General features: G+C 41.0%; 1 protein-coding gene across 1 annotated transcript; it reads right to left on the bottom strand.

Annotated features, from left to right (window-relative positions):
* Window positions 1–38,293: 38,293 nt before the first annotated feature.
* Window positions 38,294–53,281, bottom strand: LOC128904448 (uncharacterized). The gene is made up of 9 exons (XM_054188796.1): window positions 52,922–53,281; window positions 50,656–51,056; window positions 49,549–50,623; window positions 43,243–43,392; window positions 41,063–41,224; window positions 40,779–40,888; window positions 39,856–40,330; window positions 39,517–39,572; window positions 38,294–38,483 (listed from the first exon to the last, which is right to left on the bottom strand). The coding sequence occupies exons 1-9, from the start codon at window positions 53,279–53,281 to the stop codon at window positions 38,294–38,296; spliced, it is 2,979 nt and encodes a 992-aa protein (XP_054044771.1).
* Between the last annotated feature and the right edge of the window lie 18,808 nt (window positions 53,282–72,089).

The following is a 72,089-nucleotide window of genomic DNA, read 5'->3' as shown; positions in this document are numbered from 1 at the left end:
ATAATGAGGAACCCTGTGCAGTGTATTCTTTCAAATGTCGCCCTAGTAAATGACATATAAATGTCTCTCATCACACAGATCCACACAGGACTTTTGGAGTTACTGTGACCCTTTCATTTTAGGCTATACATCCTTGCCCCATTCCCCTGTATTGATGGGTCATGTCATTTCCCATTCTCTCGTGTATACTCACCCCCATGGTGCCTCTGTTTCCTCTATGAGAGTGCAAGAATAGCCTTATTTGAGTCAGATGCCAAAGCCCATATATATGTTTTAATCAGAGAGTTGATGTGTGAGATAAAATTATGGCACTGACTCTGGTTTTTCTAATGATGCTCTTGCATGAGAAGAAGAGAAATGAGCTTGAAGCAGCTGGGCTTGTCTCCACTCTTGCCATGTTTTACTTATATTATGTTCCGTATTATTGTAATTGGCCTTTTTTTCTTACAACCATATTGGGCACTCAGTTAAACAGTTAGACTTCACTGTCGCTCAAATGATTGCACCAAATTTACTACACTGTAACTATAATCACAGTCTACTCTTCACAGGCAGATTTTAATGCAGTCCACAAAGGTCAAAAAAAATGAATATCATGTTAGTAGTTTGATACAATATCCTAAAGCATTACTGTAAATGCATAAGATTAGCAAACAGTAGAGGTCATGATATAAATGAAATAAAGCAATTTTAATTATACAATCATTCACTTAAGCCACAACTAGAAATGTATGGAAGAATAGCTTATAAAAAATTCAAATTAGGTACCTGGCATTTGATTTTCAGTATTGCCTTAACAATCTCTAGGCGAATATAAAAATCACATTGAAAACTTAATGAAACTTTAAAAAAAGCATCATTTCATGATATATAGACTTCTTCTATTATTCACGTCTACAGGACAACTGTAAGAAAATTAATATACCATGTTTTCAGGAAGTTATTTAGTTATTTGGTTTGAAGGGTTTGGGGTTTTTTTTTGGTTTAGAGTCTTTTTTATTGAGTTGTTCAGACATTGAACATCTCAAACAAAGTGAAATGTTGCCATTTTCTGTTTGCAAATAAGGCATCTACCAAAATGGCATTTGTACTATAGATAAAATCCAAATATAAGATGGATCCAGTACGTCAAACTCTTGAATCTTAACGAGATTTTCTGGAGCAGAAGATGATGACTATGTAAAAGGACATTTCCAAAACGGTGACTTCAGATCTACTAAAACTACTCTGGTCGACAACTAGCTATAGGTGATTTTATGATAGTTAATGCACAGATCATTTTGTGAATTGAACGCTACTACTCAGATAGTATTAATAGCTTTAAAGTTGTATTACTTAGGGAGTGTCTAAGGGCAAAGTTTTATATACTAAATGTACGCTGAATTTAAAAGAGTGATTTCAGTGACTGTGCAGATAACCGAGGAAGTGAATTCAGCTGCGTATTTTGTACTTGTCTGTTAATGGGGCAATATAGAAATCAACACTGCGTTAAGGAATTGGATATCTGTAACCATAGCACAGCTTTTTATCATGCTGGTGATAAAACACCCTTTCACCATTTCAGTGTAGGGAATAGGGGCTCCTGTTGCTTCTCCGAGCTAAAAAAAGTGTTTCCAACACAGATCAAAATGCCACTGTTTGCTTTAGCACAGTGGCAGTACTTTTAGTTCTGTGATTTTTGTACCCGCTATTTGTAAAAGAAAAAGGTAACTGGCCTTCTGAGCTGGGACCACTGGGTTCTCCTGCAAACTCTGAGTTACAAAAGCGTTTTTAACTCCGTGTCTCTCCAGAAGATACATTGCCATCCACAACTGATGCAGAGGAGTTACTCAAAAGCCTGTAAAATTAACAGCATAGCCATGGGCAGTGGACTGAAAATGCTAATTAATGTAGCATCGTGGACTGTGGGATGAGGCAAGATTCATTATGTCCTGGCTCTGCCACTTAGTTCAGTTCTGGAGATTTTGTATTTTAATGTAACTGGACCTATGTGCCTGGGTGAACTTTGTTAAATAGTCTGTTCAGAGAACATTTTCACATACTTCTGTGCAGATTAAATGCCTTACAGAAGCCTCTAATTTTCCCTGGACAAAGTTGTTATTTATGGGCATCATTAAACCCATGCTTCACTCTAGCAAATCCTATTGTTTCCACATTTCATCTTTGTCCAATTCTAAGTTACAGTTTTCAGCTGATTATTATACCAGACTTGAATTTGCTGGGCTGTTCTTTGCACAGAAGAGAGTTTGTCTGGGAAGTCAGAGCCAAAAAAATTCAGATGTCTTTAAAAACCCGGACAGTAATTTTTTGTTTATACTTCAGTATAATAATTTAATACTTTACCTAATATACAGTCTTACACTTTCTGTGGGCTGATATCTTGTGTCAGTGAGTGTTTAATAGGAGATAACATTTGGAAAGGAATAAGTCACGTTTCGTGGCTTTTTAGGTTCTTCAAAACGTATTTCTTGTTCATGCACTGAATTTTTAACAGCAAATCTCTCATTTACTACAAATGTTATGTTAGTAATAGTAAACACGTGTGGTATCTGGTGAAGTCCGTAACTTCTGCTATATCTTTGACCACTGAAAATGTGCAGACATGAAGAATGCAGCCACGGCATTGTGAAGGAAGGCTCTTTCCTTGCACTTGCCATCAAAAGGACCATCTGAAATAAAGCAGATACTGCATTTCAGTGGAGCAAACAATTGAAAATGCAGATTGCATTCCTGTCCCCCAAAGCATTGTAAGCACATGCATGCATCCATTAATGTTTGTGAGGTTTTCTGACAGTTTTTAGATGTGTCATAAAACCAAATCCTATCAAGGAAAAAAATACTTATTTTCAAGGTGGGGCTTGAATATTGCTTGGTAAATGAGGCATGGGACCGTATTCTGAAATGTGAGGCTAACAGGAAACACAGAACAGCTGTCTCACTCAGGGAGCATTGTCCATCTTGTAGACCAAATGTGGCAATTTTTCCTATAGAAATATATTGTGCAGTTCTATAATAAAAGATTCAATAAAACAAAGATGCCAAAGGAAACAATGACTTTTTTAAGGATTCATTTCCTGACTTTTGGTGATTTCGCTTTGCAACTTTGAAGTAAAATTTATTGTAAGAGAAATAGCCCTGTAAACACTGCCTCCCAAATGGGTGAAGCCGGTGTAACCAGTTGGGCTTGTTTCTTGGAGAGGTATTCAGCCCTTCACAGAATATACTCAATTGTTGTGGAGATTTCACGTTCCTTTGCTCTAGATAGTAATTAATCATGATTTTGCAACTCATTTTTAATTATGTGATTGATGATTTCTGATATGTCAAGAGAGAATGAAACAAATGCAAATCAATTGAAAAATGAAACTGGAAAAAAAACCCAACCCAACACTGTGAGCACCCAGGGTGTCATGTCGAAGCAGAAGAAGTGGAGGAGTAGATACGTTTTTACGTCAGACAGGTAGAATCCTTCTATTACGATAAGGGCAATAGTTAGAAGTTAGAACTGCAGCTAATTAAAGTCCTTGTCTTCTCATGGCTGTAATCCCAGTTTGTGTAGACGAGCTTGTTCCTCACGCCTATGATTACAACATAATGAGTGACAAAGCATTATATGGCACGAGGGACTTGTCTGGAACCTTTAATTATTAATGGCCAGCTTTTTTTTTTAACATTCTTTCTCCCTACCCTCCTCTTCCATCTCCACTCCGAGACCGTAATGAGACTGCTGTTGAGTGTTAGTTGACTCTGCTCTAACATATTTTCATTATTAGCTTTAAAAGAAATGTTGGGAATATTTATCTGTTGTGCCCAGGAGAGGGACTGCGTTATATGGTAATGGGTGAACTCTCTTACTCTGGGAAACAAGATTAATATCTCCCAGAGTGAGAATAAGAAGAGTTTTGTATATGATGAACTTTGGAGAGCAAGTAATAGGAAGCTCATGAATGCAAGAAATTCAAATGGGGCTGTATCCCAGGGAGCAGAAGAGAGGCCAGCAGAGCCATTGTTGGTTCGACAATGTGATCCTTAAAGGTAGAGGAGCAGAGGCAGTTCAGGATGTCAGACACATGTCGTGCTCTCTGTTTCTCATAACATCTTTGAGAGAGAGGTGAAGGAAAACAAAAAAAGAGTAGGGGTCACAGAGACCACTGCACACACCACAGCTAGAAGGCAAGCAAAGGCAGAAGTGCAAAAGGCCACTGGCAGGGCACATTTTTCTATTTCTAAATAGGAGGGTAGAAGTGATGAGCAGCAGGAGTCTCATAGTTGTGGGGCAGTGATCAGCAGGAGGAAGGGAACCAGCTCTGGATGGAATGGGAATCATCAGCTGGCCAGTCAAGCTATTTTATAGTCTGCTGGGAGGTCTGGCCTCTGCTTTCATCTTCAGGACCTTGTAAAAATAGTTTTGAAAAAAAGATAACTGGACAGAGGGGTTACAAAATCCTTCTTCAGTTCTGCTGGGACTGCATTAGCTTTGTTTTCTGTGAGTTTCGGGGTTTTTTGGTTGGTTTTGGTGTTTTGTGTGTGTGCGTGTGTGTGTGGTGGCTGTGGTGTTATTTTTCCTTTCTCCCTCTTCCAAGGTAACCTAAAACCTTGATAGGAGATTTGAATCATGCTTTGGAAAAGGACAGGTTTAATATGCCTGTATCTATCTTTATTTCTATAAGCCAGCATGTTCTGAAAGTTCCTGCTGACACACAAAACTTGTGCCTAGCTTGGAGGAAATTTGATTCAAACCATTCACTTTACTATTGAGATGATATTATCAGTGGTTTCACAAGAAAAATTTCTTTAAATGGCTGTATAAATCTCATAAATGGGAAAACAGTTGCTCTGATTTGTACTTGGTATAACAGTAGATATTCTGTGAATAAAGAGATTGCTTTGCTACAGGGTAGATATCAGATCATTGACATTTAACCCAGTGACTCTTGAGCCTAATAGGAGGTCATTGATGAAAACACATTTGGTAATTTCAGCTTATCTTCTTTCTGATGGAAGCTTATATCATCCAAAACAATTACACATATACTGTGTGTACATGCTCAGCTGGCATAAAGTTACACACAAAGATGACTCTGAGAATGCTCTAAATTGGAAAAGTCTACAATAGCAATAAAACTTTATCATTGTGTGTCATTGGCCTAGTGCTAATGTTGGAGACTATTTGAAGGACTGGAAGTCTCAGGGGATCTGTAATAGACAGAAAAGTCTCTCATCCATAACTCATAGTTTCAATCAGCCCAGGTCAGCAGCAGACAAAAGTTGTCGCTTGACACGTACCTGTGGTAGCCAGCGTACGACGAGCAGATGTTGTTCTTTGGGTCACGCAAAACAAAACCCATCACCAGTAAGCCAAACCCTGCTTGGGTCTCACCCGTTTGAAGATGGGAACAGTCCCACCACGGTCAGAGGGACTGCACAAATAAGGCCGTTGAGGTGTGGTATTAAGAGTCTCTGCAGTTGGAGTCAGGGCAAAGCCAGGCTTCGACGGACCTATGGCTCCTGCCTGGTTCTCTGAGATCCAGCAACTTGGGAGCTGCTTTTCTTGTGATTGGAGCAGTCCTTGCCGCTGTCTCCCATGTGGAGTCTTAGTGTTTAATGGAGCTAAGTTCCTTTTCTATCCTTGTCCTTAATGCAGGCACTAATACTGATTGTTTCCCACCTGGATGTAAACTGTAGGAGCTTAGTGTCTTTAGAACTACTACTTGTCAGATCGAATTTGATTGAAACTGCCAGTGGCTGCAGACATCTAGGGGTCTGGGTAGCAAGAACTCACATTGACATGCAGATTAGATAGACCATTCTTTTTTCAGATACTGAAATAAAACCTGCCCATTTCACAAGACTGGAAGTATACTGGCAAGGCACAGTAGGAGAGACTGAGCTTCTCTTGATATTGTCAGGCCTTTCTGTCATCTGTAAAGATGTTTTTTCTGTCATTTCATTCAAGTGGAATTGCATAGAGGGATGCTGGGTTCCTCTCAGCGGGAAGTCAACGTGAGGTGCAGTAGTTTCAACTAACTCGTGTCACTTTGTACGGGAGTAAGAAAGTGTACGGCTCGGCTGATAAAACAGTGTCTGCAAGCTGATGGGGTTGCAGTTTCTTTAAGCCCTTCAAGGCAGATTGCTAGTATTCACCCTCCAGCTTTGAATCTGGGGAAATAAGTTGAAGCCAGAGGAACAGGGAGGTAAGATCAGTGTAGTGGGCTACCTGGTTGTGAAGGTATCCGGTAAGTTTCTTACAGGTCACTTTGACTCTTCACAGCGGTAGGTTTTCTGCTCATTAAAATGAAATAACCAGAGCTGAATAGTGTCTGGTGAAATTCTCTTGACTGGCCAACAGCTGTAAAAGACAAAAATAGTTAATAGCTGGTTTGATGACAGAAGCCAGAGGTAGTACTGTAGCTAAAGATGGTGAGAGACAGCAAAGCAGAACTAGTAGTAACTCATAAGAGGCTTGTACCCAGCAGTTCCCGAGGTGTAAAATATAAAAGTTGAGCTAGATGGCGGCAGCATTATATGACTTGCTTACGTTACACTAACCTGCGATTTTGATTAGAAAGGGCGGCATAGAAAGTGAGTTTAGAGAAAAAAGGGTTTTGGAGAAAGTTGCCAGTTTGGAGCTGGCAACAGAGGGTTGAATTCTGCTCATGACTTGACAGCTAAATGTAGGAAAATGGGAGTGAGGTGTCTGAGCTTCTATTATAGCCAGCCAAGTTGTCACTACAATCAGTGGCCTTTGCAGTGTTATCTAATGCCTTTTGAGACACCTCAAGGTATTTCACCAGTCCTTGGCTGTCGCTCCATAAGCACATGAGTCCTATATGGTGTCCATAAGCATAGGTCCTATGCCATATTTGCCAATCCCAAGCAGTTGTCCTGAGCTTTGTGCGGTGTCCCCAGGCACCTATGTGTAAGGGAATACATAACTCCTTGTCCTCCACTAAACATATTGGGAGCTTCAACACCTAGTTCATGTGTAGATACCTAATTTAGGTGGCTACAGCTGGAAGCTGATTTCCACCCCAGATCTCCCTTTACAGAAAACCAGGCAAGCAGTTTTCTTGGAGCTCGGAGCGAGGTTGGAAATTTCCCTGCTAGGGAGTCCAAGGGGGAAACGGACCGTGGTTTGGTTGTCAAAGAAACATCGCTTGGTGATATTTACACGGGCAGGCAGTAAAACCCAGGAAGTGATCTCTTGTTGTGACTAAGCTAACGCAAAGTCGAGCTGCCTCTGAAAGGGGCAGTCCTTGTTCCCTGGCCCCGACTCTGTCATGGGCTTCTCCTTTTTCATTTAAGTGAATCAATTGACTATATCTACGGGGTGAATCAGTTCAGCAGACTGAGATGACAGAAAACAATATTTTTTTAAACTTTGTACTTTTCAGAGTTTGTTTTCCACTGGATCACCATGCAGTGAATCAACTCATCCTCCAGCTACTTGGTTATCCAGAGGGAGAAAAAGAAGGAGGAGGAAACTGCAGGCTTTCCTGCAGCACCTTGGACTTTCCTTGGCTTCACTGTAATGTTAGCATTGGCCTAAAAGCATTGGGACAGAGGGAAAACAACTTATAACACCTAGGTAAACTTAAAACACCTAGGCTTATTTGTAGTTGTTGTATTTTCCCAAATTCATTATTTCTTTCATAAACACGCAGTATTTATCACAACCTCTTAGAGATGCTCAGGAAAGCATCTGTTTTTCCACAGGTTGTTGAGTAAACTAGAGTGTGTGTGTGTCTGTGTGTGTTTGTGTGTTCACTTCAGGATGAGAGGATGAATCTGGGGATGCTTGAACGCACTACTTCCTCCTGGTGATCATACCATCAGATATGTATATTATGAAGACAAATATTTTAAAATAAATGCCTTTTTTTTGTATTAACCATTTTTAAACATCAGTGAAATATTTAATATATTAGGTGATTTTTTTAGCAGTTTAAAGGTATTTTTAGTCTTTTCTCTAAAGCTCAAATTATATCAAAATTGTTTTGTCTTTTCTGTGTATATTCCCATCCTCATTCTGGCAGTATCCAAAGTATTTAAGAATACAAACAAAAAATCATTTTTTCCCCATCTTCTTTCCAGGTCTTGGGGCAAATATCTTAGTTATGTTAAGACGCTTGTTTGTGTTTTAAGTGTTTTGTGAATCTGTTTGAAGAAAGTATCAAAGGAAACCTGAATAAATGAAAAGCGATTTGATGTAGCAAAAGGGATCTAATGGTTGTGATCTGTGTTTGTGTGTCTAACCAAAGAAGGAAAAACCAAAGGAAATGAGATGAAGCCAATAGCTCTCTGCTTATGTCTTCGCTTATGTATCAATATCTTCTTTAATGAAAAATCAAAGCTGCTATTGCAGCTGTAAGAATAGGGCTTTTGGGGGACAAAAGGAAAATGCAGAAACCGACATTTCTTTTTGGAGAATATTTTAGGAAAAACAAACACAAATTTAAAAATCAGTGCTGGTTTTTTACTGCACACTTGGGGACTTAAAAATTTCCAAGGTAACAAACATTTCTCCACATTCAGTTAATTTTATTACCTACCTATGAATCAAACTTTGGAAACAGACCACTCAGTAAAGAATATTTGCAAAGATAAATAAAGGAACAGTGTCGCTTTCATCACAGTCTGAGGTGTAAAAAATGCAATCCAGGCTTGAATGTATAAGAAAAGAGACCTTCAAATCTGTTGTAAAATAATTATTTTTACTGCAATTTATAACTCCCTCTCTTTTTTTTTTTCTGTCTAGATAGCCTACTTCTTTTACAATATGTTGATCCCTTCATGTGCTAGAACATAGCTGAAGAATTGAGTTATGCATATTTTCATCACAGTGCTCTGAAGAACTCTTTTAATCATATTTTGTTCGCTGGCTTGGGGAAAATTTCCATAATCTTTGTTGTTAAATTGATATTTGATAAATTGGTAATCATGGCTATCTTGATTAAAACATGATTAAAATACTCTTCAAAGTAGGGAAAAATATGTATATTTTCATGGCTTACATTGCCTATACATTTTAAGATCATTTAACAGGAAATCGGTTTCACCTCCCGAAAAATCCTTGGTAATGTATTGCATATTATTACACATCATTATGCTCAGCTGTGTTCATTGTAGGCACGGGATTCATGAGCACTCAAGTGCTCAGCTCTCTTCATGTACAGAACTGCATAGGAGTGGACCGTATGAAATGATGTGAACCTATGAAGTATGACCTAAGGCATTGGAAGAAGCTCGTTAATTGCAGGCGGCCTTTGTGTTCATCTCTCACTGGTCCTACAAACACTTAATTGTACAAACTAGATGAGTTTCAGAGGAGAGTTTGAGAGATCCAAATTTTGGAGTAGCCAATGCCATTGAGTTGAGGAAATAGGAGATCTGGTTATGCATCCGTAACTTTGTTATTCAGTTATTTTGGGAGAGTCTATCCATTGCTGCTTCTGTAGCTACACGTAAATTAGCAAATGAAACTGGCCTTGATGTTACCTCACAATTCCCACCTGCGGGGCAATACACACCTCCCCTCTGCCCACCCCACAGCAAAAACTCCAAAGTGGCTATGTTTGTACTGAAGTCTGTGGCCCTGCTCTCTCACAAAACAGACGTGACCATTGCTTTGGAGAACTCTGCTTGGGACAGATCAAACTCATGGTTTTGATGATTCATTGTGGGCAAGGCTCAGCTGTGTGCTGTGGCTCCATTAGCTGTCATCCTTCTGACCACGGCTTTTGTTCTGGACCTCCTACCAGCTTTTGGGTTCCTGGGGTATTTTCTCTGAGCCAGCCACACAGTACTCTTCAGCTGGCCGGATGACCAAAGACAGGTGAGAGGTGGGAAGTATGCAGAAAAAAGGTGAGGATCCCTTAAAGTGGGAAACTGAAGGAAATCCCAGGAGGCAGCAGGGAAAAATTTCTATCAACTCAACTGAAAATAAGTTAGCAAACTAGACATCGAAGTTCCACTTGACCTAAAACTATCAGCAACAATGAAAGCTGTGTACTCACATTATAGACAATGCCCTTATACACAGTATTCTGTACGGAAGATACTGTATCAGTCACATTGTAAAAGACCTCGATCAACTTAAAAAAATAAAACCCAATAGAATGATTACAGCCGCTGCATAGAATGACAAGTATTATCAACAAAAATTAATCAGGCGCATCTTTTAGTGAACTCAATTAATAATGTGCAACAACAGGGTCTCTTTTCTTAAGATGAAAATTAATTAGTGGAGGGAAGGTCACTTGGAGATGCTGACATCACTCATCAGAATGCTCTGGCAGCTCTAATTATTTGTCTTCCAGGCTTGGGTGATCAGAAATTATTGCAATACCTGAGCAACATTTTGAAAAAGCTTTGTGCATGGCTCTTTTAATTAGACCTGGTATTTGATTAATGCAGTGGAAGCATTTAGATCAGCCTCTTATCATTGAGTGACTTAGAAGTTTTAGGGAATTATACTGTGCAAGACAGGGTCACTACAGTAGGTTTTTAATTCAGACCTAAAAAAAAATCAGCTTTAACAATTTAAATGAACATGTATGTCTTTTCCCTCCTTTACTTTATCATTACCTAGAATGAAATTACATATTTTTCAGCACCAAATGAGGTAAACTGCACACTGTGTGAAAATGTAATTTGTGTGTGCATAATAATACATGATTTACATTTATGTATATAAATTTAAAAGCACCTGCTAAATTTGTGCAAGCTGGATTTATATGAGATTATAGCGAAGCAGAACATTGAGCTACACTGTGCAATCTATATTGCATTGACTTCTTATTTATTTTGTTTTTATTTATATACAGAAACACACACACTTGTGTGTATGCATAAATATGTAAGAATGATTTTCAGTTAGAACTGTGTGAATAATTTAGAGCAATTTTCAAAGTCTTTGAGACCAGGCATTGGCTCTTGTTCTACCAAACCTTTGCAGTGGTACAGGCCGTACAGGCAACAGAGTAGTGGGCAAACGCAAAGAACGTGAACACTATTCAATGCAATAAACACAATGAAGAATAAATAAAATGATTACACAGTCGGAATAAGAGGACAGTAGTAAAAATAATATCCGTCAAATATCACAATTAAACAATAAAAAAGCCATCACGGGCACTTAGGGATCACAAACGCAATTAGTGGATGGCAGCTCTCCACCTTCTGTACCTCTGGAGAGCTGCCGGTTAGTCTGGAAAAGCAACTTGCTTTTTCTGTCCGTGGCTCCTCTCTGGCCAACAGATCTAATTATTTCAAAGTGTTCCTAGAGCAAGTCTGAGCTTCTGCTCTACTGATTGTTACAAGTACTCAAAATGTGCAAAATATGTTGTTTATTGCTCTAACTTGATATTGATTAATTAATCAAATAATCAATTTTGATTAGGAATGAAGTTTAAATTTAAAACATATAGAGAATACCATTGAATATACAGAATACCATTTCATAGGCAAGCAAGAAGGCAAACTATTAGTATATTTTCCCCTCATTTTTAAAACAAAATAAACTCTCAAATGAGCACAATTCTGTGGAAGTTAATGTAATTGTTCTGGCTGAAAACTAGATTTGGCCCATTATGTTGCATTCTCTCTCTGATTTCCTCCCAGCATGGTTTTATTATGACACGGTTTTAAATCATAAACTTATTCACTCTAAGAGACTATAAAACAGAGTAATCAATTTTTATTTTTGATGTATTTGGTTATTTACAGCTTCATTGTCCAGCTAGGGAATATACAGCACTGATATACCACCACTGACTTCAATAGAATTATACCCTTTTATACTGAGGCTGAATTTGGCAATAACAGCTAAAAGCGAGCATATCCAGAAAAGGCAATAAATTGTAATTTCTCATAAAACTCTGTGAAATAAATTGCTTGGAATCTCCTGTTACTTAAAGTTCTAAAAAAAAAATTATATTGGACTGGATCGGGTGCAGTTTGTTGGTATCACCCAGACGGTAAGGGTGGAAGGGATCATATCCTGAAACAAAAATATTCTTGCACAACAACCTTAAGATCAGTCAAGACCACAGAGGAGAGTTTACCTTGAACTTTACGTTGTGGTAAGTCTGTTTTGTTTCACTTACCAGCTGAGCTGACTTTCAGGTTGAAGGGGTGTGCTTCTGTTGCTGGGACCTGCAAAATTGTTCCAAACATTGATTTCTCATTGTCCACCAAAGCTATAATCATAAAGCAAGCATAGTACTTCTCTGCAGCAAGGTTATACTAAGGAATAGATTTTAGTGAGCTTTTAATTTATTTTTTGTGGTCAAAATTTAGTATGGAAATAAAGTCTCGTGCTACTAAATGAATACATATTGGAAATATCAAGAAGATTTTCAGGTTCAGCTAGTGCTTTGAATTTTATTTTCTATGAGGGAAGAAGACCTTTCTGGTAATTTTATTTAGGCTTTCAATGCATATAAATTGGGAACAGCTGTTTGGCTTTTTAGACAATGCCCTGGAAAATTTCATAAACACTTGTGAGGCGAATTCTGGAAGATTTCATATTAAATGATGCAAAGCATAAACATTCCTTTTTTACATCACATGGCCAGGTGTTAAAAAAGATGCTAAGATGTGTTGAAAGTTATCTTTGAAAGAATAGAGCAAAGCAAAGAAAAATGTGCTGAAAGAATACAAGCTAATTTCTCTTCACTTATCATTTTAGGCAATTTAAGATTGATCCTTGACTTGTGAACCAGTTAATAACCTGGCTACCTGAATTTCATTGCTTTGCTAGTAGCAAGAAAGTGTTTTACTCTTCGATCAATTTTAAGTTAACGTAGTTCTCCAAGTAGTCTGCAGTCACACCTGTTTGCATGAAACCTGTTTCAAATTTATGGGCAGAATTCATCACACCCAAGTAAGGGCATGATTTAGTTGCTTACTCAGAGGAGTCTAATGTCACACAAGATCCCCTGTGGTACCTCCTCCGCCTCCAGCTGCTGTTCCTGCAGATCGTCACATCTGTACCACAACTCTTGGCCCAGGCAGATGCAGACATTTGGGGTATCCTCCCTCAAATGGTATCAGGTTTCTGTGCTAAAGCAACCCAACAACGCTCTAGCTGTCCTGGATGACAAATCCAGCATCTAAGGATGGACAGGTCTAGCCTATGTGACCATCTGTAGTAGGTTTAGGCACTTTGGTAGGGCAACGGGGTCCATCCTAATGTAAGTGAATGAATCTTTTCCTTGAGGTGACTCTTTCTCATCATTGACTTCAGAGCATAGGTTACATCCCTGGCAGTTAGCTAAAGTTACATGAGGTAAATCCCACACCATATCTATTTTTTTACTGTGCCTGGGATCTGAACTTGAAGAGTTCAGATGTTGAAAATACACCAAATTCCAACACTGTTCAACACCAGAATAAATCAGTTACGGAAATCTCCTTGAGCTGCATGCAAAAGAGTGATCACTCTTACTGAAAGAGTGGTCAGGCACTGGAACAGCCTGCCCAGGGAGGTGGTTGAGTCACCATCCATAGAGGTATTTAAGAAACATCCAGATGTGGCGCTTCAGGGCATGCTCTAGTGGCAGAGATTGTAGGTTGTCTGGTTGGACTCGATGATCTCAAAGGTCCTTTCCAACCATGAAGATTCTGTGATTCGATGATTCTATGAAAACAACGTCAGGTCCTTGCAAACTCAGATAGATTTTAGGGCAGTTCTATATAGTGGTTGTTTCCAGTCTTTTTGTGCTTAGAAATACATTGCATGTCTTTATTCATTTGTGTCTCTCATTAATTTCTTTTCTTTACCACTTATCCCTAAGAAGACAAACTCCTAGGATGTTATAGCTAAATATTGCTGTCAGTTTACTTGGAGAAATTCTGGGATAATATTAATCTAATTTACAATAGTAAACTAGAGAACAAAATTTAATCTCAATAATGTGGAGAACTTTGTAGGCATGTGCCAATAAAAAATAAATGTAGGAAAGTGAACTTGAGTCAGCCAAACACTTGGGTTCATTTTACAATCCATTATTTGAGTAAAATTTTTTCCCCCGTATTTCATTGTTCATGAATAGATAAATTTTATAGAAAATCATACTTGTTGAATTTTTATGAAAAATAGTTATATTTAAAATATTTTTGCTTCCAGATTTTAATGTCATACCTGTATTTGGCACATACTTATATGAAGGTACATTTTGATGCTTTCTTGAAGAATCTATGAAATTTTTTAAAAGACTGGCTTTGCTCGTTGCTTAAAATGAGTTCCTTTGTACCAGATGCCTGGTGCAATTTATGTTAATGTTAATTAACAATATTTGAAGCAAATCATGATAAATAGATGCCCCCCCAAACATTATGCATCTAGTTGTCTAAGTAATCTGATGAGTAACGAATCAAATTAGCACAAGCTTTGCCAGTGTTGAGACATAGGTCTTTATTAGAAAAAGTATACATCATTCCAGCTGTGATATTTCTTATGCTTATTATTTTGATCAAACCTGAATCACAAAATTACTCTAAAGAAATTTACTGCCTTTGGAAACCCCATTTATCTCTGATTCTGGAGGGTATGCTTTATTTCTCCTTCCTGCAAATACAAGATTAAAAGAACTCTACATTTAAAAAATAATTCAAAGTACTTTGTTTTATACAAATCCTTTGTTAAAAAGCTATCAGCTTTCATAATAACAGTAAAATCATATTTTACCATCGTTGTATAAAATACAGAGAAGTCTCTTCTTGAACTGCTTTGGAAACATAACCATATCTTGAAGCTAAATTTTTATGTGTTTTGATTTAGACCTCCATAACAAATGCTAACTGATGGACAAAGAGAAGGTACAAATATATATATTAAAGTTATGCCAGTGTTGCACTTTATAGCAATTAAATAAATATTAGATTAATTCCTACCACCCTTTGTTTAGCTATATGGGGCTCAGCTGTGTTGCTTCTAACCCTAACTACATCACTTCAAATTACCAGTAAATTAACAGAGTAACACTTTCAACCTCAGAGCAGATTTGATCCAAATAGTCTTTAAATGCCATTTCTGTTCCTATTAACCTAAAGATCGGCATAGCAGATATTTTCGTAAGGCTGCCCAGCAATACAGGGCATTAATGGCTAAGTTGTGACAGCACTTTTCATGATGATTTATGATTCAGTGTTTAACTTGATTACTCCACTGCTGACTCTGAATACTATTTCAATTAGTGCACAGAAGGTCACATCACAAATATTCCTCTATAATCTATTCCTATTAACACTAATACACAGAGTAACCAAATCTTTTCACCCTTGTTGATTCAAATCATCCATAGCACTAACTGCAGGCTTGTTTACCAGTTTACTGCTCTGGACACATCCGAAATGGTAATTTTCAGTCCTTTGAGTATCATTAATAGCTGTACCATGACATCGTGAATAAAGCATCCCTCTGCTGCTGTGCGTGCATTAATAATTATCAAAGGCGCAGATATGTTAAACGGAAGGTACACTTTCAGAAAACCCCCGTCTAAATCGTTATTTCACAGCTAATCGTGAAGGGGAAAATAACAAGAGCAGATAGTCAAGAAACATAACAGGAGAGGTCAGTCAGAAAAATTCAGGATGATGTATGAAGCTAAAACAGCATAGGAGGCTCAGTAAGATGGGATTTGGGAGCCTTGTTTTGACTGATGGGTATCTAGCACATTCCTGCATACACCTCTGATGATACAGGCGATAAATGAGGAGTGATTTAAGCTTGGAAACCTAAAAAGGGAAGCACAAGCAAGCTAGTCAGCTCAGTCAGAAACCTTGACTCACCTGCACTTGCTCACACCTGCCTGCTGCCTAACCAAAGAGTCCTGAAGAAGTCCTTTAGTGCCCCAGACTTAGGTAGGAGAGGCCTGCTGGCGCTTCCAGTTCTGCTTCTGGCTACCTCGCTTTTGGCAGGATGGGCTGTCTTGTATATGTTTTATATTTAGGCTTTGTTGGGATCACTAAACTGATTTTTTCTCTCACCGTCTTCTCCAAGGGGCATGCATCAGTGGACAATTTTAGCAGGCAAAGGTCAGTTTCTACCAAAAACACCGCAGTAGCTGCTGCCCTTGAAAACATAGCCGGTGGATTTGGTGCTACCGTTTTAACAGCTCAGGGGTTGAAGCGCTCAACTAGACAATGGGAAATTAAGGTGCAAATCGTGTGTCTGCCACAGAGGATACAAGAAATGCCCCCTCCCAGCAGGGTATCCTCTTTGATAAGCTTTGGAGAACATTTCTCCCCCAGACTTCAGCCATCCAGGTGTTACATCTCTCTTTTGAGTCAGCTACTTGTTCCCTTCGTAGCCAAGTGAGACAGTAGAGAGACTGTGAGGGCAACACTTGCCATGCTAAAATAATTCCCAGGTATTCAGTGTCACTGTAGGTGCCTAGAGGTGTCCTACCCAAGCCTCTGTGTACCGCTTCAGTAGGGTGCAGGTCTCCTGCGATGCCTCCATTCCTCCTGCTAGTCCTGTATGCGTTGGATCCTCTGAGACACTTCAAATGGACACCAACATTTAGGAGGCTGAATCCCACTCAAGATTCCTGTCTTTTGGTTGTTCCAGGTTAAGTGAGATGATGGGCTTTGCACAGATGATAGAGGTTCTCTAGTTGAAGGTCCGCATTATATAAAGGATGATATTTTTTACTGAGCAGAAAAAGGAACAGGATTCCCCTGATGTGATGGGCAGGGCATTAACTGAGCAGTAGGGTGGGACTACTTTCCAGCTCCTGCTCCACAGACCGTTTATGCATTTAATACAAGTTTATATAATGTTAGTATCAAGCAGGATTAGACACCCTCATGGAAATAACCTGGATTTCTAGCCTTTCAGGAATTTAAAAAATACAAATACAAATATTAGTGTTGTTTTGGAGAATAAACTCACAGTCTTATTTCTTGAAGAAATTTTCTTTTCTGGGTGCGGGGCCAGACAATGCTTTGAGTTGGCTGACTTTAGTGGATGTGACGGCACTAATGCTTTAATTCAGATCAGAAATACACTTTTTAAGTCAGTATCCAAAGTGTTCCCACTTTCCGTGTTGTGGTTGGTACTGCAGACCAGTTTTAGAGTGCATGAACTGGATTGCTTTCTGGATGAAACTAGCACAAAGGTTGTGATCTAAGAGACACCTAAGGAGCTCCAGCGACTAATTTATGGTCATCTTGTGGAGCAGATTAGAACAAGTCCAAAGTAAAATTCCCCCCAAATATTTCTGTGTACGTCAGGTCCTTACTACCAGCTGTTTTGCTCTAAAGACATTGTGTGCAGTACAAAACAAGGGTGTCTTTAGCCATTAAAAACCCAAGTATAAAACTCGAAGTTAGTAATTAATACTTTGATTTGTTAGCAATGAATACACCTGGAAGGCAATAAGAGTGTTTAGAAATTGATTTAAATTACTTCATTATAACATTCATTATTTTATAGGTAAGTTTCCTTTTTTTTCCCCCCAAATACTGCATTCACAGCTAGCTAACACAAATCTGTTGTTAATTTGCACACAGATGTCACTCTCTGCGGGACATAAAAACAAAGCAGAGATAGCCAGCAGTACTATTTGTTGTGGCATCATAGTTACAGAAGCAGACTGGCTTTCATGTGTGTTTTTTATAAAACAAAAGCAAGCTCTCCAGACAGAAAATGTACAAAGCTCTGATTTGCTGTTCACATATATTTATGTAGATATCTATTTATTTGCTGTAGCGTGTGTGTTCTTTTTGAAAAATATGAAATTGATGAAAATTGAAGTGTTGGAATTGTTTCTAGAACAATGGTACTGTTTCCTGCTGTGTTGCAAAATGTGCCTGAATACAATTTTGGACAATGTTTTTGGGGGCAAGAAAACGGTAACTTTTCTTTTCCAAGTTTTATGACGCTGGAACTCCCAGCAAAGTCTAAAATGAACCATGGTGGCAACCTCCTTTCTCACATGGCTGGTAGGAGGTATATTGAGTTCTGGTAGTTTACATGGATAGCTGAGAGTTGCAAGAGAAGAGTTTTCTTTCAAGAATTATTGCTTGGGAATAGATGTGTAGTGGTGACTTGAAGACAGAGGTTTATAACAATCGTCTGCTGACTTATACCTCTGGTGAAACGCAAGTAAGCTTAGACAAATTTATTTAAGTCCATAAATCTATAGGTAACCTATATAAATAGCCTGAACTTCCAGCATCTAAGGATGCAGAAATACAAAATTGTATTAGTTACTATGTAGAATAACATTCCCTAGTCTCTGTTGTAGGAATTTTGTCTCTACTGTAATCAATGTGAATGATTCTATGGCAACATAAACGGTGCCATTTTTTAGTATTTCACCCCTGATGTTTGTGATTCTAGCACCAAGTACAAGATGCTTGGAGAAGTCTTAAAGGAATAGTGTGCCTTAAGAAGTGCAGAAACTGTAAGATTAAAGCTCTGCCCCTGTGTAAGAGGAGTTTTCCCCTGATGCACCAAGTACAAGTGCCTAGGGATATGTGCAGTGTTGTTACATGCATGACTCAAATATCACATTACTCCATTCATTATTCCATTTTAGTTTTAGAATACAGTTCACTAGGCTTCTTATAGAGAAGAGGGCCTGAATTTGAGAGGGAGCCACTTGTAGGTACACTTGAGTGTTCATGACCTGATTTGCATATATTAAAGCATCTCCAGTAATAATGCTGCTTATGAAGTGTCACACAACATACAGTGTTGTAAGTTTAAATTTTGTTTTAAATTTCTGTCCAGATTGGTAAGATATAAATTCAAGGTCTAATAATATTTTCTGCAGATACTTCATAACATAAGAATTTGATTTATTCTTCTATATTAACGTCTTCTTCCTGTGATAAATATAAAGGGGTGCCAGTAACAAAACATCTTTTGCATCTCTGTTACCTTCTGTGAACTCCCTTATTGTGCAAATTCCTCTTCTTTGCTGAATGAAATGTCCAAGTGAACTGAAAAAGGATAAAACTCTACCTAAAAATCACCTGTGATAATAAAACTAAATGACAGAACTTAATTTGCTAAACTAATCACTGGAGTAGGTCTCAAATGACAACAGAGAAAAAAAAACCTATTTCTTGCTCAGTGTGAATTCTAAAATGTCTTCAGACAATTCAGCATTGCATGTGATATTTACCCCAAAGCAATTTTTGTAAATACATCTATAGGAAAGGAATTGGTGTTTATTGGGATAAAGCAAGCCTCATTACTTCTAGTGCTTAAGCGAATGCGGCACCACTCCTGCTACACGTGGCAAAAAGTCCTGGTCTTTTTGGCTTGTATTTAACACCTAAAGTTATCCTTATGGAAGGTCATATTAGTTCTTTAACAAATACACCACCATTTTCAAGTGTCAAAAGCGGTGTGAATCAAAGCAGAAGAGAGGGAACGAGAACCAGAGAAGGGCAGGCTGGAGGGAGCATGTGCAGGCCTGGAAAAAGGAAAGAGAGTTTCGTTGGAATAAAGAAAGAAAGGACTGGCACAGGCAAAGCAGGAGACAAGCTGGGGATGGACATTACCGAGGATGGGGAAGGAAAGCCTGTAAGCACTGAAGGCTGCTTCTCCCTAGAGCCTGAAACAGAGTAGCTGAGTGGCAACATCCCTCAGTTGTATGGGAAAAGGCTGTACCACCAACAAAACTGGCACCTGACTTCCACTGGAGTCTAGTTCACAAGGACGAAGGGTTCATTTTCACTCTTCATGGGTTTGTATAATGTGTTTTCTGGATTTGTTCATCAGGGTTTTTTTCTTCCTTTTTTTTTTTTTTGTTTGTTTGTTTCATTGGAAAAATGCATACTTAGACTGTGATAAATTTGGAACTTCTTTATTGTACAACCTATGCACAAAGAAATATATGATACAGTTTTCTCAGCTGTAGTAACTTCCAAAATTAGCACTGTTGAGTCCCAGAGATGTAGAATTTGCAACTGACATTAACAGCTGCTTAGAAATTTGCTTTCCTCTAATATTTGGTGTTACATAAATCCATTGATTGGTAGGTGGCACCAGAAGGAGAACAACTTTGGGAATTGCTAATGTTCAAACTCTTTAATGACCCTCAGCAAGGGTGCTCAATTAAGGTTACACACGTACCTTGCCATTCCTTAAATCTTATGTGAATCTTCAGGAATTAATTTTTCTGTTACCCACTTTTTCGTAGGTGATTATCCTTTCTGTTGTTTTTTTCTAGTGCAGGGAATACCTCAGCTAAGATTTTCATCCTGAGATTTGGCATGTTTGTTTCCAGCCATCATTACAACCAGGAAAAGGTTAGAAGCGTGAAAATTGGGTTTGGAAATACTTCACTTTCTCAAATACTACATATTCACTGGATTTACCTTTTAATCAAAGAACCACAATATTTTTACTTAACTGGCTTCTATTGCCTCTAACTGAAACTAAATAAATGCATAAACAGCGAAAAACTTCCTTCCACAACAAGAAAATCGTCTCTGCCAGAAATGTGATTGTGTCCTAGGGACATGCAGAGATGGAATTAAAAGGAAAGATCCTCTATTAGCTCCTTTTTGTTTGTGTATTGTTTGTCACTGGATCCGTTTATTAGCTTGGAGATAATGTGACAGTTGACTCTAGCAGCAACACAGCACTCATTAGTAAGCTTGACAGGGAGGTGCCAGCAGCTACTTGAGATTGTATTTTATCAGTCTTCATGGCTCATTTGGGAGGCTCGCTACACTGTGATCTACTCCTAGTGCTCACTGGGACAGGGGCAAGCGACCACGAGTACTTCTAAGAATGGGGACTTTAAGAAGTTCTGCGTGGCGAGATAATCTCTTCTTAATGCTGACCTAACAATTCCACAACTTCTACCTGACAGATTTGGTGTCAAATGTTAGACACAACGTATAGAGGTTTTAATGTAAATTTTCTAACATTTCTATACCCCTTAGAATAGTTATTTGCAGAATTCACTCTAAAAGAAAAATTGAAAAGGTGGGTGCAAACATTAATGCCACTCCTGAAACTGTGTCGTCAATCAAAAAAAGCAGTTGCAGCACTTTACAGATTTCAATGTTTGCTCTCTCTTGGCTTTTCCCATGATATTTTTGGTAGATTATGATCATTTTGAAGTAATTTAATGCTTTCTTTTTAATTTTAAGTTGCTATTGATTCGTATCACTGTGATTCATCACAGTGATGCCAATCCACAAATTAAAAGATTTTGAATCATTCCTTCCACAAATATTAAACTGCTGTAAATAATGTGAGAGAAAACAGAAATAAAATTCAGTGGGTCTTCTTTCCTCCCTGCATGTTAATCTTTTCAGGGGCACTAGGGGCATTAGATCATGTTTTCAGTGCCCCTGGAAAAGATAGCAACATACTCATAAAATACACACAAATTCTAATTTATTTACACTATTCGAGAACAAATAGTTTGGGTAAAAAATTAACTATTAAAAGATTCATGATAAAATCATGACCCTGGGCAAAACTGCTGCCTGTTTTGTGTACTAGTGAAATATTTTGTGTTGATACATTTTTCTACTGCTGCGTGTTAGTAATGTCCCCTAGACTATCAGTCGGGGAAACAGAGTGTCAGCTTTTGTCATGCAAGAAGAAATGTTTTAATCTGTTTAGGAGGTTGGTGCAGTATGAATTACTGAGATACCATATGTCCTCTAAAACACATGGCAAATTCGTCTTGCCTGAAGAACAGCAACTGAAAAACACTTGGTTGTGTGGTCTAAATACTGGGCATTAAAAAAAAAAAGGCAAAAAAGTATCATCTTTAGAAATAAATGTCATATATTAGTTAAGAACAACATTACAACAGTAAAGAATGTGTACAGAGCAGTCTGAATTAACTCATTCAAATCCTTTTTTTGTATATGTATCATCTTGAGAATCCTTTTTTTCATGTTTTTGAATACCTGATCTAGACATAGTTTGTTTGTACCTCCAAAACAAACAATTTTTAAAAAAGGATTAGATCATCTCTGTACCAGACAATGGCTAACCACAGATTCCTGTAATAAAAAATGAAAAATATCTAAGCTCAGTCAAACTCACTGAACAAAGAGAGCAGATACCGAAGGTGACATAACTCAAGGACTTAAGTAAGAGCGGAAGAACTGGGGATTACATACCAGGGAAAGAAAGATGTGAGGCTGGATGCTTACTTAGGGAACATGCACATAAAGGAGAAGATTTTGAAAGGGAAAGAGATAGCCACTCCTTCCACAAAGAATGCTGAACTCTGACTGCAATTTGAAGCATAATAAATGCAGCATTCACTCTGGTGTCTAAAATTATACTCTTTGAACTGATTATACTCTTCTGTTATTGATAATTCACCTGTTGATACTATTTATATATTTGGTTTTGAGATTCCCTAAATATGTATAATCTGAAAGGAATTTCGAGTTTCAAAGTTTGAAATCAACACGTGAATGTATTATCTCAACAATATCATCTCTGAAGTAATATTATGCCTGTAGCAGGAAACCATCAAAACAAGAAAATTCACTGCTAGGGCTGTACCATGCCATATGTCCTCTAATACCTAATTACAACTGGGGCACAAAAAGCAAGTCATTAAACTTGCACCCTATTGTGCGTAGGTATTAGAGGACATATGGTGCATTTCAAGTAAAAGTATGAAATTCCATGCATTTCTTTTATTTGTGGCAACTGTTTTTAACATAGGAAACTTTTGTTGCTATTTTGGTCTCCTAGGAAAATTGCAGAGATTATAGCTTTTGATAAAAATGATAGAACCCCCACTTAAACCTGGAATTTGCAATAGCTATTTACATTAAATACGCATGATCTTTCTTACAGAGGTCTGGAAAGTTTTCTGTATTTCTGACAAGGTTTTTCACCATTTAAAGAAACTGAGTTGACACAGGATGGGAAGAAATATTCCTTTATGAAAGCTGGTTAAAGGATAGCAAACGAAGGACAGGTTTTACAAGCTCCTTTTTGGAATAGAGACAAAACCATGCTGAGATACTACATGGATAGCTGGTTGGACCAGTTTTATTGAAAATCTTCGTCCATGATCCACAGAAGGGACTAGACCAAGTGGTCTCTACGTTTGTAGATTATAGCCTTTTGAGTAAAATGTTACATCAATGACAAGGAACTCCAGAACAACCTGAAAAATCTGAGTCAGCGGGCAAAAACATGGCAAATGAAGTTCAGTGCAGATAAATGTAAAGCGTCTAGAAAAAAAAAAAAATCTAAACTATCTCTTTATGATGCTGAACACAGATGTGGGAGTCAGAGCTATTGGAAAGGTTGATAGTCCTTGAAATGATCAGCTTGGTGGGCAGGAGAACTCCAAAAAATAAGTCTTCAAAGTGTTGGTCATCTCAAAGAAAGGAAAGAAGCAAGGGCAAAACAGAAGCTCTCATTTTCCTACTGTGTAAGACTTTTTTTGGTCAACACCTTGACTGTTGTGGGTAGTTCTGGCCACTTCATAAAAGGACATAATGGATTTTAGGAGACTATGGAGAATTAGGAGACATAGTAGCTGATTTATGAGGAGAGAATTGAAAGGCTTGTGTTCTTCAGTTTGAGAGGAGAAGATTGAGGATGAGACAGCTGAGATTCACAAAATCATGGAGGTGGATAAAGTGCAAGTTGGTTAGTATAAACTTATACATAGTTGAACTTTTCAGGTATTCTAATAATTAGGTAGTCTAATAATTAGAATATTTAGGTAGTCTAATAATTAGAATATATCAGGTAGTCTGTTCAGGTAGTCTAATAATTAGAATATATCAGTGTTTTGAAGTGTGATTTCAAACTTTGCAGATCCTTTGAAAGAGAATGGCAGCTTAAAATCCAGGCTTGAGGAGTTTCCCATTATTACTGTTATTATTATTGTTATTTTACAGTACTTATTTTTCACATTTATTCTTCTTATTTGCATAATTCTCACTTGATGGTCACTAGGTAGATTTTGGTTCTTCCTTAAGTGCTGACTGAGTAGTCGGTGTTAAAAACACGGAAACCAAACCAGTCCTTTATGGTCCAAAGTATTAGAATGCGAACGGATCTGGGTAATGCTGTGGTTGACACTGGACAAGGCTCAAGCACAACTCTCAGAAATTTATTGGACAGCTATGTAGAAGTCAGAGCTAAGCAGAAACTTCAGATACTGTCTGATGCCTTGTATCTGTATATTAACACTACCATAGGTTTTTGTGATATTCCTAAACTTGCTACTTTCACTTTTCTCTGTTTTTGAACAGCTCGATAGGCATGAATCCATTTATCTTTCTCTTTTTATTGTAAGGGTTCCCTGGCCATACATCACTCATTTCTGTTAATGCAACTCTTCCTATAGTTTCCGTACATGGCACACGAATGGATATATTTACTTTCCATGGCAGAATATCCTTAGCACAGACTTTATTAGTGTAAAAGAGGAGGAAAATGGAAACCAATTATGTTCAACTCTCTTTGAAGTACAATGCAATAAAGCAAAAATTGTGCTATAAAAATGGACTCACTCCTGTATTAACCTAGTGTCTCATTCAGGCTCTGTTTTCAAAGTATTTTTTTCCTCTTTGGTGCCCCGATACAGACATCTGAGATATACAGAACAGCAATATGAACTTTATGAAATGTCAGTAATTGCTGTGCAGGCACATAAACTCGTTATTTTAAACAAAAAAGGCCTTCTTAGATTTCTCCCACACACATACAAAATAGGTAAAGAGATTAGCTCACATTAAGGTCCAGTGGCTTGCAAAATTAAAACTGTTGGAGCAGAAAAAATCCCTGATCAGATATTTTAAAATCTGAATGATAAGATCAACAACGGGCTACCAACAAATTTCAGAGGTTTGGAATAAATCATGTTGTATCCCAGGCTTCTTAATGTTAAAAAGAATATTTTAGAACTCAGTATCAAAGTAAATAAATAGCAACAGTGTAGGAAACAATTTATTTAACTATGTTGTTGTGTTCATTAAGTTAAGGCTCCTTGAGGTTTTCATAAAAACTGGACAATCTCCAAAAGTTTTCCACTGTTACCATTGTTTCGACATAGTACACTAAATGAATCCGCATGTATATGTGTACCAACACTTACACTATAAATGTCTATATTGCTACTTTTCATTAATATCATGGAGGGTGCAGAGAAAGAAGGGAGAAAAAGCGCCTGCACTGAAAGCATTATGGAAAGCAATATGAATGGAGAAATATGAGGTTTTTAAGCACAAGAAATTCATTTGCAGCCTCATAACTAATAAAGTTTCCATTTCTTTTGCAGTCCACTTGTTCTTATAAAGAGGACCTTCAATTATTTTACTTTGTCCGAATATCTCCCTGGATTACTAGGCTGATGGTGATACCCTCTAGCAGAATCCTGCTTTTCATTGTCATTTTCATTCAGGCTTTCTTGTGATATTAGTCAGGAAATTTTGAAACAAATTTCATCTTGTTATTGGTTTTCATATGTTTAGTTGCTACTAACCCATAAAATTAAGATCATGTAAGAAGAGGTAGCACTGTAGATAAAGTGACTGGTGCTGTTGTGTATAGAAGAGAAAAGCATCCTGAAAAAATGCAAGTGATCAAAGAGATGGAAGTTCTTCCCACAGGAAAGTTTTCTTTGGTTTTATGATCTAGATTTTTATTACACACCAATTAAATGTCAAATTAAAAAAAAATATAAATAATCAGATTGTGCCAAGTACATTATGATCTTGAATAAAACATACTAAGCTGATGTTGGAGATGACGATGCCCTGATACAGTGCTGGTCCCAGATAACTAAGTTGCAATACATTACGCAGTGTTCTAAAAGATCAACAGCATACACCTAAATTTTAAGCAGAAGAATTACTTGTTATTACAAAAAATGTCTGAATAAAAACTTAGAAAAATACAAGTTTATCTAGTCATATTGTGGGTAAGATGCCAAAAACAAGTTTACTGTGTCTATTATTTTTGTTCTCAGCTGCTTGAAAATGCAGTTGGCAAAACAAAGCTGTCTGAAATCAAAGAGCACACAGACTTTCAAGTATTCAAATGCTATTCATCCTCCAACTCATCTGTGACTAAACTTGGATTTGTGTGTGTGTAAAGAGGAGTATCTTGTCTTTTTTTTTATTTTCAGGGCTTGCTTGGGTCCTTTTTTTTTCCCAATGCACAGCCACAAAATGATATTTTCACATTTAGAAACTGCATTTTTAAAACTTTTTAGCTTTGGTCTTACCCTTAAAATAAAGGCTATACATGATTGATCTATACTTCAGTAGAGAAATAACTCAAGCTTCAGATAGATTCCAGCCAACATTTTAAAAAAATGTGGATTTATGAGGTGGATAATTCAAATTGCCTTTAAAGTGTCTGTTTTACATGAAATATTCTGAAAAATACATTAACCTTTGAGATATTTGAGACTGTTGGCCAGAATCACAAGTCACCTTTGACAATGCAGTAGGGGTTTTTTCTGAACACCATTACCTTCTCACATCCCAAATGCTACAACAATACTTTTTTTCTGAATAGTGTCGTGTTATCTGCATTGAAGTTTTATTTGGTATCTGTTTAGATATCTAATCTCTGTGTGGGATGAACTGTGTGTTCTGTAGGAGCTGGAACAAAGCTGCTGAGGAAACCAACAAAAGGCTGTCGTGCTGCCCTGTCAGTTAGCTAACCTTTGCTGAGGGACCACTCAAAATATTATTTGTTATGAACACTGCCTGTATGGGTCACGCTGCTTGTGTGGTCCAGATGCCTTGGGTAATCTGAATGACCGGAGAAAGTCCTTGCAATAACGTAATTATAACTGGTGCTGCTGCTACCTTGCAGTTCCTGTTTTCCAAAGGGTGGGCTATCACATGTTCACTAACTACGTAAACTTAATTTGCCCAGACATCAGAATAAGAGGAAACAAGTTTTCATTGGGTTGTGGACACTTTTAGTCGCCTGTGGATGTGAATCCTACATCTTCTAAATACACAAAGTAATTCCATTTCCTACTGCACCACCTGCAATTCTCTTTCACGCCTCCTGATAAGTTCCTCTTCTTTTACTGTAGTGCCCACAGTCACCTCCCATATACATGAACTTGAGCCTTGGCAAGTGGCCACAGAGGGCTCCCTGACTGCATGTGTGCCAGCAGGCCATCTGCATGCACCAGTTAGTCAGTAGGCTTACGGCTGCCTATGGAGACCATTCATAGCCCACCTGCTAATTCTTGAAACACTCGTTTCAATTAATTATCTTTGTCTCTTCTATTACTCTACCAAGCTTGGCTAAAATTGACCAGAGTCCAACGGCCAGGAGCTGACCAGGACTGATGGATGAGTAGACCTTTATTATCCACAAAACCCTTTTTTTTTTTTTCATTAGCAAACCAGCACAAGCAGCTGGGAATTGCAGAGTCTGTCAGGCAATAGCGCATATTGGGGTACCTTTGCTAACCCTTCTAGGTTACTTTGTCTCACCTAGCAGACCATATTTTTTTCTCTTTATTTTTTTTTTCTGGCTTCTACTATAATAAAAGCATCCTTTAGAGATTCCAAAGCCTTTTTGTGGTTTTGCTGCACCCACTTTAAAGAAAACTTGCAGACCAGTTCATTTGAATGCTCTGGCTGAGCTGGGTTCATACACCATGTTAAAAAAAAATCTTGTTATGAAGTTTTGAGATGGTGGCAAGAACAAATTAAAATGTTCTATCTAATTCAAATAAAAGACAGCCTTTGAGGAAACTGCTAACCCAACTTCCTATTTTTATTTTGATTACAAAAGAAAAAGATCTGCATTTATGCAAGCATTTGTCTGGGTCTGTGTGACTATTTCCCTCAGCCCCTCCTCTCTTAATACCCTTTAGCTAGTTTTGACCGAATTTCGCAGCAGAGTATAGGTTTCACGGATCATGAGTCTGTGGAAATGTGTAATGTAGATTGCAAAGCTGAAGAGAGAGAGACCCTGCTAGTGACCCAGTTGAAGAAAAGATTGCAACCACTGCTCAACCATCATTAGACATCAGAGAATCCGCACAAAACAGGTGTGCTTTCTGTGAGCAGGAAAGGTTCACTGGAAATGTAGCATCTGTAGCAGGAGAGGATATCAGTTGTGACACACAAATCCGTAGGAAACTGGGCTTGTTTAGCTCTGGTACTCACAAATCTATGTATAAGAGTATTATTGGATCTGTTGTATGTGAGAGTGTGCACGTGTATATCCCTTCAGCTAGACGAAAGCAGGCCTTGTTATTTCCTAAACCTATAGTAGCAAAAATGCATATATGGCTAAAAGCAGGTTTTGTTTTGCAGAGCTAGCAGTCCTGTGGCTACAACACTGTTACAAGTAAACGTGGATTCAGTTGTAAATTTTTAAAAAAGACGTATTTCAAATTGTTTGCTAGGGATCTTATATTGTGTTTCCTCTCCTATTCTTTCCAACTCCACAGCAACTACGCAACCTTATATAGCAAGATTTACTGTCTCTCAAGTCAGATTACTGAATGTTCCTGGTTCTATAAAATATTGTGCCTACAACTGCACCGTGGAAAAGAGAGCTAAAAGGCTGAGAGGAGCTGCTGTCTCTGTTGTATTCCTCTCCATTTTAAAAATGCACAGGTAAGTAGCACTACGTAATTCCTAGCCACTGATGCTGTTTCACAGAACGTTTCTCCATTTTACGTCTGGCATCTGAGTTGGGAAGGCATGAAGAAAAGTGGCTGCACCATTCTGGGATGTTTCGTAACGTGAGCACTTCTTGGAGACCTTGTTAGGGTCATTGTGTTACTCTGCTTCTTTGCCAGTTGTGTGCATTTGATTTACTGCATGGTGACTATTACTCATTGCTTTCATTTTTCCTTTGGAGAGCAAAAACCCTCTCTCATCCTATTCACCTCTTTTTTACCTTTGACATCTGTAAAGTACTTAGAGAGTCTGAGCTGCCATGTGCTGTTGAACTAACAGATCAAGTAATTTAAGGATTTTTAGTATATCCCCCTTTTTTTTACACCACCTCAAAAATATTGTAGTGCTTCAATAACTTACTTAGTGAACTAAATCTCAGGCTCCTCCAATGCATGTCATCTGGACAAGAAGAACCAAAACCCGATCAGTCTTTTCAAAAATTGTACCTCCTTCCCATTAAGGTTCTTCTGTTTTAGGACTCTGGCCCAATCATAGTAGTTAGTACTACCAAGAGGTTAGATGGAATAGAACTAGAGAATGATCCAAGTATTATCTATCTGTGAATATTTTAGATTACTTTTTTTTGATGAAAACCAACTTGAGAAGAAAGCTTTGCTGAAAAATGTGTCTAATATTAATAGTTTGCAAAGGAAAATTTTCCTATATGAAATACTAGTTATTCTAACAATACATTAGCTCCATCGCACCCATTAAAGTTTCTACAGTGTAAAATTGCTCAAAGTGGGAAATTTGTATTTGGGTTGGTAACATACATCTGTTCAGTTCCTTCAGTGTATTTCAGAGAAGCAAGGTATAAACGTCCAGCTGGGAAAGCCTTCGGTTTGGGAAACAGAGTTTATAATGGAAACAGCAGTGGGGTGACACAATGCTATTGAGCTGGGCAGTAATGGATGTTCCCTTACATGCTGGTGGATCCTCTCGGACAGCAGAGAAGGGTTTGGGAGCCCTTTGAACAATCACTTCTCCGAGTGCTTAACCAGGTGAATAATATTGCAGTCTAATTCAGCATACTCTAATAACCATATCTGAGACCTCTTATGTTTAAGAACAGATTTCTAGAAAAATACCAATCTGAAAGTACATATTTTTCAGTGGTGCGAGGACTGTAAAAAATGATTTTTGTAATGAGGTAACATTTTCTTTCCCCATGTGAAACACTGATGGAAATCACGATAAATAAATACAATGTCAGGTTAGAAAAAATGTTGTAGTTTCATGTTGTTGGTTTGCAAATTGAATTTTTACATAAAATTTACACTAAATGGAACCTCATTATACAGTGATGAGGTCCAGTATGATCCAAATCATTAAAATCACTGTACTGCTTAATGATTCACTAAGTGGTACTGCAGTGCCATAAATTTAGCACTAGTTTCATGATTCAAAACACCAGACTGAGACACCAGCAAATCGTATGTGGATCATTAAATTTACAATGAATGTCAGAGATGAAATAAGGGGGAAAAAACACTTTGAGAGATAGGGATAATATGTGCTCTAAGGTGACATCCATCAAGATAAATGATCTTATACCACTTGTGCTTGGATAATAATGGGGGGTTGTTTTTTTGTTATTCTTCATTTCATAATTTCTAAAGAGGTTGGAAGCTAAGCCCTTTAAGAATTAAAGTAGCTGTCATTTTCTGAGTATCTTGTGATCTATTTTATTTGTATTTATACAATATACATATGCTGCTACATTCTTCTCTGACCCCATTGGGCCAGATTCTCCCCTTAGCAGGATCAAAGTATGTCAGCTTTGTAAATTTTACAATAGTGGATTACCATAGTGTAAATAGTACACTATTAGTACTATCAGAACCCCAGAAAATAATTTTTTGTCACTTTCTATGTATATAATAGCTTTCTGTTATAATAAAAGGTCAAATAAAGAAGTTTCTTTGTAAATAATAATAAATATTTACATTTAATTTGTATACACATTTTAACTCACATATGTAAATATAAAAAATATTAGCCAAAGGAATCTCATTCAAGGTACAACATAGAATACTTCAATCTTTCATTCCTAGGAGTCTGAATATTTCATTTTTGCTTTGATTGAATATTTCATTGTTTTAACTCTCCTGCAACAGTTATTCCCCGTCATGAATCAGACATCATCACAACAGTAGATAATGTTAGCTGCGTTTTTCAGAACCAACATATCCTAAGTGAGGTTTGAGGAGCAGTGCGTAGATTTCAAAATAAAAATTATGCATGGATTTTCAGAAAAAAAAATATGTCAACCACATCAGTGTGACTGAATGAGAGAATTTACAGTTTTACACTGTAAGATGTAAATGGAATAGAATGAAAGATATATTCTTGAAGGTATTTTACTCTCTGTGACATCTAAAGATACTATATGGAGAAGTAAGAATTCTGAAATTCCTTATCTAGACAGGAGAAAGTATACAGGGGTTTTCCAAAGTTTGCCCCACTGCCTTATTCAAAATTCCATCACATTTCATTGCACTGAAAGGCCGAATGCAGCAAAAGGTAGGACATAAATGCTGCAAAATACAGCACTTCACCAACAAAACCAGAAAAGGTAAGAAGTACAGAGTACAAAAATACAAAAAGAACTCTTATTTGAGCAACCACATTCTGTTTTTTTAATATCAACCTAATGTCAAATCATAAAGCATGTGAAAGATATAGGGGACTTGTTTCCTCCTTTTCTTTCTTTGTGAAGGCAAATAAAATTAAGCTATTTGCCATGCAGCCAGGAATGTAAAAAAAAAAAATATTCTTTTACAAAAACTTTGCTAGGCAGTGACTGTGACCTTGAACCCACTTACAATCTAAGTTGCTATTATGTGACGTTAATAAAGAGAACAGTTAGGAATATATAGGAAAAGTCCATGGGATCAGTCTCTGTCTCTTGTTGTGTCTCTCAGTAATGTGACTCCTGGTAAGGGCTTCTGGCAACCTTTTTTTTGCTTCATAAGCAAACTGTTTCTCTGTTGCCTGCCCTGACCATCTCTTTTTTGTTTCAAAATGTGAGGTTTCTGCTATTCTTGCTGGCTCCTCAGCTCCTTTTTTAACACTGCTTTACCGAATTTCCATCAGTCCGCAGGGCTGATATCAAATTCAGTCCACGCTTGGCATGATGGAAACAGTGATTCATGTTATTACAACAAGGCAAGTTTAGGCTGCATATACTAATTCCACAAGTATCAAAGCGGAGAAAAATGAAAGTTTTGGGGTTCATATACCCTTCTTTTGCACACACGAGAACTTAAGCAGTGGAAAAGTGTTCAAGGGCTAAGCAGGTCTTGAATTAGTTTGAAGCAGTATTTTACACATTCATTTTAAATCACTGACAGCCATAGGATTTTACTAAAAAGACTCTGTTCACAAATATAGTATCTGTTGTAAGGACATTGCAGGCTGCTTGCACTGTGAAATTGTATTTAAAAACAGTTTATGTCAGCCAACCTGGATTATTTTTTTTTCCACACTAGTCTGGTAAAAGTGGAAAGCGAGATGAAAGGAAAATGCATTAATTTACTTTCAGACACAGGAAATGGTACTAAATTTGGATACGCGAAAATATTGAACTTTCACTGGGGAAAAAAATAAATGATTTGAGGCCCTAGTGATCACACAGAGGATACAGACAAGTTGACAGGTACGAATTTATCTCACTTGTGAATGAATAACCTTTGGTAACTCACTTGAGACTTAAATATTCTGAACACATTTTCTCTGGAACACTTCAAAAGACACAGTTCATTTCTGCCTCTACCAAACAGCCCCTTTGGTTACTTTCACTTTACTGAGTTTTTTGCTTTGCAAGTTTGGAAAATTAACATAATAAAAGCCTACCAGTGAGTTTCAGTCATGTAGGAATGGAACTAGATTAACTCTTTGATAATTCTAAAGTGTACACAATCTTTTTTTTTTTTTTGTATCAGCTGAGAGAGGCTCCATTGATCTCCGCTAAATCTTGCCTCAGCTGTACGTGGAAAGTCACCTCACTTTGAAAATGCAGACATACATTTTCAAAGCAGTGCTTCAATACGTTCAGTGAGTGACTTCAACATAAGCCACGTGCTGTGCAGCCGAAAGGTGGACAATCATTTATGACTCAGTGGGATAAAACTGCTGCCTGGGGACTTGCCTCAAGGTGCACCAAGGTGCACCTCCAAGAGATGCTGCGTGTCCTCAAAGGGAGCAGCGAGCTGGGGATATAAATGATAGTGGAGGGCAGGGAGCGCGCCCCAGCTGATGCTGAGAGCTGTGCATGACTGGGTTATAAGGGATCACAGCTTTCTGAGTGTGCTTTGTAGATGAGTGAAGTCCATTAAACTTGTAGATTAAGGTTACTTTACTAATGGATTATATCCCTTCACTAGTCACTGACTATCAGCTGGCAGCTGTGGCACATACAGAGGGATGCAGTTTCTCATCTTGAACATGCTCTTTGAAATCGAATGACAAAAATATATAAAAGAACTGTGAAATTAAAGCTTGCGAAGATAAACAAAAAGGGACAATGAATATGAAAGTCACCAGTGCTTTAAACTTTGATTTGTGTTTATCAAGGTTAAATGTTGCTGTGCTTATGCTAAATTTCTGACCCAATGCAAATTTCTAAATGGTCTTGTGTAATATGCAGAAGCAATAAAGATTCCCAAGTCTTCAGAAGGTCGAAAGAGGTATTAAAAATCTTCTATTGTTTCATAACTTTCTTGTGACCAGGCATATGGAACTGAGAAATCACAAGACCACAGAATGGCTGAGGTTGGAAGGCACCTCTGGAGATCACCTAGTCATGGCAGGAGCAGGTTGCTCAGGGCTGTGTCCAGTCAGGTTTTCAATATCTCCAAGGACGGAGACACCACAGCCTCTCTAGGCAACCTGCTCCGGTGTTTGACCCACCCCCACTGCAAAAAAGCTTTTTATTATGTTTGAGTGGAATTTCCTGTGTTTCGGTTTGTGCCCTTTGCCTCTTGTCCTTTCACTGGATGCCACTGGGAAGAGTCTGGCTCCGCCTTGTTTACTCACCCTCATCAGGTGTTTATTACACACATTGGTAAGATCCCCCGAGCCTTCTCTTCTGCAGGCTGAACAGTCCCAGCTCTCTCAGCGTCTCCTTGTAAGCCCAATGTGCCATAGATATGAAGATATCTGACAACAGAACCACAAGTTTAAAGAAAAAGGGAAAACCTGAAAATTCCCAGGTAAACTGAAGACTGTTTTAAAGATTTTGGGGAAACTATGTGACAGAAAGAAAAAATGTTCTAACACTGATAATACACTAAGTCAAATTTAGCCTTTTCAAAACTCAGAAATAATTTTACTTCGGCCCCTGCTAGAAATGGCCAGACTAGTCTCAAGAAAGATTTAGAGGGGTAGTCCTAAATCATTTTTAAAAAATTTAAAAAAAAACTTCACTTGTGTTTCAGCTGTAGAAGCCCCACAAGCCTTCCCAAGTGGATTTGATATCACATAGTCCCGTCTCTGCAACATCCTTTTCTTGCCCTCTTAGCTTCTGTGGTCTGTCCTCACACAACAGCATTAAACCCAATATAGGCTCAGTTTCCTCAAAGGTACAGAAGAACAAGTCTGGGAGGAGTGAGTACTGCTGCACACAGGAGCCAGTCACACCAGCCCACTTGCTTCATGGTCATGGTTTGTGTACAGGTCGTCTCTTGCCCCAGCACGTACGACATTTTGAGGCTATCTTCTCTCCATAGAAGAACAAGCTACTTTGCATATGACAAACACACTGGAGTCACTGCTGTGTGGTAGCTCAATAAAGTAGTACTAGGTGGACCAGACCATGGGACTCTGAGAAGAAAGAGATCCCAAAAAATCCCCTAACTGATTGTGCTCAAGTCTGTCCCTGGCTACACGATTTTAAAACTCGTGGTTTTCATTTATATACTGGGTTCATCCTGAACAGCTAACAAGCAAGAATGCTTCTCTATACTTTTGATTCCTGTGATCACAGGATTGTAATTTTTTCCCAGAGTTAGAAACACAGCCCAGGGCTGATGCTCAGCTTTGGGTTCTAAAAATCTAAATTTAGGTTTCTAAATGTAAGCACCAAAATGTAAGTTAGGTATCTAAGCTTCCATCTAGTCAATACAATTAACAGATTCTGGAGGGCTCTTAAAATCACCCCAAAGTAGCTAATGACATTTAGTCAGGCGTACAACCCTCTTGCCCAAATTGACTAACATTCAGGTGAGGTAATGGGAAGATAGACACTTAGTTTACATATAGGTACTGACATTTAGACAGTTAGATTAGGTTTTGCATCCTGCACTGAATACCTCTTGGGGATGTTGATCCACCATGTTTCTGGTTGTCCACTTCATACTTTGGAAATGCACCAGCCTTGTAGGTTTCTGCCCATATGGTATGACCCACTTAGAGAATACAAAACATGTTTTTCCCCTGTCTCTCCAAAATTCCTCCTTTGTCTGCATCTGAGGAGACCTACTCTGTAGATCTGGAGGAAGTACACTGATGGCAGTTCTTTTTTATATACACTTATGAGACTAAGTGTAACAATTTATTCATCGTAATGGTGTCCTGGTTGGGCAGCAATGGCCCAAGCAGAGAGGTTTTACTTCTGTGAGTGATACGCATCAGTGCTGATGTTCTTGTTGTCACCTGAGTAATACATCTGCTACAGGCCTGACCTTCTTCTGAAACCACATTAATGAGACAAGTATGAGCTGGGTGACTGATAATAGCTGATGCACGTGCTTCCTAGATCTGATGCTCGCTCTGCTTCATCTTTTCTTCTGTACAGTACTAAAGCTAAAAAGAAAACATGTCACTCACCTAAGAAGCATTATAAGCTTTCCTTGAAAACAATAGTGTAATTTAAACACGTTTAATCAACAACAGAAATATATATCTTCAACCAGCATTATGACACATTTTTTTTGTTTAAAGTGCATTATAAAGTAGTCAGATAGCATACGATATCTTAACTAGCACAAAAAATGTCATATCAATCACTTTTATTGTGCTCCATCTTCATACGACATTTCAGCTCTTTGTTTAGATAAGAATCATTGTACACAACTCTGTAGAGCATTGTTTCGTTAGTCTACCCATGTCTAAAGCATTGTTATATTTAATAGGAGGATTTCTACTTACAATAAAATTACATTGCATGTGTATAATTAGACTAACACTGTAGTAGGCATTGATCGACAGGGCAAGATGTAACATGAATAGACTTCATGGTAAATACCAATGTTTGGTTTCTAGCTGTAAAGAGATTTTAAAAACTACCTTAGTTAAAAATGGTAATTGTAAATTATAATAATTACAGTATTGCACTACAACTGCTTCACTAGCTGGACTGTATCTACAGCATGAAACTAGTGTATCAAGGTGTGGAATGACTTAGCTTTCGCAAGATACACTTATTTATTTATATGTTAAAGAGTTTTCCATATAAACACTCATTCTCCAAATGAAATACATTATTTTAAAATTATATCTTACAGAAATATAAATAAAAGCATTGAAAATGGTAACTCTTGTGAACCCTTTTAACGTCAAAAGAATGTCTTCCAGATACTTCCTGCTAAACCCTCACAACCCCATGAGCAGTCTGCTTAAAAAAAGCCCAGAAATAGATGGTTGAAGATAACAAGATCCAGTCTAATCAAGAGAGAAAGAAGGTCTCAGGGAAAAATAGATCTCAAGTTGTATCTGCATTTAATTAAAGCAATTATAAATATTGCCTAGAACAGAAGTCATGTTCCTTGCCATGCTAAATTCTGGTCTGTAGCCTAGCATTGAATAGGTTGAGGAACAAAAGTCTGTGTTACAAATATTCCACTAATTAGAAATGTTAGCTAATAACAAAGTAGCACTTAAAAAAAACCCAAAAAAACCCAAATACAGATGAACTCCCATGAGAAAATGTCACTGTTGTTAATGGCATGGCAGTGTAAGTGCAAATATTTGAGGTTAGCTTTGCCACAGTGATATCAGAGAGTGAGGGACAAGGGATCTTGCACAGTCAGAAACATGTCCATTTGCAGTTTTATGGCTCCAAGAGAACACTGCAAACTTTATTCAGGTCATTTTATAGCTAGTGCAGCCAAGGTTCATGTGTTCTCTCAGATATATTAATTAATAAGTAGACTCACCAAATTCTGCGTTTTTGGGTGGTTCTGGGTAGTAACATATACCGTGATTTAAGCTGGAAGCGAAAAAGCCTTGTTTTCCCACAGGAAGGCATTAGTCCCAAAGAACTAAGATGTGAATATCTTAAGTGAAAATATTGAGTTAAAAAAGACCTCTTTTGGCTGAAAGTGATACTGAATAATCCTTGAAGTAGTTGGGAATCTAACGACATGCCTTCTGTTGAAAACCTTCATGTGTATGAGGAGTGGAGATAGGCGCTTAGTCCTTTCTGAGTTTTACTTTCTTTAAATGTTGCTCTTAATTCCTGTCACCTATTTTGCATGAGGCCATCAATGCACACATTGCTCTGTTCATTGTTTAATTGGACTTGTACATTAAAAAAATGAAAATAGGGAGCTGCACGTTGTCAATATCTTGGATATGCCGTGGCATAAGCCTTCCTGGTGGTTCCTTACGTTGGCACTGAATGAAGAAAACTGGTGCTAGTGATAGTCTAACTGAATGCATGCTCAGAGCACAGTGGCTTCAATGCTGTTCTCATATACCCCTCGGAAAACAGAGACCTGGTGAAAGCTTTGCAGAGACATAAATCTGATGTAATGTTTCAGCAGAAAAGGCAACTGGCCAGAAGGACAGAACATCGCCTGAAGATTATCTAATGAGAAACCCATCTTTGGGTAACATAATATCTGGCATTATAAATCATCAAACTGATTGAGTGACTTGTGGAATACAGATATCAGTGGAGTTAGTGAATCACAAGAAAAGCTGTCCTGGTTTAAGGTAAAACAGAACAAACTATTTGTTCAGTATTTTTGCTTTTCAACTAAGCCTCTTCTAACTAACTAACTCTTGCAAATTAACAGCATATTTTTCAGACAGTTGCCCTCTTCAAGAGTGATAAGACCTGATTGTTTATAATTGATGCCAAAGAATGGTCTGCAGTGAGGCTCCTGCTTATCCTTCTTGCTAGAACAACCCAGGCCGGCTCACTTTGTTCTGCACGGAGCTGGGGGGTCAGAAGCGGAAGAGCGTAGCAGGGTCGCACGTGTGGGGAGGACTGAACAGGACAGGTGACCCAAACCTGGCCAACAGGGTGTTCCATCCCACCTGCATCGTGCTGGGTCTAAAAGCTGAGGGATCAAAGGGCTTGGCCTCTTTCTTTAAGGGCCGGTGTCCAAAGAGGAGGACTCCTGCCTGTTTGTCTGCCTTTGATCCCGATCTGTGTGTTCCTGACTCCAGATCCCTAATCCAATTCCCATCCGTTGCTGAGTCCAGTCTGGGACTTTCCCGGTGCCTGATGGTAACGTGATCGTCACCCTGGGAGCTCCATAGGGGTGGTATATATTGTATATATTTCATTATTAATACCATTGTCTTTTCTTTTTATTATTTTATTATTAATAGGTCATTGAAGTAGTTGAGTTTCTTTACAACTCCCAAGTCTCTTTCTTTCATTCTCTTCTTGTCTCTCCCTCCTTCTCGGAACGGGAGGTTAAAGAGGGCATCTGTCCTTCGGATCAGTGGCCAGCCCAGCCCAAACCGCGACCGTGGTGCATGAGCGAGATGTGCCGGCCAGAGCAGAAGGGCACGGGTGCCTCTCTCCTCGCACCCACCGAGGTGGTGCTGAAGGCCAGGCGTCAGAGCTCATCCAGGGAATCCAAGCAGCCAAACTAAATCGGCACCTGCAAGGACAGAGTCAGGAAGCACCAATGAAACCATGGAGGGGGAACAAGCATGACTTTGTCTCCCGTTCTTTGGGAAGTCCCATGCAAAAGGGGTAGTTCCTGGCACAGGAGAGAGAGCCCTTGCTGGCGGTGACTACCGTGTTGCTTTGGTTCCTTCTCAACACGTGCGACACCCTGAGGGCATGGCAAGTTGGCAGAGATGCGCAGAGCCCCTTTGCCGGGCAGTAGGGCTGGGCAGGGAGCCCGCGAGGAGCTGTGGTGTGGCCCTTTCCAAAACGTGAGCAGCAGCATCCCTCCCTGTCCCTTGCTAGAAAGCCAGGTCGGAAGGCAACACACACTTCTTTGGGATTGGTTGGCTGCTTTTTTTCTTCCCTCGATTATCTCGGGTGAAATGGGAGCTTTCTAACCACTGCCGGTATCTCAGTGTCTACAGCTACTTTGGAACAACTCCTTGCTGTGTCTTTGGGATTCAGACACCAGCAGCCTGTGCTAAGATTGCCAGCTGACATGAACGGAAAAGTGGGACTTGGCCTCTTTCTGTAGGTAGCGGGTCAAAGTCTTGTGACCTGGCTGGGGGATCTGCTCAGCCTCACACAAACAAAGCTTCAACGAGTGACAAGCGAGAACTGCCGAGGCTGGAGTGGCGTGTTTCTCCTGACGTGCACGTTCTCCCAAGGGCAGGTGCATGCTTCCTCTCTGGGGCCACCTCTCTGCACCTCGGGAATATTTCCCATGCTCAGAGCAGCGTTCAGAGCTTTGAAAGATGGGCAGCAGAGTCTGCTACGCACCTGGGCTCCTTGTTGTCCTTGCCAGCTTGGCTGTGCGCATTGCCCGTCCCTTAGAGGTCTCTTTCCAGCTTGCTTCTCTTCCTCTCTGGTTGCCAGTCGCTCCCCTCTTCAAAGGATGCTTTTCGCTTCCTGCTTTCATGCGAGGAGCCAGGCAACCTTTCCATTCAAGAGTATTGTTAGACAGGTAAAGCCATGCTAAACTTGAACCAATTCTGCTCTTAACCAAAGCCGTCTCATTTTACCTGCTCTCCTGGGACGAGCTCTGCAGGCGTTCGCTTTCTGGTGCAGCTGGAAGCACCTGCCATGGAAATGTGGCAGTTAAGCAGTGGCAAGGACCTACCTGCCTCATTGCTCCCTCAGCTCGGAAAGGCAGATCCCTCGCATGGGTTTGCGCAGCTCAGCTGAGGCGGTTCTGTTGGGATCACTGCACAAAGCACCATGGCCAACCGGCATCAGCCTTCCTCCGTGCTTTTGCAGCGCTGCAGGCTGCTGCATGACCTTGCTAGTCCCTGCAGCGGCAGCAGTCCCACCCTCTGAGGGGGGAGGCTTTTGTGGTCATGCTGTTTGTGGCCTTGACATACCTCTGCTGTTCCTGCTTCCACCTTGCCTGATGCCCCGGCAAGGCCAGCCTCCTCCTCCTCAAAGAGTTCTCCATGGTGGTCAATGAGGAACTCCACCAGCTGCGTCACCTGCACACAGCAAACCATTGGTTTCCACCTAGGTGCCTGAGAAGGGGTCAAACAGCCTCCCCCGCCGCAGACCCTTGCTTCTGCGCACAAAGCTGCAGCTGTGCGCAGCGCTGCTCTTCCCGGCACCTCTTCCCGTCCACCAGCGTTTGCCCAAGAGAGGAGGCAGCCAGGTCCCTGTGAACAGCAAAGCTCAGGTGGGTCTGGAAGGCTGTGGGCAGCTGGTAACCAGAGCATACCTTCTGCGTCACCTGGACCAGCCTGTCCAGGGGCAGCGTGTGCTCCTCGGGTGGGCTGAGGAGGTTTGTGCCCATGCAGATGGCCAGGTTGTGGGCCGTCATCTTGCTGGTGGCCTCGTTCCTGCTGATGTCTTGCAGCAGGGACAGCAGGTGTTTGAGGAGGAGGAGGTTGGCTTGCGGCAACTTGCTGGCCACCCTGAGGGAAGAGGAACACAACAGTCATAAAGGAGACGCTGTCAACACAGGTAGCCCAGGCTGATCTCCCCCAAGCCCAGCCAAGAGAAGGCTCCCTAGCAATGCCTGGTCTACAGCAGAAGGACTGCCTTCCCTGAGGTACGGCCACCTCCCTCCCTCCCTGCCCTCCTGGCTAGAGTCCCCCCATGGAGCAACCCCCAACGCCTGCCCAAAGTGCTCCAAGGAGAGAAAGGCTTTGCTGTGCCACTTTCCCCCAAAACCCGGCCCCACAGCGGCCAGGGGTGGCTGGCACAGAACACGGCCTTTTCAAGGAGGCCATTGCTTTGCAGGCAAGTGCCGGCCTCTGCCAGTCCCTGCGCAGCAGGCAGGCTGCCGGCCACTTACTCTTTCAGTGCCGCCAGCTTCTCCTGCCTGCTGGTCATCTGCAGGGCGCTCATCCACTGCTCGTAGAGCTGTGCCTCCGGGAGCTTGGAGGGCATCTTCCGGAGGAAGTCCTGCAATGGCAAGGGCTGTGGGTGAGGCTTTGAGCACCCCCGCGGGGAGCACAGGCAGCATCCCCGGCACTCTGGCTCACGAGCAGGCAGCCGTGTTTTGTCTGCTGCTCTCGCAGGTGCCCATGGGCAGCGAGAGAGCCGGGAGGTGCCGAGCCCCAGGTCAGCAGGGTTTACCTTCAGGATGACGGCCAGCAGTTCCGCGGGCTGGCTTTCAAGATGGACCTCCGCCCCGCTGTCGAGGGCCTCCCTGAGCTCCCGGGAGGCACACTCGCTGGCCGCCAGCCGGAAGATGCCCTCCGTGGATGGCCCGTGCTTATGCAGAAGAGCCAGCAGGTCCTGTGGGGCACAGAGGAGGAGAGTTGCTTGGCTGGAGACAGGCCCCGGGGCAGGTGAACCTACCCTAGGGGCAGGAGCAAGCGTGGGCAGCTCTGCGGCTCTCACTGGGGCAGGACACAGGGGTGGGTGACATGGGCAGGAGTCGGCTTTGTCCCCGAGCCCCACTTGGGCTCCCTCTGCTTGGGCCAGTGCCTCTGTGGAGGAGCCAGAGGGATGGGCACCCTCTGGCCAGGCATGCTTACCTGGATGGGCTGGGGCAGGGTGCCGTCCTGGCTGCAGAGAGCTGCCAGGGGCCTGCCAAAGAGAGCCCCGCTGCCGCCAGAGCCCGATGGCTTGGGCTCCTCTGCAGCCACCGAGGTCCCTCTCTGGGCAAAGGGCCACAGCAGACGCATCCTCCACCTCCCGCGGGTCCCACCTGCTGTCAAGGAAAAGAGAGCAAAGAGACATGGAGGAGATGTGCCAGGCAAGCGGTCCCGCACCCTCTCAATGCTGTCCCCCGACTGCCAAAATCAAGGGAGAGGCATCTTTTGGGAAGGAGGGGCCCTGAGGGCTCAGCTCTCTCCTGCCACAGAGCCATGGGGATGGACGTGCCCGGCGGCAAAGCAGCAGCAGCCCCGGTGCAGCACGAGTGGCCGCCTGCGAGAGGAGAAGGGCTGTCCTGTCGCTGGCTTCTCCAAACTCACCAGCCGCGTGGCCAAGTCCACCTGGGCTGCCAGAGGGGACGGGAGGTGGCTGCTGCTTGGGACCAGCCTGCAAGAGATGCGCTGCGCTCAGCGGGCAGCCCCGCAGCAGACAGGGACCCCGGCGAGCTGCATCAGCCCTGGACGTGTGTGAGAGGTGGAGACGGCCGAGACTGCAGCCCGGGCGATCCTCACCTCTGCCTGGCCCTGGACCAGCCTCTCCAGGCTGCTGGCACGGACTGTCGTCGCCTGGGCAAGGGGCAAAGAGCAGAAGGTGAGAAGCCATGCGGGTGCTGCTGGGCTGGAGCAGGCTGTGGGGGCAGAGCGGGAACGGGAGGGACACTCACAGGATTGCGGCGTCTCAGCTCCTTCAGCAGGAGCTTGAGGGAGGGCAGCAGGGTGACGCGGGCTCCCTCCACTCCTTCTGGTGGCCTGTGTGCGGGGAAAGGGCAGAGAAAGAGCTGTGTGAGACCCAAGCCGCCTTGTCCCTCTCCTGCCCGCCCGGGGAGCACTCCCAAGCTGCCCCGAAGCAGCCGGGGAGCATGTGGCGGTGGAGCGGAGAGCAGGGGCAGTGGTGAGGCCGGGGCTGGGCAGGCGTTGGCTGGACACAGCTGGGCGAAGCAGCTGCACCAGCTGTGCCCGCTGGAGAGGTGCCCGCAGCCATGGGGGCACCTCTCCCCAGCTGGGCAGCGGTGTTTCGGCACGGTCCGGCTGCGCCTGGAGCATCCCCCCGTGCTGTGAGCCCGGGTTCCCCAGGCGGCACGGCCAGGCAGGGCTTACCCAAGCAGGGCGCTGAGCCCGAGCTCCTTCACCAGCCGGGAGCTGCAGCAAGAGAGGAGAAGGAGCCTGAGTGCCCGCTGCTCGCCAGGCTGCGGGCAGAGCTGCGGGCTGCGGCACAGCCCTGCCCCGTGGGGACGGCCACAGAGGCAGGAGAGAGCCTGTGGGGCAGGAGAGAGGCGCAGAGCCTTGGCACCGACACTCACCGGAAAGTGACCACGCAGGAGCCGCAGGGCCAGAGCAGGACAAGGGACTTGGTGTCCTTGCCTTCCTCCTCCTGGGCGACATCGCCGGCTGCCCCCTTCCCGCTGCTGAGCACCTGCAGCGTGGCCAGGGCCAGGCAGAGCTGCGGGCGCGGGGCGCTGCCACGTCTGCAGAGAGGAGCGACAGGAGTGAGCTGGAGGTGGCTGAGCCCAGTGGCTCCCCTGGAGCCTGCGCCTGCGGCCATGGGTGCATCCAGCAGCAGGGCACCGGGGGCCCGGGGCTGCTCCTTGGGTGTCCTTGCCCTGTGGCCAGGGCCAGGGCTTGGGAGGAAAGGCAGCTGGGCTCTGCCAGACTTACGTGGCCTTGGCGATGGTCAGTGAGTCCCGGAAGAGGAGGAGGTCCCTGGTCCTCGTGCGCCGGCCCTGGGTCGCCCGCACGCGCTGCCGCTGCAGCGGCTCGGGTGCTGCTCCGGCAGGCAGGCCCTGCTGCACGTGCTCCGGGTCGTCCCTGCGGAGCAGACGGCATCGGGCATGATGAGCAAGGCGGCTGCTGCGGGGCCCAGCTGTGCCGGCGTGTCCCCGAGCCATGGCAGGAGCTCACCTGGAGCCGTGGCAGCAGTTCACTTGTCCCATCTCAACGACTTCAGGAGGATCCTCACGTGGGACACAACTGTGGGGGTCACAAGAGTGCCCAGCTGGCCCACGCGAGGCTTCCAAGGGGCTTCCTGGTGCCGACAAGCACTGTCACTAGCACGCTGGGCGAGAGCTGGACTCCACTCACAGGTCACATTTTTTTAAGTCATCTCAGGAGATATTTTTTGCTGTTAAAGTTTTGTGGAACATCAGCAGGTCACGGCACATCCATAGCACAAACTCCTCTCGAGTTTTATTATAGGTGTGCAGCAGAAGAAAAAGTAACACTGTAGAAAGTGTATTTGAAGTTATTTCCAAGCTTCTGACAACACAACTGATTGGAATTAATAATACAGGTTCAAAAAGGCCAAATGCTGTGTTGTGCACTTAGGCCATGACAACCGCATGCCACGTTGGAGGCTTGGGAAGACTGCCTGGAAAACTGCTTAGCAGAAAAGGACCTGGGGTTGTTGGTTGACAGCCAGCTGACTATGAGCCAGCAGTGTATCCAGGTGTCCGAGCAGGTCAACAGCATCCTGGCCTGTATCAGGAATAGCGTGGCCAGCAGGTCTAGGGAAATGATCATCCTTTAGTAATTGGCACTGGTAAGGCTGCACCTTGAATACTGTGTTTATTTTTGGTCCCTCTCTACAAGAAACACATTAAAGTGCTGGACATGTCCAAACAAAGGCAACAAAGCTGGTGAAGAGTCTAGAGCATGAGTCTTATGAGAGAACTGGGGCTGTTTAGCCTGGAGAAAAGGAGGTTGAGGGGAGACCTTATCACTCCCTACAGCTACCTGAAAGGAGGTTATAGAGAGGTGGGGGTCAGTCTCTTCTCCCAAGTAACAAGTGATAGAACAAGGGAAAATGGCCTCAAGTTGCAGCAGGGGACTTTTAGATTGGATATTAGGAAAAATTTCTTCAACAAAAGGGTTGAAGAGTTGGGAAGCATTGGAATAGGCTGCCCAGGGAATAGGTTGAGTTACCATCCCTGGAGGTATTTAAAAGATGTGTAGAACTAGTGTTTAGGGTTTAGTGGTTGACATGTCAGTGCTACGTTAACAGTTGGACTCAATGATCTTAAAGGTCTTTTCCAACCTAAACAATTCTATGATTCTTCTGAATCAATATAAAATGTTCGAAAGTGAGAGAACACAGCAATCAATGGGAGCTGCCAAAACTAATTTGAATCATAAAATCATAGAATCATTTAGGTTGGAAAAGACCCTTGGGATCATCAAGTCCAACCATCAACTCCACTCTACAAAGTTCTCCCTTACACCATATCCCTTAACACCACATCTAAACGAGTCTCAAACACATCCAGGGATGGTGACTCCACCACCTCCCTGGGCAGCCTATTCCAGTGTCTGACCACTCTTTCTGTGAAGAATTTTTTCCTAATGTCCAGCCTAAACCTACCCTGCTGCAGCTTGAAGCCATTCCCTCTTGTTCTATTGTTTTTCCATGAGAATTCTATGGGGGACAGTGTCAAATGCTTTTCGAAAGTCTAGGTAGACAATGTCCACAGCCTTTCCCTCATCCAATAATCGGGTCATCTTGTCATAGAAGGAGATCAGGTTCGTCAGGCAGGACCTGCCTTTCCTAAACCCATGCTGACTAGGCCTGATCCCCTGCTTGTCCATTATATGACTTGTAATGGCACTCAAGATGATCTGCTCCATGATTTTCCCTGCTACCGAGGTCAGACTGACAGGCCTATAGTTTCCCGGATCCTCCTTTCTGCCTTTCTTGTAGATGGGTGATACATTTGCTACCCTCCAGTCCATTGGGACCTCCCCAGTTAGCCATGACTTCAGGTAGATAATGGAAAGTGGCTTGGCGAGCATGTCTGCCAACTCTTTTAGCACTCTTGGATGTAACCCATCCGGTCCCATAGACTTGCGCGCATCCAAGCGGCGTAGCAGGTCACTGATCACTTCCTCTTTAACTGTGATGACCTCATTCAGCTTCCCCTCCCTGTCTCCTAGCTCATGAGGCTGGGTGCCCAGGGAACAGTTAGTTCCACTGCTAAAGACTGAGGCAAAGTAGGCCTTGAGCACCATTTGGGATCATAAGGGAGGAATGTGTGGAACCGGTTGCAAACGTGAAAGAACAAATGTTAATCTGAGTTTACTCTTTTTGTGGTGCTGCATTTGGAGCTATTAATTTTCAATATAATTATCTCATAGGAATGGTAGATGCTAAGTAGTACATATGAAACCTATGCATCTAGGAATAAACAAAAAAAAAAAAGTATACTCATGTTGACCTTGTCTTTTAAGGTTAAAGAGTGTCTCATAGGATACTTTCACTCATTAAATGATATGCTGGCAGATGACCTTGTAAATGTTTATGCATTTCCTTCCATTTTTTCATTTTAGAGTTGTCCTGATTAAGTGCACTGGAATCACTATATATTAATGTGACAGCTCAAATTACGGGTAGCTTGTAGAATAAAAAAGAAGATAAATTGGATAAATGGGTTATACTGGGATAGGTAAATTAATTAAGTTTCTAGGGAAAAACAGAGTCTGTCTAATACTTAAATATCTGGAAGGTGATTATTTGTAAATAAATAATGCATAGAGAATACTCTTAATAAATGTAGTTCACCAGATTTACTATTCTCTCTGCCAGCAAGTATTTTGCAATAATTTCAGCAGAATGTTCCAAACTGACATCTAACCTAAATCTTCACCACTTTGCTCATCCGTCTCCTCCAGTTTTCTCAATTCTTGCATTTGTGAGTCGGCACCTAATAGTAATGACTGCTATAGGTCCTTTTGTATTCCAAGGATAATTAAATATGGAAATATAACCTTACTTACAATAATGCCAGAATGTCTCAATCTTGTTTTGGGGTGGCTGTCTTGAAGGTGAAGGAGAAGCTTAATTTTATCAGCCTTTTAGTTCTTATCTTCTCACTTCAGATCTCTAAGTGCTGCAGTATTAGACCACTTGTACTTATGGTTTTGTGATGCGGACTTCTGTCCACCATGTCCAAAACTTCTGCAGTAGCCACTGCTGTCAATGCATAAGGATTTTCATGGACAGATGGAAGGTGTATTATTATTTTAACCTCCTAGTCTACTTCTTCTATTCCAGTTGAAGGTTTTATATTGTGAGATTTGTTTAGAGTGTCAGACAGTCCTAACAAAATTTGGATTTACAGCTCAATCTTGCCTAATCTGTCAAGATACTAAATAATTACTTTGAGGTCTGACGTAAGAAGAATGTCAGAGTGCTGCATAAGGAAGAATCAGCCTCTAACTGGGGCAAAACATTAGGAACCTAAACAAATCATGTTCCACTTAGTATAGTTCTGTCTCTTTAACAATATAACTTTCCCACAAACAGTTAAAATAATGTCAATAAAGCTGGTTCTATTTACTAAGGTAGCATAGGATTCTCACTAAGATTTAGTCATTTCTACACTTGGAATATTCTGAAACAAGGACCATGTTCCTGTCATGGCAAATTAGGTAAACATGGCGAAACACAGAGTCATGGGATGATGAAACATTAAAGAGTACATTATTAGCTGATGTCTTTTTCATTTTATGTTTCTTCAGTGACATTTAACAAATTGAATGTTAAATGCTGAGAGACACAAAAATGCTTTGTTAAGTTACTAAAAAACAGGGAGAAAAAGTTCCCTCAGCTGGTGTGTAATGTAGTAATATAAAGCTGAATTTAGTGATAGGTTTTGGAGGTGCTGTTTGAGGTCCCTCATCCCCCAGGTATGTTGGAGATTGCTGCTCCAAAGTAAAGTCTACGTGATTTATTAAGTTTCTTGTATACTTTTGCAGAATTACTTCAGGAATCTTTAGTTTTGCCTTTTCCATGTCACACGAGGACTTTTGGGAATCACAAGACTCCGCAAAAAGAAATGCAGCCATTCTGAAATCCACATACCTCAGAAGGTACTCCTCTGTCATCAGCACATAGCAACGTCTTGAACGAACAATGGGAAGGGCTTTTCCATGTTAAGTATGTTAACTTCTGCTCTGGCTCCTCCTAACTAAGTCACGTTTCTGAATTATAATTTAACTGTGTGACTAATGTTGTATCTGTAATACTAAATAAGACACTAGGGGCATGGGACAAGGGACTTGAAACTCTACCTCTGTCTCAGGAGTGTAATTGTTTACCTCTGTGTGATTCAAATCTTGAAATACACTGTTACACCCCTGTGTTTATACTATACATTTGGGTACAGATCACTGGCTTTTCTTGAAGAGGTTCTTCTCTTTCTGAGTGGCAACTATGGTGAAAGGAGTAAACACAATTTTCGAGTCCTGCGGTGATGAATACTTCAGGGATGTTTGATTTTTAAGACAAAATCCATTTACTATGAAATGCATAAATAACTCTTGGTGTATACTTAGAAAATTCTTTTATATAGAATAATCTGGCATTAAATTGGCCAGTAAATGAAGGAGATAAAACTGAACTGAACTATTGTACTTAGTGGTGAGGTCATTTACATATGAGCATGAAATGACTTGTAGTCCTGGTGACGTATTACATGAAGTGCATGAGTTGTGTCTCCCTGTCCATATGTGCTAGATTCTTTTCTTTCTCTCCTTACCTCTGTCCCAGTTCTTTTCTCTGCTTCTCCTCACCTTATCAGAACAGGAGGTCCTAGCCCTGAGGTGTTGTGGTACTATGGTTTATTCCTGAAACAGTAACCCATACTTTTCAGAAGCAAGGCTTCAGGCAATCAGGACCAAAGAACCCAACACATCCTGATTGTTCATGATGCAGGAGTTTGAGAAATAGGAAGTATGGAAACAGCAGAGTGGAAATGCACAAATATACACTGGGGGCTGCCTGCCTAGAAAGCAGCTTTGCAGAAAAGGACCTGGGGCTACTGGAGGATGCCAAGCTGAACAGCAATGTACCCTTGCCACAAAGAAGGAAAATGGTATAATGGATTGCATTATGAGGTTGCCGGCAGGTCAAGAGAGGCGATCCTTCCCCTCTACTCAGCACTGCTGAGGCCACTCCCGCAGTACTGTGTCCAGTTCTGGGCTCCTCAGTACAAGACACACTGGAGAGAGTCCAGCAAAGGGCCATGAAGATGGTGAAGGGGGTGGAGCATCTCTCCTGTGAGGAAAGACTGAGAGAGCTGGGACTGTTTAGCCTGGAGAAGAGAAGGCTTGGGGATCTTATTTGTGTGTACACATACTTGAAGGGAGGGTGCAAAGAGAAGGGAGCCAGGCTCTTCAGTGGTGCCCAGTGACAGGACCAGCAGCACAAACTGAAACACAACTTCAACATCAGGAAACACTTTTTTAATGTAAGGGTGACTGAGCACTGGTATAGGTTGCCCAGAGAGGCTGTGGAGTCTCCCTCCCTGAAGATATTCAACAGCTATCTGGACATAGTCCTGGGCAAATGGCTCCAGGTGGCTGTGCTTCGGCAGGTGCGTTGGACCAGGTAGCTTCCAGCAGTCACTTCCAACCTCAGCCGCTTAGTGATTCTGTGAAAGGCTAAGGGGCGTAGAATCATAGAATCATAGGGTTGGAAGGGACCTCTGGAGATCATCTAGTCCAACCCCCCTGCCAGAGCAGGGTCACCTAGAGCAGGTTGCACAGGAACGCGTCCAGGTGGGTTTTGAATGTCTCCAGAGTTGGAGACTCCACCACCTCTCTGGGCAGCCTGTTCCAGTGCTCTGCCACCCTCAGGGTAAAGAAGTTCCTCCTCATGTTTAGGTGGAACTTCCTATGTTCAAGTTTGTGCCCATTGCCTCTTGTGCTGTTGCCGGGCACCACTGAAAAGAGCCTGGCCCCATCCTCCTGACACCCACCCTTTAAGTATTTATAAGTGTTGATAAGGTCCCCCCTCAGACATCTTTTTTCCAGACTGAAGAGACCCAAATCCCTCAGCCTTTCCTCATAAGAGAGGTGTTCCAGTCCCCTAATCATCTTGGCAGCTCTCTGCTGCACCCTTTCCAGCAGTTCCCTGTCCCTCTTGAACCGGGGAGCCCAGAACTGGACACAGTACTCCAGGTGTGACCTCACCAAGGCAGAGTAGAGGGGGAGGATGACATCCCTCAACCTGCTGGCCACACTCTTCTTGATGCACCCCAGGATGCCATTGGCCTTCTTGGCCACAAGGGCACATTGCTGGCTCATGGTCATCCTGTTGTCCACCAGGACTCCCAGGTCTCTTTCCACTGAGCTGCTCTCCAGCAGGTCAGCACCCAACCTGTACTGGTGCATGGGGTTGTTCCTCCCCAGGTGCAGCACCCTACACTTGCCCTTGTTGAACTTCATAAGGTTTCTCTCTGCCCAACTCTCCAACCTGTCCAGGTCTCTCTGTATGGTGGCACAGCCTTCCGGTGTGTCAGCCACCCCACCCAGCTTGGTGTCATCAGCAAACTTGCTGAGGGTGCACTCTATCCCCTCATCCAGGTCATTGATGAATATATTGAACAGGACTGGACCCAGTACTGACCCCTGGGGAACACCACTCGTCACTGGTCTCCAACTAGACTCTGTGCCCCTAATCACAACCCTCTGAGCTCTATCTTTCAACCAGTTTTCTATCCACCCCACTGTCCATTCATCTAACCCACACTTCCTAAGATTCCCTATGAGGATGCTGTGGGAGACCGTGTCAAACGCCTTGCTTAAGTCAAGGTAGACCACATCTACCGCCCTCCCCTCATCTATCCATCCAGTCATGCCATCGTAGAAGGCTATCAGATTAGTCAGACATGATTTCCCCTTGGTGAATCCATGCTGAGTACTTCTGATAGCTTTCCTTTCCTCCACGTGCCTTGAGATGACACCCAGAACGAGCTGTTCCATCATCTTTCCAGGGATGGAGGTGAGGCTGACCGGCCTGTAGTTCCCCGGCTCTTCCTTTTTGCCTTTCTTGAAGACTGGAGTGACACTGGCTTTCCTCCAGTCCTCAGGAACCTTGCCTGTTCTCCAGGACTTTTCAAAGATGATGGAGAGCGGCCCAGCAATGACTTCTGCCAGCTCCCTCAGCACTCTCGGGTGCATCCCATCAGGGCCCATGGACTTGTGAATATCTAGATGATCTAATTGGTCCCTCACTCGCTCCTCCTCAACCAAGGGAAGTCTTCTTCTTTCCCTGTTACTTTATTCAATGCCTGGGACTCCTGAGGGCTGGGCTGAGCAGAAAAGACCGAAGCAAAGAAGGCATTCAGTAACTCTGCCTTCTCCACATCCTCCGTCACCATGACTCCTGCCTCATTCAGCAGTGGGCCTACAACTTCTCTGGTCTTCCTTTTGCTTCCAATATACTTGTAGAAGCTCTTTTTGTTGTGCTTGATGTCCCTAGCCAGGTCTAATGCCAAGGCGGCCTTGGCTTTCCTTGTTTCATCCCTGCACGCTCTGGTGGCATTCTTGTAATCCTCCCAAGGGGTCAGTCCCTTCTTCCACTTATTATAAACTTCCTTCTTCCACTTGAGCTTTTTCTGAAGCTCCCTGCTCAACCATGCAGGTCTCCTGCGTCCCTTGGCCGATTTCTTTCTCTTAGGGATGCACCGATCCTGAGCTTGGAGAAAGTGGTCTTTGAATATCAACCAGCTTTCTTGAGCCCCTTTGCCTTCCAGAGCCCTAGCCCACGGGATCTCTCCAAGCAGTTTCTTGAAGAGGTCAAAGTTAGCCCTCCTGAAATCCAAGGTTGTAATTTTACTTCTTGTTGATGTTTTGTGGATAGTACCCATGATCCTGAAATCAATCATTTCATGATCACTACGACCTAGGGTGCCCCCAACCTTAATGTCCTCCACCAATCCCTCTGTGTTTGTCAGTACCAGGTCTAGAAGTGCTCCTCTCCTTGTTGGCTCCTGTACCACCTGTGTCAAAAAGTTGTCATCAATGCACTGGAGGAGCCTCCTGGACTGTGCATGCCTGGCTGTGTGGTCTTCCCAGCAGATATCGGGGTGATTGAAGTCCCCCATGAGAACCAGGGCCTGCGATTGCGAGGCTACCTTCAGTTGTCTGTAGAAAGCCTCATCAGTTTCCCCATCCTGATCAGGTGGCCTGTAATAAACACCCACAACAGTGTCCCTCATATTTGCCTGTCCCTTAATCCTCACCCATAAGCTCTCGACCCGCTCTTCATCCGCCCCTAGTGAGAGCTCAATGCATTCCAAATGCTCTCTCACATAGAGTGCAATTCCACCACCACGCCTTGCTGGTCTGTCTTTCCTGAAAAGGACATAGCCATCCATGACAGCATTCCAGTCATGCGAGTTGTCCCACCACGTCTCAGTAATTGCAAGGAGATCATGGCCCTGCAACCGCACACAGACCTCCAGCTCTTCCTGCTTATTCCCCATGCTGCGTGCATTGGTGTATAAGCATTTCAGAGAGGGAGTTGTGTGTGTAGTTTTGACCCTTGAGATGTGGTGTGCCTTCTGGCTTTCAGAAATACTGGCACACTGGCCCACGAGCGCTGAGCAACTACACCCTGGCACCTCACCAGCAAGCCCAGTACCATCCCCACCCCCCTTCAAATCTAGTTTAAAGCCCTCTCAATGAGCCCCGATAACTCTTGTCCTAGAACCCTTTTTCCCCTAGAGGTCAAGGTATTCCTGCCTGTTACCAGCAGGCCAGGCGTTTTGTAGATCAGGCCATGATCAAAGAAGCCAAAGTCCTGCCGGCATCACCAAGCTCGAAGCCAGGCATTGATCTGCTGGCTCCTTCTATTTAGCCCCTCATCATTCCCCGCAACTGGGGGAATAGACGAGAACACAACTTGTGCTCCTGATCCCTTGACCAGGCGTCCCAGGGTCTTGAAATCTTTCTTCATTGCCCTTGGACTTCTTCTTGTTACCTCGTCGCTGCCTACCTGAAAGAGCAAAAGTGGATAGTAGTCTGAGGGCCGTACCAGGGAAGGAAGCATCCTCTTCACGTCCTTGACCCGGGCCCCAGGGAGGCAGCAGACCTCCCTATGTACCGGGTCCGGCCTGCATATTGGGCCTTCTGTTCCCTTCAGTAATGAGTCACCTATGACAAGGACCCGTCTTTTCTTCTTTACCGCAGAGGTTTTGATGCAGGGGGAGGTCTGACTAGACCTTGCTGACGGCTCCAGGGTAGGAGAAATAGGAGAAATATTGTGCTCGTCATCATCCAGGTTCCTCTGTAGAGCACTGTACCTGTTAAGTAATGGCACCTGGGAAGATGGGGTAGTCATCGGGCAGTCTCGAGTGCAGCGCCTGTTGCGCCGCGCAGGAACTTCCTGCCATTGCCCCCTGTCCTCCAGGTTACCGCCTTCAGTTGAGGTGAGAGAGGATATGGAGCTCTCTGTTGCAGGGGTTCTATCTGCCTGCTGGGTTTCTGTCATGGGATGCAGGATTCTACTCCAGGAATCTATCTCCCTCTCTCATTCCCTGATGCTCCTCAACCTACTTACCTCCTCCCTGAGCTCCATGACTAATTGGAGAAGATCCTCTACCTGAGCACATCTCCTACAGGTATGCCCATCATTGCCATCCGACACTGGCGTAAGAGCAGGGCATACCCTACAGCCCGATGTCTGTGTGGTAGCATGTTCCCACAAGAGCTCCGTCTGAGAGGCGGCATCATGGACGCCACAGTCATCTTGCGAGTAGTTACCATCACTACCTAGCCGGGTTAGCAGTCTTTCAGCTCTATCCTGCATGAACTGCTGTGCAGACCGCTGTGATTGGACTGGTGTGTCACACCCTGCTTGGCCGCCCCCTTCTCCAGCCCAGGAAGTACACTCTCCTTGTGGTGCACCTGGGTGGTACATCGGGTCACACCCAGGGAACACCCACTTGCAGCTCGTTTGCTCAGTTTGCTCCCAAAAGGTTTCTTTTATGAGGGGGGAGAGTGGTCCCACCCTCTGCTCGTTAACACCTGCCGCCGGGGGGTGGTGGCTCCGCCCTCGGCTCCTCAGCTGTCCCCGCCCCCCAGAAGGGCCGGGTACCGGCTCGGGCTGGCCCCTTTTCCTGGCTTTAAAAGCCTCCTTTGCCGCGATTTCCTTCCCCAGCACAGACTTACCTGCACTGGAGCTGATCTCCTTGGCAAATACTTGATTTGCATGCCGGCAAATACGGCATGTGGCATTTAGAATTAAAATCTTTATTTGGGGACGGAGGGTTAGAGAATGGAGATGCCAGGAACATCGTGCTGGGGACCTGGCTTAGGGAATGAATTTGGAGAATGGTGGCTGTATACAACTTTGCAACACAGTTCAGAAAAGAGTTTGATGGTGTCTGCTGATCTTAGATTGATCTTTTGGGTGGTGGGGAATATAATTATTTCAGGCAGAGGGAGCAACATTTTTGCTGATTTCACACATGTTGGAAAGAAGGTTTCACTATAGGAGCCCTTGTGTAAAATAACCATCACCCTTACTGCCTTCTCTTGAAATATTTCTTTTGCCTCATCCCCTTACACAGAAGCAGACAAGTATCTCTACCTCCTGGACACATGATTTTGAAGTACAGAAGGCAGCTTCAGTGCCTTCTAATTGCAAAGTAAGTAAGCTGCTAAACCATGGCCAGAAATGTAATTCAATATATATTTCCTCTTCAGCAATAGCTAAAGCTTTACAGTGGCTAGAATAAAGAGTCTTCCTACAGAACTTGGTGACTGCTGTGAGGCAGCTACGTGCTCCCACTGATTTATACTGTTATTGCCACCGAGTGTTGGCCATCTAATCCAGGATCTTGATAGCAGAAAGGAAGTCAAGCAGCTTAAAAGTTTAGGCATTACAAATCCCAGCACAGCAGCACCCAATTCATTTCATATATCTTGCCCTTAGTGTCTAACACATACATTTTATCAGCAGCTTGTAGGGCATGCAGTCAGACAATTTCCATTATGGTCAGTGAAATAGCATGGTTAAAATCCTGTGCAATGCTTTATAAATTTAAATTTAAGCATAAATGTTCTGTAACAAGATTATTGTATCTGATCTGATGGTTGGGGAAAGCTCACTCATTTTGTATTGTCAGCACTTGGAGCAGTCATTGATGTATTAAGCTCTTATACAAGTCATGGCATCTTACTTGAACCAACGTGCAGTCACAGGGGATTTCAGTTTAAAGAGTAGATGCAAGATACACATTTATAACAGTGAGGGCAATCAGCTTTGCAATGGATTAGTGAAGAATATGGTAAATTCCCCATCACTTGGAGTGCTTTTATCAATGTCAGATGTCTTTCTAAAAGAAACAACCTATTTCAATAACACTTTGTTAGGTTATATGCACAAATAAGGAGACAAAATCTACAGTTTTCATGTAGAAAATTGGTTTAGATTAGCACCATTTCCACTTCTAAAACTAAAAACTAAATTTCTAAATTTCTAAAAACTAAAAATAGTTTTTAGCTATTTATGCTAAGTAAGGTTATGAGGAAAAAAAAATAATACTGAGACAATGGTACAAACTACCGCATTGTTTTCCTCAAAACCACTAAAACAGGAAGTGAGCTGTGACAGTATTGTCCTGAAATCGCTGCTCTAACAGCTGTGCCTCCAGAAGAAAATCCACTTTGCATCTAGGCCAAATCCTGAAAGGCCCGACTCCATGGGTGTACACAAAACTTTTTCTTCATGGAAAAATTTGTTCATATATTTTAAAAACATTGTCATCTCTGCATGCATGTGATGGATCTAGCACTTACCTACACACGGAATAGAGTTTTCTGAAGCAAATCCCTTTTGTCAAAATGGGCTTTGCAAGCATAAACTCTATTACTTACATGTGTGAATGCTTATGCCTACATATTTTAAAGCCCCTTTCAAAATTTAGTCTATTAAATAAACGCGCAAATTAGCAAGACTAGTATGATTCTCCAGCTGAAAGCTTTCCTTTAAAATAAATGTGATATTTTACTAGAAGTAAATGGAAACACTTAGAGAAGTAGGTTGATAAACAGTATTGAGTTGGGGTAGATTTGTAGCAATTGATGTTTTGACAAAATTGGAGATGCTGAAGCAGGCATTTTAGCTTGACTTAGCTAAAATAATAAATTGCAGTAGCCCAACCTAGACATGACAAAGGCATGAATCAACTTCTCCATCTTCTTCAAGCAAAGATCTCAGGCTTGTAGTGTACCTTTGATGGTGAAAAGGGGTTTGAATATTACATGAAGATGGCTGTCAAAAGGTAGCTCTTAATTCAATATCGCATCAAGGGGTTTCATGCTGACAGAGAGAATATGACATTGCTGGTCCCAGAAAATATCATAGAGAAGTAACTATGGTCTGTGTGCTTTTTGCAACAATTAGCAAAATGCTGACTTCATTTGTATTGTGATTTGTTGAAAAAAGATACTGGAAACACCTGAGTGTTTTTGAAGCAAAGTATTCAGATGTGTACTAATTTAGATGTAGAAGTCATGCCTACATCCTACTTTTTGAATGAAAATTTTCAATTTATAAAAGCCTGAAGAATCTACCTCTTAAGAACTTCACTGCAAAATTCAGGTTTCAAATATTGAAGCCCACTGTTGCATCTAATGCTATAGTGTATTCCTAAAAAAAGACACATCATTCTTTTTTTTGGTTTTGCTCATTTTCGATGGGATTCATGATTTCCACTAAATGAACTGAAAATGAACAGACATACAGGGCCTGGTTATATTAGCTACTGCTAGTTTTAGCAGCCCAGAAGAAGAAAACTTCATATTTGGGCAGGTATAAAACTTGGATAAACTTTAGCTATTAGAAAAGGTGTGGTAAAGACCTTAAGCCACCACAGCTAGGAAAGGTTTAGTACTGTGACAGTTTTTAGATCTTGCATTTGCTGTCATCAAGCCCAGACGCACATTAAAAACTACCTGAAAATTGCCGTTATTTTCAGTATTGCCTTTGATTGCCTTATGCTGATTCTGTCCTTAAGATTGCATCCCAGTGAATCTACAGCCTTTTCTAGGGCATAGCAATCATTTCTCCATTGTCTCCCCTTCTTGTTGTTATATGCAAATCACACATGAATGATGTCTGGGATATCACAGACTGCCAGAAGATTGCCTGCTGACAGTTCTAGGGAAAAATATTGCATAGGGAAAAATGGTTGGGTGTTTTGGGTGTTTGTTTGTTTGAAGACACAGAAAAGACTACTGCGTGGTTCTGTCTATCATAATAATTTGCCAATATATAAGACTACAGTAAAGAGAATCATCTTTCCTTGCTTATTGAGCAGTGAAGATACATATCAGGAAAAAGCTTTCCAGCCATAAGGATAGTGAAACTACGTGGAACAGATTACGTACGGGTGCTCTGGAATCCCCTTACTTGGATATTTTCAAGAATAAATTAAACAGACTTCTGGTAAGTATGATCTTAACCTTATCTCAGAAGAAAAGAAAGGACTAGATGAATCCCTGACTCCTTCCTGTCCTGTATTTAATGACATTTTCAGGTTCAGGTTAAGTTTCTTTCATTAAGCATGACTGCATTGCAAAGCCTATGGTTTGTAGCATTTGGTATTTGTTAATAACTTTATTTAGTGAGTGATTGCCAAATCCCTTGCAGAAGAGGCTCATCTAATGGAGCCCATCTTTATTCCCTTACTGTTTGGGGCATCGTAAGAGCTCTGACAATAACGTGTAAGATATATATTTAATAATGGCTCTATTACAGAAAGGGCTCTATCCATAAAAATGGCTCTATCCTCAGGTTTTATAACACGGAATCAGAGGAAGGCTGATGTTAGAAGGCATCTCTGGAGATGGTCTAGTCCAATCCTGATGGTCATTATCTTTGTGGCCCTTTCTTGGACTTGCTCCAGTAAGTTCATGTCTGTCTTATACTGGAGGCCCAGAAGTGGACTCTCACCAGGGCTGAACTGAAGGAAATAATTACCTGCCTTAACGTGCTGGCACCGCTCTTCCTAACAGAGTCCCAGGATGTTCTTGGTGTGGGAGTATAATAGTCAACTTGTGTCCACCAGGACCTCCAGATACTTCTCTGTCAAGCTGCTTTCCAGCTGGTAGGCAGTTAGTACTTGTGCATGGTGGTGTTCCTCCCCTGTGCAAGACTTTGCATTTCTCTTTGTTGAACTTCTTGAGATTCCTGTTAGCAGTTTATCATGTTTTAATAACAATTAAGCTTATGTACCTAACCCAACGGCTGATATGTCACATTTTACCTTTATACTGCTGAGTGTTGTATCAGTCAGCACTTAGTAAATATCACTTTATTTTTTGCAATGTATTTTCTTTATATATTTAGGTAATTAAAAACAAATCAATAAAGCTGGGGTACTTCTAATTTAATTTAACTGTTTCAAGTTTGCTATGCAGTCCAATCTTCAAGTTTATTTATAGGCTTAGGTAAGTCTACCTTAGGAAGGATTAGGGGAAAGGGAGGTCTCCAAAGCACATTTCATTCCATTCCTGGAAATACATCTTTAAGACATGTGTTGAATCACCATCTGAAAATCCTGTTGCTGCTCTTGAGTGACTACAGATGGAACTTGCATGAGCAGTTTAGATTTGTCAACTAGAGATAAATGAGAAGCAGTCACCCTAAATAAGGGGATCTGGGGACATATCGTCATTCTTACCTAACATGGACGAAAAGCGTGTGCGTGTACCCACCAGATAACAGCCCTGTATACAACATTAAATATTTTCCAACCCTCACACCATAAAGTGCTTTGAAATTAATAATGAAATAAAATGCTACAAGAAATTATTTTACAATTATTGACTAAGTATCCCTAAATTTTAAATGCTTGGAATTACGCAGTAGTGCCTTTCACTAAGTTTAAGATACTTTAAAGCAAAGTTTCATGATTTTGTCTAGCCTTACACACTAAAATATGCTCTCTTCAAGTTATCATCTAAATTGTCATCCATACTGGTTTCCAAAGATTGATCCGTTTCTGCCCTACAAGAAGGTAATAAAGAATCAAGTTACATCTGGTTTGATTTCCCTGTAATGAAACAGCCAATTGCCCCATGTCAGAAAAGATGTACTGTAGGTATTCTTCTGGGATTTTACCTGGCTTTTGCCAGTCAATAAAGAAATAAGATCTAACATTTCATTTATAAAACATGAATTCCACTGGGTTGGAGGCATCCGGAATGATAATAGGTTTTTACTCATATACAGAATATTTTAGCAATTTTTTTTTGCTATCTACCATTAAGAAAACAAAAAATACCATCCTTTGTGATTTTTGGACTGGTGTATTTATTTTACAATGCAACAAGACAGTTTTCTGCAGTGTATCGCTTACACTGAACTGAATTTATCAGGGAACAGTTAAATAAAATTACTGTAAGAAGAAGCCTCACAAGTGAGATGAAGGATACTCCAGTTTGCAGTATGGGAATTTTTGGACGTACAAATTACCATATTGTAACCAATTTCTCAAGGTACAATTTTTATTCTTCAATTACTTATCTTCTGTGAATATTTCAGCATTTGATTTGACTCAGCTTTTCCCCTGTATTTATCTGTTGCCTTAGTGGTCTCTGTTTTTTAATTTGACTGTACCACTCCTCATCCAAATCATGCCTTTGATCAGAGGTAGTTCCATTCAGCATTAGGATGGAAAAGATAAGAAGAAATGACTTCCTCTGCTTAGAAAGATAGTACAGCAGCTTTCCTGGAAAGAATACTTTTGTCTGCAGACAATGTTCATTGTTTGCTCCAAAATTCACATCAGAAGTGTTAAAATGATATTAATCCTAACAGCAGCACACGCTTTAACTGAGCCATTAAAGCGTTCAGTTTATCCACTCCCTCTACACCTGATGCTCAACCTGGTGCTTCCCTTGCCCTTACATTCTCTGATTCCTTCTAAACTTCTAACTCCCTCTTGCCTTAGTGCCCCTGGTGTCCCCATGCCAACAAGATATCTCCCAGCTATCCCTGCCTTCTTTCACTTCAATGCTTGTCACCTTCTCTCTTGCAATACCCTAGAGACACTATTCTCCTACTTTCTCCAGCGCCTCTCTGGTCTGTAAACTGGGCAGGAATGTGCTTTTTTGCCAGATGACCTGAGGTAGGTAAATGCTGATTAGGTAGGGCGGCCCAAGTAGCCTGTTCCTCTGCCTGTCTCTTGGCTCGGAGCTGCCAGGTGGACCAAAAAAATGACTCTGCCCCTTGACAGGCCAGAAAAAAAAAGTCTAGTGCTGTATGGCAATGTCTCAGTCGCTTTGCAGAAATGTGTTGCTTGTGCATGCCAGAGTCTTGATCCCCCACTCATCCTGGCATATGTTTTTTTCCTCTGAGAGAGCAACGAATCCCCTTTCTATGTTCCTGGGGACCAAGAAGCAGAAAGGTGATGAAATGTTTCAGTCAAAATGCAGCCTAGGGCACTTGCTTCTGAGTTTCCTTTTTTTAATATAGTCTGTGTCACTCACAGGCTGTATAATAAAGCCTTGGCTCTAGCTGAGAAGGATACAGGTAGGTTAATTAATTAAACATTTTCATACTGAGGGTTACAAGACCTTTCAGGTCCACAGAGAACATACAAATGATACCATCCTCTGGGATAATACATCATGCTTCTTTGCCTCTGTGACCACCTTTATGCATGGCCCCAGTCTGGATTTTTTAATATTTCTGGAGGTTCCTGCTGATCAAACAATGTTCATGAGGTACTTTGACAATTTTTCTCTTAGCCTTTGAAAAACAATTTGTAGTTTTTACGTAACTTCATCTCTCACCTACCGTCCATATCTTTACCCGAGGCACGAAAAGCTATCACCACCCAAGTAAGATCAGTTCAGAATAAATCTCCTAGTGGTTAAGAAGAAAATCCCTTCTTAGTGCTCTTCTGTATGCAGTATTTTCTCTTTGCAATCTCTCTTTTTTTTTTTTTTTAATAAAAACAGATGATATCTAAATAGATGAAGCAAATACAATCTACACCTAAATGACGTTCAACATTATGCCAACTCAGTTCACCACTCCTATTAGCTGTTTTCAAGGAGGGTTGAAGTGACAAGCTTAAAAAATTGCCAAGAACAATGGTCCAGAAATTCAGATGTGAGTGACGAGCTCTGAACTAGCACACTGGCATTGCAAATCTCTTCACTTCATGTGTTCCTTCTTGCTCAACGTGACATCACACTCACCAAGAAATAAACTCTTCTCCTTCTTTCAAATTCTGACACAATTGCAGTGCTGGGGTTGGAAGGTGAAGCTTTTGAGGAGCACCGTAATTTACCATTGTGCCAATTCTGTGCTCTAAATTAAGGGTTGCAGTGACAGTAACTATCGAGAAAATTAGGATGCTAACATGGGAAGTCTGCTACGGCAAAGTATTAAAATTTCTCACGACAAGTATTCAGCATTAACAGATGAGTTCCTAGCATCAAGTGGATGCAGAAAGTGAAGGAGCTTGTTAGAACACGAATTAATCTTCATGCTGCAATGGACAGAGATAGTGCTATATTACGAATTTTGGTGGAAAATTTCAAGTCAATTTTTGTTCAGGTTCATAGTTACATACTATAGATTCATAGATGCTGTGTGTTATATATTATGATTTCCTTGAGTAACCTATTATCAGGGTAATGAAGGGGCTTTGGATTTCATTTCAGCCAAATTCAGCCTTGTTTCTCCAAAAGGGATTTGCTTCTTTATATATCATATGAAGAAAAATTGCTCTGAAACGTTGAGATACTGTATTTATATCTATATGTCTGTCATAAGTCTGTCAGTCGATTGCTTTTGCGGTGCTGCCTTGGGTGGCACTCCTTCTCTGGAGGGGAGGGACTTCTCTCAGAGCAGGTCCAAGCACCAATTTTGCCAGCAAGTCAAAAGGAGGGAATGTAAGAGAGGTATTTGTTAAGTGTAAAGTAAAACTCAATTTCAGACATTTTTCCTTTAATGAAGCATTATAGTTTTGTTATTGAAATACACTACATCAGCATAAAGAAACACTTTTAACTGAGACAATCAGTATTGGAAATCATATCTGTTCTCCATAGCAGTTTATTTACATGGTGTGGACAACACAGACAGAAGTAGTTTTTGAATAAATATTATTTTGTTACGCTGCTAAATTTATCTTTTTTTTTTGTATTTCCAGGCAGCTAAGGCTGTCTTTGAGCTTAGTATCCTTGAATAAAACTTTTGCAAGTAGGTTCAGCTGGCAGTCAAGTGATTTCCTGGGTTTTGAATTGCTGTGCTATATACTGCAACAGAATTTCTGGGCCGGCTTAATCTTTGTGTGTGGCTCCTCCTAGACAAGTAGGGCTCTGAACTCATTAGACCGACCTGTGAAGATTTTGTTATATGGGTTCATATGTTTCCTGCTGTAAAAAGATGGACATTATTTTTAGCAGCACCAGGAGGGGAAGGTGCTTTCTGTCATAAGTAGATGTTTTTCAACATATAATGAACTCATGATACCCCTATCCATGCTCCCAATATTTTTTCATTTTTCATTTCTGAGCTTCTGTAGCTCAGAAGTAGATTGTGAACTTATTTATATAGTCAGGCACGTAAAATCTAGCCTTTGAAGTCTGAGCAGCCCTCTCTTGGCTTCTTTTTTTTCACCAGTTGAGATTAATGCTTACTTCCAGAGGACCCTGTTGACCCTGTTTTAGCCGTAGAAGAGGAAGGATGGAAACCACTCCACTAAGAAACTGAAGTGAGATCTTACAGCAACTAGCTGTGATGGTTTCAACAATAGTTCTCATAGGAATTGTGCAAAGGGAGTTTTTCAATTCCACATCCCTTCCTGTTGCTCACATCTGTGAATAACATCTTAGTTTTAAGGGTTTCATAAAAAAATCAAACAGGATTTCCTTTTAGTGCAAGCATAAACTGCTTTTTATTCTCCCTGCCCCATTTTTGGGCACTTTCTTTTCTGGAAGATCAATAGCACTATGTGACCTCTCCCCATTGTTGCTGATACACCTCACCATTTGACTCATTTTTTCATTAGTAGAGTCACTACTAATGTGATTTCACTAGTTTCAGAAAAGCTAAGATATTCCCAAAGCTATCAATAGCAAGAGGAGTATAAAGTCTATAATTAGAGCTTACTTTTGCGTTATCCGTTGTATCTTTTCATTCTGGTCCTTGTTTTGCATCCTTATTAAAGCTGAACATGTCCCATTACTTAACCATATACCAGACACTTACCAGAATAATAAAGTGTTCTACACCCAACGTAGTGTGTACCATAGTTTGTACTGCAGCTTTAGTTTGTACTTCTGCTGGAACAATTACTTATTTTATGTTTTGCCATAACAGTGTTATACTGCTCCTATATACACCATAATTGTAAAACATACTGTGCTTCTGCATTCATTTAAAGAGCAACTACTTGGTAAGTACAAAGTAATTAAGCAATAAGACATGACAGGCAGTGCATTTCTGGGGAATTATTACGCTTCTCAGATGTCTTGAAAGATACGAGGCTAAAGGTTGAGTGACTTCAGCCACCTGAGAAGTGGAATAATCCCCTAGAAATGCATTGCTTACCATGGTTTATTGCTATTATGAAATGGAAATTATGAAATGAAAATAGGAGGAAAAGATTAGATCTGTGCATTTATGGAGGATTACTTATACAGGTATGACATCACTGTCAGCTCTATATGTGTCCAGAGAGTTCTTAAAGACATTTTAGAATTAGCACGTGAACAACACAACTCATCCGAAACTGCTGTTTCAGCACTCCTCATTACCAACTTTATCTAGACCAGCCCCCCAACATTTCCCTACAAAATCATATTTGTATTCTCCGTACAGACTTTGTCTCTGACACTAATCACACAACCTCAGGGGGTGTGGTTATTCTGAAATAATCATACCCCCTGGAGGATTGGAGGCATTTGGTTGCTTCCTTGCCTTGTAACACCCCAAGGTCATTATCTCATGATAATCACATCTCCTGGAGTTGCCTTATTGCTTAAGTGTAACACTAAATTTTAATTACAATGAAATAGAGCTCTTCTGGTAGTTTATACAACATCCTGTGTGCGCAAAGCCAGATGGAAATAATGCCTAGCTTTTACTGTAATAGCATGTGGTGGGCTTGTGCTCCAGTGCAATAAATGATTATGTTTTGGTTGTTTTTTTGATGAGAAAATCATTTTGAACTGAAGTCGCAGCATACTACTATCAAATTTAATTCGGGGTCTTATTATTGTTCTGATTTGTTGTGAATTCAATTTAAATTAAAAAATATAGTGAAGAAATAAATCAATAATGTTCTAAGTCTCTGATACTACTAATACTCACTACTGAGCTCCACTTGAGTTTGCTGAAGATGGGGAGCATAGCGTTTTGCTCTTTTGGCATTTCAAAGAGCCGTCAGTAAGTAATTACCTTTGCACTGAAAATTGAGATGGAGATTTCCTGAGAAAGGTTTAATTTTGTAATGGGATCCAAATTTTGAAGTCCATGAGGTCCTTCTCTTGTCAAGCAGAGTAAACTACTACATGATGCTTTTGCTTAAGAACATACCTACGTATGTATTTATTAAATATTTTCAGTTGTTTCCACAGCAAGATCTTAAAATGTTTTTAAACCACTTTCTGCTTTAGCTAGAGAGGTTGTGATGTTTTGTATTTACCAGTCCTCTGACAGGACGTTATATTTGGGGGTATAGAAAATGTAATTTTTCAAATCAAATAGCTGCAAACATATAAGATAATATTTAAATCCAATAACTTAAACAACAACAACAAAAAAAGAAAACAGACAAAATCAAAAGCAGCAATTCTGTTGGACTATGTAGTACCTTCTGAATGCATCATGTTTATAAGTGCTTCTGCAATGCTTTGATCCCAATTAGAACTGCAGTTATATCTTGAGCCTCTAGAGATAGATATTTGCTGCTCATTCTTAGTAACTGTCTTGCTATAACACAGTATTTTTTTAGAGAGCTTTTAGGGCTTTAACGGAGTTGTTTTCCTTCTGTTATTTTTTTCAGAGATTTTAGACAAAGACAACAATATGAAATTGTTTGTGAGAATGATCAAACTATATGATCCTAGTTTTGTAATGTTTTATTTCACTGTGTTATCTTCCTGCACTGCAACTTAGTCAATTAAATGTTAAAATTGCATTTAGCTCTTGAAGGTGTATGTCCTGACATTTTTATTGTTATTAGTATAATTTTTATTTTGTTATTAACTCAGCATGAAAATGAAAATATTACATTCTGGTATGATCACAGCTTAGGTGTGCTGCTTAAAGTGGAATTCCTAGCTATTCGCTTAGAGCAGAGATTTTCCAAGTCTCCTTATGGATCAATGCCTTTTCTCCCACCCAGCAACATGTTCTTGGAAACCGGTGACCACTTTCCAGCTGACTTGTTAGGAATGGATGTTATGACGATATTAAGCTTTTACACGTTCCATGAAATGAGTGGCTTTCGAAGAAGAGGGTCCTTATTAGCATTCCTCATCAGGAAATGCAGAAAATTTTCGTAGTGAGGATAAAACTAACAAAACATTCTTTAGTACACCTTACAGGACTGGTATGTGAGAGACGTTAGAAATTAAATTTCATTAGTTCTATTTCTAAGGGATGTATTTTTAAATTATTTTTTTCCAATGTTCTCTTTGAAGAGAGACAAAGTCTTTCCATATAAAGCCTGTGAAATCAGTAAGTCACTTCAGGAAGAGTCAGTTCTAGTCTGCGGTAAGAGAGATCTGTTGATTTCACTAAGGTTACGGTGATGTGGCAAATAGTAAAATTTGACCAATCCTTGCGATACAAAGCTAAATTGATTCTGTAGTATGGGACAATGAAATTTAATCTGCTTTCTGCTGCCACCAACAAGGGTTCATTATTTTTTAGTAGTATCGATCCTGAATTGCCTAATAAAGAAAGAGATTTTTTATTTTTGTCACCTTGTTCGGGATTTTTTTAATAATAATAACAATAATAATAGTAGTAGTAGTAGTAGCAGTAGTAGTAGCAGCAGCAGTAGTAATAGTAGTAGTAGTAGTAGGAAACAAAATTATTAACTGTTGCACGAAGTAACCATATTGTGAATATTTCACCCTTACCAAATCCCCTTATCTTGTTCTGCTCTTACACATAGGTCATATTATGCACTGCTTTGTGCTAGTTTGACAAGAACTAATGTGGATACTTAAATATTTTAAAGGCTGCACATTTCAGAATGATAAAATACTCAACTGATCTTCCTTTCCTGTTGAATTTGTGGTTAATGATAAAATAATTTAATCCTTTTTTTTTTTTGTCTATTAGTTATTTTAACAATAAACACTAAATGTTCTTTTGAGGAAAAATCTTCAAATAAGGCCATGCAATGACACTTTTAAACTACCGTTGGTTTTTATTCAGCCATAAAATCTATCTTTCATATAGAAACCCACTTACATGTCTTACTTCAGTGAAGGTTATTTGTAGACTGAAGGTCTTTTCTTGTCAAGATATGATGAATACCATGTGTGAAGACAGAAGAGCATCAGGACCTGTATTAGCCGGAAAACCCACTGATCTGTGAATAACCTAAAAAAGAAAACCTGAAGATTAGCAACGTCGCTTTTAAGAATGATCCATCAAATTCAACAAGCAGATTCACAGAGATGAATCATCTAGTTCCTTTTATTCCAACAATACAGTAAAGGTTATTTTCCTTCCTTACAAATAGAAGTTCTGAAATACAAGAAATAGAGACTTGTGAGTCTTTTTCAGTCATAAGGCAATGATTCTACATTTTTCATTCAATGTGCTTTTTAAACATTTTTTCCTTTTATTTTTCAATTGAAGTAGGTGTGGCTTAGCCCATCTAGTACACAGCTAAACTGTGTGATTATGTCCCATTTTTAGATGAGCTTATATTTTCTGTAAAGATTAAGTCCTCTGTCAAAACCATTTCAAAAAGCACAAAAACTAATTATGCATTTTTAGCACATTTTTTTTACTTTATCACAATGTATCTAACTACGGCTTCCTCCTACCTTGAAAATCCAGTGGGACCATTGTGATAACCTTCTCTGATGTCTGATAAAGACCATGGCATTATCCTCAGGTCTCTCCTCTCCTCTCCTCTCCTCTCCTCTCCTCTCCTCTCCTCTCCTCTCCTCTCCTCTCCTCTCCTCTCCTCTCCTCTCCCTGCCCCTAAGCTGACTCTGACCCAAGATTCAATAATGCCCATTAAAGAAAAATCTATTCAAACCATTGGTGAACTATTAACTGCCCTTACCATGGAAATTTACTCAGAAATTCTTACACGGAGATAGAAATTTCGTGTCAAAATTTCTGTTTTTAACTTCTAGCCATTGAATGTTTGACTACCAGACTGAAGGGGCACTGCTAAGCAATTCTTGTTTTAGAAGCAATTTATTTTAGGCTGTGATCCTCTCTTAGCACTGTATTTGATAAAGAGAAAGAGATGGAACTTTTCACTACTTGCTACTCCTTAGATTATTTTTGCACACCTTCTCTCTGTTTTGTCAACATCCATTTGAACACACCATTTCTGGTTTACAAAAAGATGATGATTGATGTATGTTAATAATCAAATCTAAGTCAATAGATTACTTTGACTGACCAACGCCTATAAAATCTGCCCTGTAATCATTGTTTGGCATAAAAAATGGGGGGGGGAAACAATACTAACTGTGATTGAAACTGTTTTATTTTCTGTTGGCTTTACATTCCCCTTTTTAACATTGGTTTAATGTTTGTAAAGGTTGCCTTACAGCACCTATACCGATTCAGATGCAGCTGGGATTCTCATGAGAATTTTGCACCTTGCTCCTATTTCTGGGAGGACAAGGCCCTAAACCACCTTGAAAAAGAACATGGAGAATTTAGATGGGAGGTTAATTTTATAACTTCTGTGCATTTGGAAAGTAAATGGCCTATCTCCAAGCAGCAGCTCTTACATTCTAGAAAATAGGGTAGGTGGATTATCATTATGGGATAAATGGAGAACAAATTAAACAGAGTGTTTGAATGAAATTACAGTAAAGCATATCTTTTATTTCTTTAATGGGGGAGAAGTGAACAGTCAGTGACGAGGTCATGGGAAGCAATTAATTTTTACAAGGGTTATGAGCAGAATGCAAAATTTTATCAGTTAACTTTCATCAGTCAATATGAAGATATGATAAGCAAATTTAAGTATGGGTATAATACAAATGTCTGCACACCCAAAGGGGTCCTCTGCTTGCGCTTACTGAAGATGCCCTCCACTATGCAGGGTAAACATTTTACCCCTGTTACTGCTGAACAAGCAGCATTGCTGTAGATGTCTGTGTGGCAGGGAAGGGGTGACCAGTGTGACACATGGCATACCCACCAGCCTGGGTGATGCTGAGCTCAGGGCTACTCTGCATTTCTGGCACTCGAAGGCACAGGGATCCTGAATTCCTCAGGTTATGAGTTTACAGATGGAAGTTAAAGAAGTTGTCTTTTCTTGTAATACACCACACTTCAGCTCAAGGCCAGAGTTTGAATCAGTCTACTCTTAACATGCATTCTCTCGCTGAAATAGTTTTCCTAAAAAAAGCTCTAGACAAACAACTTTTATGTACTTCCTCCTTTCCTTTTATCTAAGTAACCCCAAATTTTACCAGGCACAATAAACTTTTCAACTACGAACAAGGGAATTACAATAATTTTTAGGAGTCATCGGGTGGCAAAGTTCTATTTCTCTTCCCTTTAAATAGCTAATAATTATTTATACTGGGATGGGAAGCTTTTTGATAATGTTATTTCTACAGAAATTTTCATTATGAAAATTAAATACAAAAATTAGCACTCATGTAACATAGCTAATGATTTATAGTTGCAGGAATGAGAACATTATGGCTTGAACAACCTCAGAATATTTGGAATAACCTTGAGGGCCTTTCAACACTTAAGTATCATCCATTCAAAGCTCTTAAAACTAATAAAAGATGAGCACAAAGTCTAATCTGGGGTATTTGTAATCAATTTTCTATTTAGAGGGGCTTCAGGCTGTGTATTTAGAATTTAAGTTTTTGTGAGGGCCAGGCTAAATATTTGCCCTTTTTTGACACCTGCAATCAAGTAACTCATTATAAAAATACTGGGGTTTGCCCTGATGACATAATGAAACTAAGCATGGCAGCGTAACCAAAGAACTGCAGAAGAAGGAAATTCCACTGATTTTAGGTAGCTTAAACAGTGAAAAGGCCTTGAAACGTATGTCCCACCAACAGGAATAGTCATAAATCATGTGAGAATGCAGAAGAAGAGGCTGTCAATGGTGCTTAAACGCAGGACTGCAGCAAAGTGAAAAGCACTAAGTTAGAATTTGGCAGTGAAAGGCTACCTGTATTATTGATTTGAACTTGAGTTTAAACAGCCACCCCTTCAATTTAATATCCCATTCTGATGACGTTAAAGCAAACTCACTCCTAAATAAAACAGGGAGTTAAAGAGACATGTTGCTTGATATAGCAAAACAATGAAACAATTTAATTAGGCAATAATGTTTCTGGCACTGGAGTATACACAGCAATAAACTGCTTTTGCAGTTGATTAAGTGCTGAAGTGAAGCAGAGCGTGAAATCTTTCTCAGAGGAAGGAGCTGCCTCTGGATCTTCCCGTTACCTGTGGATCTCCCCACACCAGCGAGGCAGCAGGTCTCACTAATGATCCTCCTGTGACTCAGCTGTGGGTGTTGGGAGCGTGGGCCTTCAGAGGATTCAGATCAGTACTGACTTTGCTTCTCTTTGGTTTTTGCATCACTGTGTGCTCCTGCGAGCAGGTCCCAAAGTGACTTTTCACCCCCTGGTTACTTACCCTCTGCTTTCATATAGAATGCAGTAAAGCTATGGTAACACAACCTGGGAGATACAGGCACCCAAAGAACCACCCACGCTCAACAGCGGGTTCTGCTTCTGCCCTATACGTTTCAAATAGTCTGGGCAAATAGTTTGGTAACTTGGCTTTCTTTGCTTTTACAATTAGAATACAAATGCAGAATACCTTCCCGTTGCTTTCAGGAGAAAAGCAACTGATCTTTATGAGGAACCAAAAAGCAGTGTTGCATCCAGCTCCTCGTTCATGCTGTTTCTGAGGCATTAAAACATGTTTTACTGTACATCTTCTGCATTATTATCTGGTCTATAGGTGCTCATCGAGAGTTTTGATGACCAGTATTATTAATAGCCATATAAGGTTATCTTGAATCATCTTGGGTTTCCTCTGTGAACGCCCCAAGTTATATCCGCACAAGGTAAGTTACGCAAGACCAAGCCTTCATTTCAGTTTGTTTTGGTAAAGGAGGATTTGGAATAACTTACCTCTTGGGCAGCACCCTATTTTTTCCCTAACTTTTCTCTCTTTTCCAGATATATTCTTGTTTGTGGGTAAACTCTTACAGAGTAGAAGCATTTTCTTTAAGAACATGGTGGAAGAAATAACCTCAACTATAATTTAGGAAAAATAATTTCTGAACGATGTCCATTTTAATCTTATAAATGTACTAAAACTCCTGTTTGAAGTCCTGAAGTTCATAGCTGCATTTCCTCAGAATTCTGACACTTTCTGTTAAAGTACTTTGCAGACAAGCTAACTTTCAAGGAATGTCCTTGGTTCGGCCATTACATAATTCACTACTTCTGAATACTTCTGGGATGCGCCAAAGTTAAATTTTTATATTTAAAAGTCTAATTGCTAAGTTCCTAGGTGAGCTTTTTAAATGCAAATTTAGCACATCTACCACCTCCATTCCTCTTCTGCTTCCATGATCATCAAATCAAGCACCCCTCCGTCAGTCTAGGCTTCCTTCAGATTTGTAACCTGAACTGAAATCTTAATGGGTCTTCCAACAATTAAATCTTTGACAAAAGCTGGTATTTCTTCACCACAGAATGGCATGTTCAACAAAATGGCTTCCCTGGGGCCCAATCTCCATCTTTAAACAAAAACAGTTCTGGTTCTCTGGAGACATTATATTTATTGAATGTAAATGTCATAATGGCTTGACAGGTGTTGAGGCTTGTCTGAATTTTGTGATCTGAGGCTGTAGTATCCTACCGCCTGCCCAACAATTAATCTCATTGTCTTTGTAGGGTCCCAGGGTCTATCTGCCCAGATAACAAGGGGCAAAGTGACCTGTCAGTTAAGCTTAGAAAAGAGCTAAATCCTGAAAGAGCACTTAAATCCAGCACTTAAAAGGACCTCCTGTACAGAATTGCCTTTCCTACCTTTCAACACTTTCCCTAGATAAGATGATGGAGGAAGGGCAAGAGAAAATAAAAAAACAAACTTAATAACACCTTCCCTTCCAAAGACCATGATTTATAACAAGATTGTGAGAACATTCTGAAGCTATTTCATGTTGAATTACAGTATACCTTTACAAGTGGCTGCTAAACTAGGAGTTCATGACAGTACTACTTGTGTTACTCTCATACCGTTCCTTGTGCTGCCACTAAAATTTAAAATGCGGTACATACAAAATAGATCTATAAATTTATATAGTAACTATCCCAACAAATGCAAACTCATTCTTAGTAACCATAAAATTACCTTCTGTTATCTATCACCCAGTGAATTATAGTTTCATCACTTAGAACAGCCAGCAAAACTGAATAACACTGCCTGTCTATCCACTATTTCACTGTTATATTCAGTGCAAGTGCTGCAGCTTGCAGAGAAAAAGGATAAACAACAAAAAATTAAAGCTGAATATATGGTGTGGTAAATAAGGGTCATGTTATCAGCTCTGCACTGAATATAATTTTTAAAAGTCAGCATCTACCTCTTTAGCTTTTAGTTTGAAGCACAAATAAATCAATATAGTTTTGGTCCCTAGATATGCCGACCAGGTTCTTACGTTTATGGAGCATTCCACCGTCAAATTACTTGCATTAAACACAGAAACAGAGTAACATACACAAACCACAGAGGTTTTAATAGAGTACAAATGGATATAACCGTTTCTTTGTCGGAGTTCAGAATTCAGAGTTTGCCTTAGTTCCTCCTGCCTGGTCGGAGCCGAAGGCGACTCCTCTACCGCTGTCACCAGAAGCAGTGGTTGGTTGCAGGCATGAGGGCACAACTCCTTGCCATCACAGGTGAACGCCAAACCCATGTGTGCAGAGACACATGGAAAACCCACTTTTCCTACCCTAGGCTAGTATTTTGCCCTCAAGCCATCTCCCACATTGATCAATGAAGGGACAGAAACACCACTACATGGTTTGTCTGACCCGTCACAACCGCAGAGAGATGAGCAATGAAAACTCAGAGGAAGTTGGTTTTGATTAAAAAAATCACAGATGGAAGCTATTCAGTAATTTGGTGCATGTTTGAAACAATCGTGTATATTACAGGCACATATAAGGCTGAATTCATCAGCTGAACTATTTTTCACTAATTATTTGCTCAGTCTGGTTAGCACCACGAGTGCTGTGTGTGAAGCTGGGATGTGAACTCTTACAAAGAGGAACTGCTTTTTAGGAGCCTTTCAATGGAACTCCTTTTTTTTTAATCCTGCCTTCAAATAGCTTTGCGTTAAGAAAAGAATTAAAATGTACTTGACATTTGGCTCTCGCAGAATGGATTCCCAACTTATATTTTACCTAGATTCTATTCCCCAGAGCATCTGTTGTGATCTTGTTTTTCTCAAAAATGTGATAAGAAACATTTCAAGCTGTATTTC

This window comes from Rissa tridactyla, chromosome 1 (assembly GCF_028500815.1).
Source record: "Rissa tridactyla isolate bRisTri1 chromosome 1, bRisTri1.patW.cur.20221130, whole genome shotgun sequence".
Classification (NCBI taxonomy): Eukaryota; Metazoa; Chordata; class Aves; order Charadriiformes; family Laridae; genus Rissa; species Rissa tridactyla.
Note: the sequence above shows the minus strand (reverse complement) of the source record. Positions and strands in the feature narration are given on the sequence as shown.

Bases quoted from the DNA above. Each gene is read 5' to 3' on its own strand.
- LOC128904448 (XM_054188796.1), bottom strand. From the start codon at position 53,281: ATGTACCACCCAGGTGCACCACAAGGAGAGTGTACTTCCTGGGCTGGA. The intron at 51,057-52,921 runs GTAAGTAGGTTG...CACTTTCTCCAA, and splicing joins TCATGGAGCTCAGGGAGGAG to GCTCAGGATCGGTGCATCCC. The intron at 40,889-41,062 runs GTAAACCCTGCT...TTGCCATTGCAG, and splicing joins TGCTGGCCGTCATCCTGAAG to GACTTCCTCCGGAAGATGCC.